Source organism: Canis lupus, chromosome 21 (assembly GCF_003254725.2).
Source record: "Canis lupus dingo isolate Sandy chromosome 21, ASM325472v2, whole genome shotgun sequence".
In the NCBI taxonomy this organism is placed as follows: domain Eukaryota; kingdom Metazoa; phylum Chordata; class Mammalia; order Carnivora; family Canidae; genus Canis; species Canis lupus.
The window spans coordinates 51,016,355-51,082,658 of NC_064263.1; the positions used below are offsets into that span (position 1 = coordinate 51,016,355).

The 66,304-nt window shown below is 39.2% G+C and overlaps 4 protein-coding genes across 5 annotated transcripts; 1 reads left to right on the forward strand and 3 right to left on the reverse strand.

Annotated features, from left to right (window-relative positions):
- Nucleotides 1-3,130: 3,130 nt before the first annotated feature.
- LOC112667985 (membrane-spanning 4-domains subfamily A member 4A-like) lies at nt 3,131-9,225 on the forward strand. The gene is made up of 7 exons (XM_025460023.3): nt 3,131-3,331; nt 5,987-6,122; nt 6,513-6,647; nt 6,852-6,908; nt 7,546-7,662; nt 8,516-8,617; nt 9,005-9,225. The coding sequence occupies exons 1-7, from the start codon at nt 3,261-3,263 to the stop codon at nt 9,086-9,088; spliced, it is 702 nt and encodes a 233-aa protein (XP_025315808.3). The 5' UTR covers nt 3,131-3,260; the 3' UTR covers nt 9,089-9,225.
- A 2,535-nt stretch (nt 9,226-11,760) lies between these two features.
- LOC112667808 (membrane-spanning 4-domains subfamily A member 3-like) lies at nt 11,761-26,476 on the reverse strand. The gene is made up of 7 exons (XM_025459857.3): nt 26,356-26,476; nt 23,243-23,580; nt 21,916-22,047; nt 21,142-21,198; nt 20,191-20,334; nt 18,996-19,097; nt 11,761-13,628 (listed from the first exon to the last, which is right to left on the reverse strand). Exons 2-7 carry the CDS (start codon nt 23,396-23,398, stop codon nt 13,488-13,490), a joined length of 732 nt encoding a protein of 243 aa, XP_025315642.1. The 5' UTR covers nt 23,399-23,580; nt 26,356-26,476; the 3' UTR covers nt 11,761-13,487.
- A 677-nt stretch (nt 26,477-27,153) lies between these two features.
- Nucleotides 27,154-34,050, reverse strand: LOC112667809 (membrane-spanning 4-domains subfamily A member 4A-like). 2 transcript variants are annotated; one of them, XM_025459859.2, is made up of 8 exons: nt 33,819-34,050; nt 32,684-32,751; nt 31,742-31,910; nt 31,261-31,395; nt 31,029-31,085; nt 30,605-30,733; nt 29,729-29,830; nt 27,154-29,400 (listed from the first exon to the last, which is right to left on the reverse strand). In XM_025459859.2, the coding sequence occupies exons 3-8, from the start codon at nt 31,859-31,861 to the stop codon at nt 29,311-29,313; spliced, it is 633 nt and encodes a 210-aa protein (XP_025315644.1). In that variant the 5' UTR covers nt 31,862-31,910; nt 32,684-32,751; nt 33,819-34,050; the 3' UTR covers nt 27,154-29,310. The 2 variants fall into 2 exon arrangements, with proteins under 2 accessions (XP_025315644.1, XP_025315646.1); XM_025459861.3 differs by lacking the exon at nt 32,684-32,751 and adding an exon at nt 32,779-32,902.
- A 5,974-nt stretch (nt 34,051-40,024) lies between these two features.
- LOC118351798 (high affinity immunoglobulin epsilon receptor subunit beta-like) lies at nt 40,025-48,369 on the reverse strand. Its single transcript, XM_035703900.2, has 5 exons — nt 48,243-48,369; nt 47,340-47,396; nt 46,531-46,674; nt 43,072-43,173; nt 40,025-40,610 (listed from the first exon to the last, which is right to left on the reverse strand). Exons 1-5 carry the CDS (start codon nt 48,360-48,362, stop codon nt 40,491-40,493), a joined length of 543 nt encoding a protein of 180 aa, XP_035559793.2. The 5' UTR covers nt 48,363-48,369; the 3' UTR covers nt 40,025-40,490.
- Nucleotides 48,370-66,304: the final 17,935 nt, after the last annotated feature.

The window sequence follows — 66,304 nt, forward strand, 5'->3', positions numbered from 1 at the left end:
ATGTAATATGGTTTATCTATGCATACCTATCTCTATGTGTATTCTCCTCAAATTCAAAACAAAAACTGAAAAAAATACCATTGACATTGATTTAAGGACATTAAGGAAATTAAAGATTAGAAAAGCTTTATTGTTACCTTGGTTACAGACCTGGTCACTGATGTAGCACGAGCTTAACACTGATATTTATATATTTGTGACTCTAATGATCTTCTATCCTTCTCCCTAATTCCCAATGTTACTCACCAAGTCCAGGCAGCTGTCTGGCTGGTAGTGGGGCATGGCTGGGTGAGCGGGTGGAAAAAGTGGGCAGTAAGCATTGAGATTGAGACTATTTGAGTTTATGGAAGGAAAATAGAATATTTTCACATCATGAGGGACTGGAGAGAATTAGTTTATCTGCTGCCTGATTTCCTAAGCACCTCCTTGCAGTAGACAATTAAAATTATTTGGAATTTACACAGCAGAATTGCCTATCCTCCTTTATTTATTTACTCAGTCATTTATGTTATACCAGTATGGATATTTATTGTATATGTTAGATTCTAATCCAGTACAACTTTATTTATCTCATTGATTAAAATGTTCCAGCTTTGGGCAGCCCGGGTGGCTCAGCAGTTTGGCGCCTGACTTCAGCTCAGGGCGTGATTCTGGGGTCCCGGGATCGAGTCCCACATCGGACTCCCCGCATGGAGCCTGCTTCTCCCTCTGCCTGTGTCTCTGCCTCTCTCTCTGTGTCTCTCTCATAAATAAATAAAATATATTTTTTAAAAAGTTCCAGCTTTGGACATTATAAGCTCTTTCAGTTGTCTCCTCTGTCCCCTTGACATCTCCTGTCACTGTTTCTTTTTGATTACTTTCTTACTTTTTGGCATGGAAATATACTCCAAACTTATCTTGTCTATTTCTTACCCAAGACCTAGAATATACCACTTGCTCAAGGTATTGTTTCTTTATTGGAGCATGGTATTTGAAGCAAAAATCTGCAAATTAGGTGTGCTTGTTACTGGGGTGTTGTTCTTTTAAAGTACTCTCAATGGAAAGAGCAGGGAAATGGGTGTGCACGCTGACCCCTGTAAACATATGTATCTATAAATATTCCTGGGTATATCCACCTGTGTCTATCTTAGCTGAAATATGAGCCCATACTGATTTCTCCATCTCTAATAGGTTGCCACGTCGATCATTCTAGACTTCTCCCCTGGCCCATCCATAACGTCCCATTCCAACAATGAGAAACCCGGCTTCCACAATCCACCGTCCACTTAGTTGTTCAATTCCAGTATCTGTGTATAGTAGTTTTACACTTGACTGACAACATTAATGCATGCTGTAGGCTGACTGTTTGTCTCCTCAAAATTAATAAGTTGAAAAGCTAAATCTCCAATGTGATGATATTTGGAGGTAGGGCCTGTAGGAGTTGACTAGGTCATGAGGGCAGAGTCCTCATAAATAAGATGAGTGCCTTTTACCAGAGACCCCGGAAGGCCACCTTGCCTCTTTTTGCCCTATAAGGACTGTGAGGTCTGTGAACCAGGCCGTGGGCCCCCATCAGACACTAAATCTGCCTACACCTTGATCTTAGATTTCCAAGACCCCAAAATTGTGAGAAATAAAATTTTACTGTGTATAAGCAATTCAGTATAGTATTCTGTTAGAAAGAGCAGCCCAAAAAGACTAAAGTAACACAGAATTATTTAAAGAAGATTTTAAACTCAAGACAACAAATTCAAACAAACCAACAGAAAAATAGAAGACACAACAGTCAATTCCAATAAAAGCAAAAAATATATGAAAAGAAACTCGCCACCATTTTAAGCCCATAGAATGGATACAAATTGATCTCTTGTATACTGTTTGTTTTTAATATCTTATAAAACCAAGAATTGGACAAGATGTGAAGCAATAGTAATAGCGGTCATCACATATTCCAGGAAGTAAGATAATTAGAAAGATGACTTTAGAGAATAATTTAAGAATATCCTGTGGTAGGAGGTGTGCACAATTTAAGACATAGACCTTGCAAATTATTTGCCAGTATATAAAGAGACATGCACCAGAATGTTCTGAGTTGGGTTTCTGATAAAATAAAAATATTGCAAGAACTGTAAATTTTATCAACATGTGAGGAAAAAAATGTTTGTATTTACACAGTTGAAAATGGTAAAATAATTAATATGAATAAAAGCCACACATTATGATAGAGAGTGAAAAATGCTCTTCGAAGACGAAGGAAAACGTGATAAAATGCATATTTTAAAAACACAATCATAATATATTAGTGAACTTGATTAAGGACAACTTTGCTTTAGTCTGCCCATATCCTAACAGAATGCACTCCCTTTCACAGACTTTCAAAACTGGAGAAAGATATAAGGAGCAGAGCACTGAAAATCAATCCCGAAAAAATCTGATTTGTATTTAATGTTATATTTTGTAGAAAATAAGTGGAATAAATTAAAAAAAAAAACTTTTTGGATCTGATTTCTATCTCTTGATTCTTCTGAAGCAATTGGTTCTCTGATTTAAAAAATTAATTAATAAGCCATAAAATAAATGGAATATCCCCCTTGATTTTACAAATTGATGGGACCCAGAGCTGAGGGGTAAATATTTGAAATATTTGTGTTGGAAAAGACACTAGAACATCACATGTGACATCTCAAGTAAAATCATAATCATAATAAGAGTAGTGGTTGCAGAGTTCTCTAGTGTGACCAAGAGTAGAGAGCTATCACAAGGGTTGGTTAGTGACTTTAAATAGGCTCCACCCGGGGCATGGAGCCCAGTGCGGGGCCTGAGCTCAAGACCTGAGCCCAAGAGCAGGATGCTTAGCCTACTTAGCCACCCAGGCACCCCAGCAACTTTTTTTAGTATATCCAGTCATAGCGGTTAGTGATTTTCGTCCTGATGTTTGTTAACAAGTGTTAATTTGTGGTAATTTAAATTTATTCTTAGCTGCAGTTTGGGCTTTGGGATAAAAGTCAATCACTTGTCCTCATGTGACTGAGGTTTTGATATGAAACACCTTAAATACGGTACTTAAGAAAACCGCCCAGGAGGGCAATCAAGATCTGAAAGCAAGTTTCTGTTGGTTTATCCTTGGCTTCGCTATCTCATGCAAGCACTGGTTTAATTCACGAAATTTCCTTGCAGCTGCCCTGTGGTAGGCGGGGTACGATGACCCACAGGAAGCAACAGTGACTGCAGAGCTGAAGGTGGTCATCCCACTACTCTTCAGATCAGACTCTTCAGGGGAAATGGTTTTAAGGAACGATGGTCAGGAGGAGCTCTCACCTCCCATTTGGTGCACTTCTAGAGAGATGCAAAGGTAGGCAGAGCTCATTTTCTATTCTCAGCTTCTAGGAAGAGTTCTGGGTTCAGCTATTGGTGGGTGACATGCGGGAAGGTGGGTCAAAGGTGTCTGGTAAAGGCTGAGGTGAGAATGAGCTTTGGGATGAGTTAGCCTGCTCCTGACCAGGCTTTCGAAGGGCAGGTTCTCACCTACGTGGGCGTGAATGTCCAGGCTGCGGAATTGTGCCCCATTCAACGTTTACTTCAAAGGGAAATATTAGCTAACTTCCAGAATAAATGGAATCTGAGCCAGAGAAATTGAAGGAAGGGAAAAGGAAGAAGTGGCAGGCTAAGGGTATCAGTAGAACCCCCCCTTCCTGGTAAATGACTCTGCTGAGTCTATTCACATGCGGAAGGCAGCTCAACACACCCCGGCTTCACCCGTGACCTGATCTCACAGGGAAACTGTGAGAACTTGATGATGTAAGGAAACTTCACTAGCCCATCCGTATTCCCTGTGTAATGATAGAGATACTGCTCTTTTAGGGAGCCTGGGTAGTCAGCCGGTTAAGTGTCCAGCTATTGATCTCAGCTCAGATCTTGATCATCTCAGGGTAGTGAGTTCAAGCCCTGTGTTGGGCTCTATGCTGGGCATGGAGTGTACTTAAAAGAAAAGGGAAAGAAATATTATTCTTTCTTGAGACACAGAAGATCATATGCTAACATGTTTTGACATTGCCCCGTAGCTATAAGTTTTAAACACATGCAAAAATTATCTGGGACCCAATGTAACCTGAGGTGGCAAGTTTAGGTTTTGTCTTCAGGATGTTTTACTGAGACCTGGATCCTGATCACTGAACAGATAGTCGCCAAGGCTCTGTCCGTGTTCTTTTTCCCAGACAGAGGTAGTGAAGCTACTGTTCGAGTCTATTTGTAATGATCCCTGTTTGTGTGGGAGAATATGCAGGAATGAGCACTTTTTTTTTCCTTTAAGGCAAAAAAATGACACAGAAACTAGGAGATACAGACAAACGAGACTCATTAGAGGTCACATCAGAATGAAGGCAGAGTCTGTCCAGCAGCGTGAGCAAGGGTGCGTCAGTGATTTATTGCCACAGTAACGGTGCATAACAAGTAGCCCCCGAAACTTACTGGCTTAAAGCAACAAACACGCATATTGCTGACAAGTCTGCACGTGGGTGTGGATGGTTCTTCTGAAATCCCCTGGGGTCACTCACACGCGTGAGGGTCCATAATTGCTGCCTGATTTGGGATGACTCCCCCCGAGATGAAGGCTACGACTTCTCTCATTTCCAGTGTCTCTTATCCTCAAGCAAGGGGGCCCAGCTAGTTTTTCTTAGCCACGCATGAGCTCAAGAGCCTGTGCTTTTAAGATATTTGCTGATATCTCCTTGGCCAAAGTGAATCACAAGGCCAACATCAACATTGAGAGAGGAAGAAAATATATTCCACCTTTTAACGGGGGCAGCGGCAAAGTCATGTGGCCCTGGTGTGAACGCAGGGAAAGGGAAAGGATAAAGGCTGTCGGTGCAACAAACCTGTCTGCAGGGCTGCTATGCAACAATGAACAAGAGCCTGAAGGCCATTTGGAGTTGGCCCGGCCATCAGAGCTTCTAATAAATCGTCACTATGCTTGTAGCAAAGGGCAACATTAGCGAAGGCCAGTTTGCCAGAGAAGGTGAAGTCTCATTTGGTTCAAACATGGAAACGCCGACTGACATTTTCCGTACATGGAAAGTGAAGATTCTCATTTTACGTAGTTTCTATTCCCGTGCACTTACACATTCATGATATAAATTAAAAATGTATTCTCTTTTACTGTATTGTAGGCTTCCCATTGACAGGAATCATGTATGTTTGGTTCATTGCTATATTCCTAGCAACAAAACCTATAATAGGGTCTGGCACATAGTAGATATTTAATCAATATTTGTTGACTGATGGAATGAGAGGATAGTACTCTTGTGAACAGCAGCCACGATACATGGCTCTTACAGGATTCTACATGATTCATTTTCCATCAGTCATTTTCTTCTAGAAGATATAAATGTAAGCATTCTGTGTGTATATTTATTATATCAAGTTTTAATAATAAAACAATTTTTAAAAATGATGCTAACTATCTACTAAGTACTTAGGAGGCACCAGGTACCCAGTTCCCAGTTTTATGCATACAGATCTGTGAAATCATAGACGTATGACAAACAATAGGAGGCAGGTACCACAATCACCCCCTTTTTATGATTTTATAATTTATTTATTTATTAAAATAATTTATTTATTTATTTATTTGAGAGATAAAGAGCTAGAGAGCTGGGGGGAGAGGCTGAGGGACAGGGAATGAATCTCAGGCACATTCTGCACTAAGCATGGAGCCCACCTTGGGGCTCCATCTCATGACCCTGAGACCATGTTCTGAGCTGAAACCAGGAGTTGGATGCTCGATTGACTGAGCCACCCAGGTACCCCTCCCCCACCATTTTATAATTTTAAAAACCAGAGCATGGAGATGGTTTATACAGTGCGTGACTGGAATTATAACTCTGGTAGAGTAACTTACCAGCACAGCAGACTGCCTCATGATACCATTCTCCCCAAAGGCCGCTTTTCATGTCTAGAAGAAAGGGGTTGGAGAATGAGTCTGTTTTCTGTAAAATGTTTACATTTACAGTGCTAGAGACTGTGTTAATACACCAGAAGGAACACCTGGAGGGTTTGGCCCGAATCCTCTACAGAAAAACATCATCCAAGAAGACCAAACAGACAACCTGAAGACCTTCCTGAAGGGGGAGCCCCAAATCCTGGGGGTGAGTGAGCTTGGCCTCCAAGCATAGTATTTGCGGAGATAGCGGATTCCAGAGAGGAGAACAGTTTTCCTTTGTGACGCCTGAGCCATGATTAACTGTGTCCTAAGCTGACTCCATAAACCTCTCAGTGGCAGGAAAGAGATTTCTTTTAAAAAAAAAAAAATCAGAAGTACTGTAATCTGAAAGGAAAATGCATTTCTGCAATGAAAGGGGGAAAAAAAGTTATCCTAAGATCTTTCTAAACAGCCTTGCACTTGAGGAAAGGCCATGGACTCCTAGGGGTTTCATCCTGGGAGCCCTTTCAAAACCAGTTGTGTGTCAAGACCACAAAATCTTCTTCCTAGAGACCTGCAAGCCTCATGCTCTGAGCGTCTTCTTCTTCACTCCCAGGTGGCCCAGATTCTGATTGGTCTGATGAAAGTGTGCCTGTTTGCTACAAATCAGTGTTTCTATTATTCTGACTTCAGTTATTGGTGTCTTCCCTTGAGCATGGTCTCAGGATATCCGATATGGGGATCCTTCTTTGTGAGTACACCTTACCTTCCTCAGTGATAGCAGTCTGCAAATATTCCTTCCAGCCTTCTCTTTCCAAAACCCAATGACTTGACCTGGGATTTTACTTCTTAGAGCAAAATATGTGACTAACTGCATTGGGGTTCGGATGATCTCTGGTACGGGTGGCAGTGCAGGGGCAGGCCCACCAGGCTGAGTGGCTCCCTCCATTTTTAGTTCCTTATATCCGGAGCGGTGTCTATTGCTGCTGGAAGAAACAGGACACTGAACCTGGTAAGTACTTCCGGGGCCCAAAGCACAAGCAGAATCAGGCAGCAAAAATAAATAAATAAATTAAAATTAATTAAATTAAATAAAAAAAGAATCAGGCAGCAGGTGCGCTCTAGCTCAAGACAAAAGAAATTAAAAAAAAAAAGACAAAAGAAATAATCCCCAATTCTCTGAATCATCTGGGCTCTACGGGGTCATGGCAAATTCTTCCATGAGGAAACTGAGGTTTGACGTACTTTTTCCACCCCTATTGTCTGACATTCCGTCCCTGGGATTAATTTGTGAACATAGAATCCAATGCTTCAGCCCATGCTCCTCCTTCTTTCTTAGACTTCGGGGAATTATTTGAGAATGTGTCTTCAACCCCTTAAAAATAAGTGAATGTGGGGATCCCTGGGTGGCTCAGCGGTTTAGCACCTGCCTTTGGCCCAGGGCGCGATCCTGGAGTCCTGGGATCGAGTCCCACGTTGGGCTCCCGGCATGGAGCCTGCTTCTCCCTCTGCCTGTGTCTCTGCCTCTCTCTCTCTTTCTGTCTATCATAAATGAATAAATCAATCTTAAAAAAAAATAAGTGAATGTTTTTGTGTTTTCCAAAGAGAAGAAGAGCGTGAAACAGGTGACACCGATCATTGTCTTCCAGATCAAGGGCAGCCTGGGAATGAACACGCTCAGTGCTGTGGTTGGAGGAATAGGGACAATCATATCAACAGTAGAACTGACTGTGGAACTTAAGTCAGAAAGAAGGTGTCTTATTTTTGTAAGTGTTTGCGAGCTGCTTTGATTTTCTGAAACTCTGTTTATATTATCTAAATGTATATTTGCCCGAGGTGATTGTCTCTTAGTTGATCCTGGCGTATCATGACAAGCCGGAAGATCCAGGACTCTGATCTCATGGGGAGAATTTTCAGCCCCTTTCTGCTGGGACCTACCAGGATAGTTACCTTTTTTCTCTCATTCTTCACTGAACAGAGTTACATTAGAAAAAATTTTTTTTTACATTTTTTAAAATTTAAATTCAATTTGTTATACATATAGTATACCATCCAGTGCTCCTAAGGATCTTTTTATAAAGTCTCCAGGTTCAAGTTGAGATGGCAGCAGGCTGCTGTGCTGGCTCAGTGAGCTCAGTGTCATTTGCAGGGGGTGGTGGTGGGGAGGAGAGGCAGGGCCCCAAGCCAAGATGCTCAGAAACTCCGGGGTGTGCTATGTAAAAGGAAAGGACACTGATGTCCCTTTCCTAGGCCTGGAGGTTCCCTGATCTTTAGATGAGAAAAAAGCATAAACTCATACAGGGGAGTGGTTATAAGGAAAAAAACTTGAAGCAGACAACATAGAGAATTTCTAAACCAAAAAAAACTAAGGAAATACATCTGATTTAATCTGAATTTCCCTGCACTTATAGAGATCCAGAGTAGAACTCCTCTCAGTCATTTTAGGATCTTCTTGTCAATTTTTCTTTTTTGGTTTGTTATGAGAAAGAATGTACCTATTTCTAAAGTGGAGGAAGAGTCAGATTGGAATCAGATAATCCAGGGCCTGCAGAAGCTCCATCTATTAATTATATTCCTTCCCTTTTTCCCTCTTTCCTTGTGGCATCTGTTTCTTTTTAGAGGGCATTTGAGACTGTGATACTGGTCCTTTCCCTCCTGGAAGTCAGCATCGCCATCTCTCTTTCTGTGTTTGGGTGCAAGGTGACCTGCTTTGTCTCGCAGGTGAGTGCTCAGGACCTGAGGGAGGGTTCACATTTGGCGAGTGATGCTGAGTCTGTGTTTCTGTTTCTTTCACTGGCTCTTCTCTCTGAACCGATGGGAAAGATAAAGGAGCAGAGTGAAGGAAGGATGGCTGTGATGTGACTTCTTCCTGAAACTAGAGAACACAGCAGCACGCAGAGATAGAGCTATGGCAGGTGTTTCCAGGAGTCTCATAGATCTTGCTGGATATTGATCTTTATCTAGTGAGGGTCCAAGGCCCTGAAAGAACAGATACTTAACTCTTAGGTCCCAGGATACAGAAAAGAAGGTGTTCCCAGGATAGATGTGAATCCCTCTAGCTGAAAGAGTACGTGCATAACTCTGTGTGTGATTCTCAATCTCCAACAGGTGGTGGTTATCCAGTCAACCAATGACAAGTTGCCCTCAGTAACGGCCCCTTATGAACATGTTTATGAGGAGCTGGAGTTTTAACAGAATTGTTCCTGCTTTTAGAAAAGTCATTCATTGTGCGTCACTGAGTCAATAATAGCTTGCCTGCCAGGAAGTGCTCACATCTGTGCACAAGAACAGTTATTACAAAACCAAATAAAATACATTTTTTCCCTCTATTGGTGCTGATTGTGATTTTGAATCCCATCCTCCCACATCGTCCCATAACCAATCATATGCCTGGGATGCACAGTATCATTTCTCTTGATAACTCTTAAAGAAACTATGCCGCACACACAGGAAAGTGAGCAGATCACTATAACAGCTGGCCAATTTCTTTTTTTTTTAAGATTTTTATTTTTTTTTTTTAAGATTTTTATTTTTAAGTAATTTCTACACCTAACAGGGGCTCAAACTTATGACCCAGAGATCAAGAGCCACATGCACTACCAACTGAGCCAGCCAGGCACCTCCAATTTTTAGATAAATAGGAAGAGAACATCCTCATGTAACCAGCACTTGTGTCAATGAGTTAACATTATCAAAGTTCCTGAAGACTGAGTGCTCCTTTTCACTCACTAAGATCCCCAGGGTAACTGCAGTCTTGACTTTTACAACCAACGTGAGTTTTATCCATCTTTGAATTATATAAAAGGGAATCTGTGATCTGTATAACTGAGTATGCGTACTGAATATGGCTCCTTTCTTCTAGCGTGCTCGTGAACTTCACTCATGCGATTGCCAGTGGCAGTAGTTTATTCATGCTGCTGAAGATATTCTATTTTAAGACTTATGGGACAAGCTATTACCTATTTAGTATTGATGAATATTTGAGATACTTCCATTCGGGATGAACAGTGCTGTGCACGAAAACTGTACCTCTATACCTTGGTACAAGTATGTGTACAGTTCCACTGGAATTGCTAGGTCATATCCAAATTGCACATCACACACACATGCCTTCTAGCAGTCCTCTGAATTCCAGTCACTGTACATTTTCACCTTGGCATTTGTGGTTTTCATTTTAACCATCTTGATGTAGTTGTTCACATTGTAATACTTTTAATATTATCTATTAAAAAATAAATGGTATTTTTATTTTTATTTATTTTTTTAAAGATTTTATTTATTTACTCACGAGAGACACAGAGAAAGAGAGAGGCAGAGACACAGGCAGAAGGAGAAGCAGGATCCATGCAGGGAGCCCAACGTGGGACTCGATCCTGGGTCTCCAGGATCACACCCTGGGCCGAAGGCGGTGCTAAACCACTGAGCCACCCGGGCTGCCCAATAAATGGTATTTTTAAAATGATTTATAAAAAAAAAAATTGCAAAAGATAGTAATGAGTGTTCCCATACAACCCAAATCAGTTGACATCTTACATTAGTGTAATGAACCAATATTCATACATTATCATTAACTAAAGCATTATTACTATTATTCAGATTTCTTTAGTTTGCAGTGAGCGCCCTTTTCCTGTTCCAAGATCCCAACCAAGACACCACATTGCATTGGCTGCCATGTTTCCTTAGGCTCCTCTTGGCTGTGACGATTCTCAAGACTCGGGTTTTGAGGACCTTGATAGTTTTGTGGAATCCTGGCCAAGTATTTTGTAAAACAGCCCTCGACTGGAGTTTGTCTGACTTTTCTTTCTCATGATTAGACTAGTGTTTTGAGTTTGGGGAGGAGGGTTGCAGAAGTAAAATATATTCTTATCATAACCAATCAAGGGCATATATTATCAACATGATTTACGCTGTTTATGTTGACTTTAATCACCTCCCTGAGTAAAGTTTTTCGGTTTTTTCCACTGTTACCTTTTTCCTGACTTTTATGCTGTACTCTTGGGAAAAACGTCACTATACAGCCATTGCGTGCAGCCCAGACTCAAGGAGTCAGGAGTTATAATCTACTGCGTTGAGGGTGCAGTAGCTACATAAATTACTAGATATTCTGTGCTGGGATTTTATCTATTTTCTCCCACTTACTTATGCACTCAATTATTCATTTGTATGAATTCATGAATATTTACATATACTTTGGGTTATAATCAAATGCTACCTTATTTTATTGCTCAAATTATTTCTATTTTGGTCACAGTGGCTCCTGTGTCTCTTTGAACCCCATCGTTGTGTCTCACTGTGTGTGAGCCCTTCCCTGTTTTATGGCACCACCATATTCTCAGGCTCATCTTACGGAGCTAGTGCTCCAGTTTTGGAATCAGCCATTTCATCAGGCAGCCCTGTTTCCTTTTATTGGAGAATGGGATTAGAAATCAAGATCTGGGCTCTAGGTATGGTTGTTGCTATTGGTATGTCATTTCTTTCCGGTTCTCTAACTTAACAGAGCAAAGAAATGTGCATATGTCTATTAACTCACATGTCTTGGTTGAGCTACTATAACAAGATATTATAGACTGAGTAGCTTAAACAGCATTTATTTCTCATAGTTCTGGAGGCTGGATGTCTGAGATCAGGGTAGCAGCATGGTCAGGTCTTTTCTTGGCTTCTAGATAGCCATTTTCTGATTGTATGCTCAAATAGTAGAGAACAAAGAGAGAAAGCAAACTTTCTCATATCATTTCTTATGAGGTATTCATTCCAGATCCATCCTTGTTGCCTCATTCCCTCCCGAAGGCTCCTTCTCCAAAAACCATCACATTGAGGATTAGAGTTTCAGCCTGTGAATTTGGGATGGCGGGGGGTGGGGGGGTGGTACAGATGCTCAGTCCATAGCACCATGTTTGTACACATCTATAAAAATTTTTATCCATAGCCATCTGTTATATATGTTACATCTGGTTTGAAAAGAAAATCATGAGAAGTGCTAAAAAAAGACACAAGAAGCTCCACAATTTTTACACATTTTAAAAACTATTCTGTGACCCATGGACTATTCAGAAGTATGCTGTTTAATAATTTCCAAATATATTGAATTTTCCACTTACCACAATTCTCTTATTATCTGAGAACATATTTTGTATGATTTCTTTTCCTTTAAATTTGTCGAGTTGTGTTTCAACACAGGAAGTAACCAATACTGGTAAATATTCCATGAATATTTGAGAAAAATGTACTGTTGTTGGATGAAGAAGTCTATAAATGTCAATTAGATCAACCTGATTGAACTGCTGCTCAGGCCATCTATACCATCTATACCTTTACTACTTCTCTGCCTGGTTGATACACCAGTTGCTGTCAAAAATATGTTGAGGTCTCCAAATATAATGGTGTATTTGTCTATTTATCCTCTTAATTTTCTCCATCTTTTTCTTCAAATGCTTTGGACCAGCCACAAGTGGCCATTGAACACTTGAAATATGGTTACTGAGACTAAGAAAATAGACTTTAAATTTTAAAAGATTTAAATAATTTAAATTTAACTTGCTATACATGTATAGTGGCTACTGTAGTATGTAGAACAGGAATGGAATTGTTTGATCTCATGGGAAATAGTATTAATTTTATTAGACTTTGAAAAGTTTTGGTTGTATTATTCAAGAGGAATGGGGTAATGCTTTGATTAATTGTCAGTGGGTCAATTAAACAACACAAGTTTTTATATATGACTATTTACATAAAATATCATCAGAAAACCTTAATGTACTTAGAATGATGCAGTATAAATAATTAACCTAACATGATATTAATAAAATATTATAATCTATAGTACCTCATATAGTTAAAAGTTTGGGATTTTTTTTTAAACCTATATTAACTGTTTTCCTTGATAGATATCCCAATCTGAACTGAGTAAGCACAAGCTAGACCATTTGAGAGATAAGCAAACTGATCTTTAGTCAGGGAAGATGCACATCCAAAGTCACAGAGTGTAAAAATGATGGACCAAAGACTTCATGCAAACAATTTTCACAATTACTTCAGGAAACTCTATGTTTACTTCAGTGGTTTTCATCAAAAATTAAGCTTCTTAACTTGATGTCAGCCTACATTTCCTGTCTCCCACACAGTGCTGGGAAGATGACTGTTTAAAGGATTGTGGCAAAAAGTGACACTTGCTTTTTCTAGAACAACTAATTGCTAAAGGTCCAACTTCTAACATTTTCTTTCCCTATCTTGAGAAAATTAAAAAAAAAAAACTTTTTGAGATATTGTTCTATTTGGTAGAACTCATATCAGTGTGCATCTAAAGTGAAGTAAAGAACATGTAAAGTAGATAGCAAATGAACTTCTGATGTGTTAAGCCACCAATATTTCAAGGTTAAGTTTTGTAACAGAGCATAAACCTAGTCTGTGATGACATCCAACCCTAACAAAAAAAGTGGCAACAACCAAAATCTCAATGTTATAAATGCTAGTTGCTCTCTTTGTGACCCTGAACTCTATGCTTATGTATCTTCACAGGTGTGTATTCATGCCTCAGTGGCCACAGTATGAGCTTCTTGCTATCACTGTGGATCCAAAATACAGAGGTGCAGACTCATATTTGTTTGTTAGTATCTGTGGGATAACGTGAAGGTGTATCTTCTTTGCGTTCAAGTTCTTGATATATTATAGTTTGAGGCAACAAGTCTTGATAAAGACCTTCAGAAGGTGATTTCCAGCAAAGCAATACATAAATCTGTAAATAAGCCAAAGAATAATCTTTAAAGTATGTAACATAAGCCATTAAGAATAATATAATCCAAGTCCTCAATGATTTGTCTCCAAATATATGCTCTCTTACTCCAAAGATAAATTGGGTGGACTTTGGGCCCAGAGGAGCCCACTGGCTGCTCTCCAAAAAGGAAGAAGATAAGGTCAATTTCAATCATGACTAAAAGTACCCAATGATTCAACAAATGGTGTTGGGAAAAAAACAGCAAAATGTAAAGGAATGAACCTGGACCACTTTCTTACGCCATACACAAAAATAAATTTTAAATGGATTAAAGAGCTAAATGTGAGTGAGACATGAAACCATAAAACTCCTAGAGTAGAACACCGGCAGCAACATCTTGGACGTTGGTCATTGTAACTTCTTTCTAGATATATCTCCTGAGGCAAGGGAAACAAAAACAAAAATAGACTATTGGAACTTCACTGAAATGCAAAGCTTCTGCACAATGAAGGAAATAATAACGCTAAAGGGCAACCTACAGAATGGTAGAAGACATTTGCAAGTGACATCTGATAAAGGGTTAGTATACAAAATATGTAAAAAACTGATAAAGCCCAAGACTTCAAAACCAGATAATCCAATTAAAAAATGGGCAGAAAAAACACTCTGGAAAACAGTATGGAGGTTCCTCAAAAAGTTAAAAATAGAACTACCTTACAATTCAGCAGTTGCACTAATAGGTGTTTATGAAAGGATACAAAAATACTAATTCAAAGGGATGCATGCACCCCAATGTTTATAACAGCATTATTTACAATGGCCAAATAGTAGCCATTTGTGGCCAAATGGAAGCATCCCAAGTGTCCATCAACTTATAACAGATTGTGAAGATGTGGTGTATATATACGTAGTATATATGGAATATATATATGCAGTGGAATATTACTCAGCCATAGAAAATAATGAAATCTTGCCATTCACAACAATGTGGATGGACCTAGAGAGTATTATGCTAAGTGAAATGCCATATGATTTCACTCATATGTAGCATTGAAGGAACAAACCAAATAAGCAAAGGAAAAAAGGAGCGAGAGAGAGAAACCAAGAAACAGACTTTTAACGATAGAGAACAGATGGATGGTTACCAGAGGGAAGGTGAGGGAGGGATGGGTGAAATAGGTGATGGGGGTTAAGGAGGGCACTCTTCATGATGAGCACTGGGTGTTGTATGGAAGTGATGAATCACTATATTGTACACCTGAGACTAGTAGTTTTTTTTTTCCCAAATCAATCTCCTTTTTAAAAAAATGTTAATTTAATTTGCCAACATATAGTATAACACCCAATGCTCATCCCATCACGTGCCCTCCTCAGTGCCTGTCACCTAGACATACCATCACCCACCCACTTCCCCTTCTGCAACACTTTGTTTCTCAGAGTTAGGAGTTTTTCATGGTCTGTCACCCTCTCTAATTTTTCCCACTCAGTTCCCCTCCTTTCCCTTATCATCCCTTTCACTATTTCTTATATCCCCCATATGAGTGAGACCATATGATGATTGTCCTTCTCCGATTGACTTACTTTGCTCAGCATCATACCCTCCTGTTCCATCCATGTTGGTGTAAATGGTGGATGTTCATCCCTTCTGATGGCTGAGTAATATTCCATTGTATACATAGACCACATAATCTTTAACCATTCATCTGTTGAAGGACGTCGAGGTCCTTCCACAGTTTGGCTGTTGTGGACATTGTTGCTAATAGTTTTTTAGTTTTATTTACATTTTATTTACAAACCCTTGTGTCAAGGGCTGACTTTCAATAATAGATTGCAGCAAAGAGCAAAGGAACTGCTCTGCTACAAAACAAAAACAAAAACAAAGACAAAAAAACATGCAGAAGCAGGTCATCTATGAATGGTTTAGCACCAAGCTCACCATGAAGGTGAATGAGTAAAGAAAGAAAACTTCCCAATAATGACTTTTTTCCAGATATTTAGCCAGGTATCAGGCTACCTGGCTTATCAGTGTTTAGTCTTGAGGAAGATAAAGGAAAATATAAGCCTACCCATCAAAATAATTCTTGAACAACAGAAATAGGGAGAGATGATAGGGCTTTTTGCCTTCTTTTATCATTTGGGTATAAAGAATGCCAGTCCACCTAATGCTGGGAATTTTGTTTATTTGGTGCATTGCTGATGGGCTGGAAAATAATGAGCTGATAATAGAACTAAGTTTTTGAGTGTCTGAACACAGTAGGTGTGATTATGTATATAAAATGTGAGGTCTTTTTGTATTTTGTATTTGTGATTTGATATTTGTCTCTATAATGAATGATTACTTGATGAGAGAAAAAATATGAGTTTTTTTTAAATAAAGGAAGACTATTGTATTTTCATAATTTTTAAATAATACTTAATCTATGGAACTGTTACTAACATTTCCTTTCTTTGCCTAACAATCTAACTTGTTTTTAAACTAGAAAATGGAGATAAAATTGTGACTGTTTTCTAGGCTTTCTTGCAGCTAAGTATGGACAGATATTTAATTACTATCCAGAAAAATGTGAGAATAAATAGCATGTCTCAGTTTGGAGTTACACACTTACAAAGAAGGGTATGTATTCTCATCCCCCTTTTTCCTTTCTGCTGGTTGAGATGTGGATGTGACAGTAGGAGCTGGAACCTCCTTCATGGATCTAGAGGTGAAAGCCACATTTTGAGAATAAAAGTTCTACCTTTCCATCCCTGTTCTTGGTAAAAGTACATTGCCATAGAGAGCAAAGACCTGGCTTACCATAGCCAGGGAATATTTAAAATATAAAGCAATTCTACTGCCACCTATATCATCAGAGAATAGGATGCAAATACTAAGAAATACCTAAGAAAAGTATCCTCTCCAATGTCTACTGTAGTGATGGACGTGAAAATTAGTGTACAAAGAGCTGGAGAGGAAAAATGAATAAGTTAATACCTCCCAGAGACGTGAACTACACTATAACTTAAGTATTTTATGTCTTTGGGGCAGGGGGAAAGGAATCTTCATAATTCTTAATTCTTGCATAAAAATTATTGCAATTGCTATAGAGCAGTGATTTCACATTTCTCTTTTTTTCTCTCCAGGTTGATGATCATTATCTTTGGTCCATTCCACACTCACATAAAGGATGTGAGTAGAGTGGAGGCAAGTGATTTGTCTTTCAGCCAGCACTGCAATGGGCTACGCCTGGACTTGTTGAAGAGAGCTACAAATATACAAAGACTCCAGCACAATAAATGGTTTGGATTATTGTCCTTTCTGAGTTGATGAGTGTATTCTAGGCATGAGGAGGAAGGTAGATATTTATACGTGGTGTCTATAGAGAAGAATGACATTGAGAACATTACCCATCTTTCTTTAATAATAGAAATTCTATCTACTTTAGCTCAATTTGAGCCTGATGGACTTCTGCAGCATACGTTATAGTTCAATGAGATCACGTGACACGTGTTGGTCCAGTGTAATGCGAGAGGGGAGATACATTTCACCTCAAATCCTTCATGGATCTTTTACAAGAATAAACACGTCTTCCCCTTCTCTGTATCTTTTCTCACTGGGTGTTGCACAAGTATGAAGGGAGGAGCTGTGGCGTGCAGAATAATATGGTGTCATTACTATAGTTATGTTATATCATATGATAAAGAAGACATTATTTGGATGGCCTTAATCTAATTACAGGAGTCTTTTAAGCAGATTATTCTCTGGATAGTAGAAGAAGGAGTCAGAGAGATTCAAAGCATGAGAAACATTTGACAAAGAGCAAGTTATCTGTTGCTGAAATGGAGGGAACACCTTGATAATGTCTGAGAGTGGCTTCTAGGAACTGAATGTGAGTGACTCCTGGCCAATCATCTCAGTCCCATAGTGACGGGCAACAGAATCCTGCCAACAACAATGAGCTAGCAGACCATTCGAGACTTTCCAGAGGTCTGATGTCTCCAGTACATGGACTTCAGCCTTGTGAGATTCTGAGTGGAGCTTCCAGCCAGGTCCACCCAGGCTTCTGATCTACGGAGCTGCGAGGTGGTAAGTCGGTGGTAGGTATTGTTTTAAGTTGGTATGCTTGTGGCAATTCGTCAAGCAACAACAAACATTTATTATGTATTTTGGTACCGGAAATGGGGTAACAATCCAGTACTATTACTATATCTAAGGTATGTGAATGAATATCTAGGATATGGGAATAGCTGTGGAAGTGGGCCGTGGGACAAAACAAGTTTGAGGAAAATTTGAGGAGCAAGATTTTCAAGAACAAAATTTTGAGAAATAAAAAGTACAGAGAAAGCCTAAAATGCTTCAAATTCTTTGTTTACTGGAACTAAAGACATTGAGAATGCTGTCAGTGTGGCTCAGAAAGGAGTGAGGAACACATTACTAGAAACTGAAGGGAAGGTCTTGCTGTGGAGAGGCAGAAATCTAACAGAATGTTGTCTCACGGTCATGTGGGAAGCACAACTAGTAAATGGTGAACTTTGATAACAAACTGAGGAGATTTCCAAAGCATTGAAGGTAAAGCTCACCCAGCTTCTTGCTTACAATAAAAGGTGAAAGGGAAGAATTTCCACCTCTGGGTGACGCCTTTTGCCATGCCCTTGGGTCCCTCCCATCCATGGTCTTCCTTTCCAACTGCCTGTCCTGAGGAATTCAGACTTGCGTTATTTCCCTTAGGATCAGGGAATTCAATGCTCGTGATAAATGTTATATACTTGAAATGAGGGGAGGGGAGTTTTGTTGCCATAAATCTTTCCATTTTCTGTTTGAATTAACCCTAACTGACGCACAGCTGCAGCAGTAATTTCAACACAGAAAAAGAACCAAGTAATGAGGTTGGGAAAGTATGCTACTACTTCTGTATTACCTATATTTGTTACGTGTGATAATAAAATACAAAATTCCAACTCTATTTGTGTTTCTTAGTCTGCTGTATTTTCAACTGTGTGGACCTGCAATAATATATTTAATCTGTTTCAGGTTTTTAAATTAATTATACCTTGATTTTATTATTTTTTGGATGATATGTACTTTGTATATTCATCATACTAAAGAGTATACTTCTCTAGTAAGTTAATGGATGGATGGATGGATGGAGGCACGGATGCATGCATGCATGCCCGGATGGATGTTTGAATTCATGGATATATACCCATGGGTGAGAGTTTCTGTATGGATTAGAGAATTATACACTATGTATTCCAACTGTGCTCAGCACACAACTAGTAGCTCCCAGGTTATCCACAGAATCAGTTATAGCTTATGTTTTTGTTTGTTTTACCCAAGGTAGAAAGAGTTACTGACAAACCACTTCATGAAATAGTTGAAATTATCCTCACTCTTCCAAGAATTGCACTTACCCAGTGAATATTCTCGTCATCCACATTATAACTGAGCATGGAGAGAGGAAGTGAAATTAAAATTTGCAGACAAGTTAGGATCATTAGGACAATCACAAGTCCCTGTCAAAGAAAATAAAATGTCATGCATTACCTTCCACCCTGATGATAGTTTGGAAGGTTTTATTTCAGAGCCTCACATCAGGCCCTCAAAAGGGGACACATTACATTATACAAAATGGTGGCATGAGGTTGGATCTGAACCCAGATGTATATGTGCTGCTGTAGGAAACAAGAGTTAGCATAGTCAATATTCTTGAATATACTAATATAAGATAGGAAGTAAAACTTGATGAGATTTCAGAATTCACAATGATTATTCCACTTACTATTATTATTGGTGGTGGTAGTGGTGGGTTATTAGTTATACTATTATTGAAGTTATTATTAGTTTGCCATAGATATTGGTAATGTTGCCAATGCTTACAAAGTTGGCTCTTCTCAATATACAAAGCAGAAACGGCAGGGGTTCAGATCTATCTCCCCAGTGAGATACTAAATTCTTTTAGTTTTCCAGTGAACTCAATTCTAGTTAAAACCAGAAAGTTTCCCAAATTTGGAATACACTTTAAGGTAAAAATCAAATGACGGTTGCGAAATTTTTTGTCCTTGCTCTAATAGGTGAGATGTGTCTTCCAACATTCCAGTGGTCTTGGCCTCTTTTACAGGTTTCCCACCTGTTTCTTTCTCCTCTGCCTCAGGCCATTCATCTCCATTACTTTCACAAGGCTTTATTGCAAAAAAGCGTCCACTCTCAGGTGGTGGCAAGTCAGAATAAATATTCATTCTCCATGTAGCTTTGTGAAATACTTATTTTTAATTCCTAGCAGTGATGAATATTATGATAGAATATAATTAAAGAATAATAAAGAATAACGTAAAGACTACCCCAATCTTTGACTCAAATTTTAACATCATTCTACTTCTTCACCGCTATTTCTTGAAAAACAAAATTTAGATCCCAGAACTTGGGGATCTTTGCCATTGTAAAGAAATAGTTTTTGTTTTGTTTTGTTTTTTCCCTAAATGTGACACCTGTAGAGGGGCATTTGGAAGCAAGAATTTTGTTCCTCAAATATACCAATGATCATGTCTCATCTGCATCATGCTCAGATAAGCATTCAGTCTGCCCACAATTCAGGAGGATAATACTTACAGTTGCAATTGATTTGATGCCCAAACAGAGAGGTTCCTTCTCGCAATCATGGTGGATATTTTTTGTTAAATTGTACGACAAAATACAGATCCCAGCAATCGAGATGAAGGTGCTGAGAGTGTTGGCGCCTAGATTCCCTCTCAGCTGAAAAAAAAGTAAATAATGAGCTTATAAGTTAAGGGCCAGGGGCTTCTAGACCCTATAAGCTGAGGGGAGAATTCTGACTTAACTTAGCCATGGGATCTACAGGCTTTCATCATTCCTATATGGTCAATTCAGCTCAATGGCAAATCACATTTGGGAGAAGAAAATTTGCAGAAGATGGATTTTTTTTTATAAAAAGATTTTATTTATTAAAAAAAGATTTTATTTATTTATTCATGAGAGACACACACAGAGAGAGAGAGGTAGAGATGTAGGCAGAGGGAGAAGGAGGCTTCCTGCGGGGGCCCCGATCCAAGATCTCCAGGATGGCGCCCTGGGCCAAAGGCAGGCGCTAAACTGCTGAGCCCCCCAGGGATCCCTGATCTTTCTTAAGCACATACCATGGATAGGATATGAAGCATTATAGACATCTTAGCCTCTGTAGTTTTTGACTCTGTATAGCTCTTCCCTCCACCAAAAATAAAAGTTTGCCTTGCTCAACCCTAAGACATGGTTTTCTCTTTATTCACATCGCCCAACCTCATACCATAGAGAGGTTTTAGTAGCTACGTAAATCTTTATTCATTCTTCTTATGGTGACAAGATATGAGGATCACAATTTCTAAAATCCAGGGAGATCCAGCCATAGGATGATCACTTGAGTCATTGGGCCAACGTGACAGTTACAGGATGAAATGTACTACAAAATAATGAATCCCCTGGGGGACTGGGCTTCACACGGGAAGTCAGAGTGTTGTAAGTTCTCATTTTCTTTCTGAACGACAAATGGAAAACTTGTTAGCTTACCAGTGATTTTGTTTGCTTCTTGGCAGACGCAACAGTCAGAGATCCAGAGATGATAAACTGTTTATAAAATAAGAAAGATGTCTGCAGAGTAGCAGCTACGTTCAACTCGCCCTTCCTCCTCGTGCCAGATGCATCTCCCCCCTCCCTCTCCCTCCCCTACTTCCTGGGCCTCCCTTCAGAACTTGGAGGAAAGCAGATCCTTAAAGTGTGTGCAACCACACAATTAAGGTACCATGGTCATCCTTTTATTCTTATGAATAGTAAAATTCCTTTAGCTAAATAAAAGAAGTGGATGTAAAAATCACAGGGGAAAACAATTTATTCAATGTGGAGAAAATGAAATAAAGAGAGTAGATATAACTCAAAGGTAACTCAAAGAGAAAAGGTGAGCTCAAATTACATGGCATTTTTCTCAGTGTATTTGGCCAAGAAGCGTGATGACTTAAAAGGAGGAGCATCTCCCTATCCCCAGCATCTTCTCTGATCCACGTATTAATAATACATTTCAGAGACTCTTCTTCTATGTGTCAAACCCAGGATATTCTCCTCAGGCAAAATCACAAGATTATACCGAATAGGTTCATGCTATACAGTAATGAACAGAACTTAAGGGCTTTATTATAGTAGAATATATATTCAAGTTCAGGTTGGAAATCAGATCTTAACCTAGCATCATTGCAAGCACTCGAGAATTGGCAGGATGCCATACAAGTTCTGTGTTGAGTTGATGAATGAGTGATTAAATGATTATAATTAGAGATGTGGGATACTCACAGACAATGCCCCCCATATAGGGAAGCCTGTGTAAATCGAGAAGAAAATGATTCTGTACGTTTCAGAATCAAGAAGAAGAAATCCAATTATCCCATAAAAGATGCATTTCACACCAATCATAATCTGAGCCACCTGGATAAGAGACAAAACAAGCCAAATTACCAACCACCCAAATTATCAAAAATCCATGTTTTAAAGACAATGGTGAACCTTTTTCAAGAGAGAGAATCACTTGGTCCAAATATCGTGGTCACTCATAGGGTTGACCCCCTTGACTATTATTAAAAGATCTGCTAAGAAGAATCAGTTCCCGGAGAATCTGCCTTTTTTTTTTTTTTTCCAGTGGCCAGCCCATGTGGGTAAACCTTGCTTCAATAAGATATAATCAGTATGAGGCTCATCCAAGAGCTTAGGACTTCTACGGTCTCCTCTTAATGTACCTCCCCATCCCCCATGCCCATATAAACACAGTCCCTTGCTTTTTTTCTTTCTTTCTTTGCTAATGTTTATTATTTTTAAATATAAATTCAATCAATTAACATATAGGGTATTATTAGTTTCAGAGGTAGAGCTCAGTGATTCATCAGTCTTATATAACACCCAGGGCTCCTCCCATCAGGTGCCCTCCTTCATGCCCATCACCCATTTACCCCATCCCCTCCTACCTCCCCTCCAGTGACCCTCAACTTGTTTCCTAGAGTTAAGAGTCTCTTATAGTTTGTTTCCTTCTCTGATTTTGTTTTGTTTTATTTTTCCCTCCCTCTCCCTATGATCCTCTGTTTTGTTTCTTAAATTCCACATGAGGGACACCATATGATAATTGTCTTTCTCTGATGGACTTATTTCACTCAGCTTCACATCCTCCAGTTCCATCCACATCGTTGCATATGGTAAAATTTCATTTTTAGTGGCTTAGTGTTATTCTGCTGCCTCGCTATGCCACATCTTCTGTGTCCATTCATCTGTGGGTGGACGTCCTCTGGACTCTTTCCACAGCTTGGCTGTTGTGGACTCTGCTGCCATAAACATTAGGATGCAGATTCCCCTTGGGATCACTATGTTTGTATCCTTTGGGGTAAATACCTCATAGTGCAATTGCTGTGTCGTAAGGTAGCTCTATTTTCAACTTTTTGAGGAAACTCTAGTCCTTTGCTTTTAATCAAAGTGTTGTACTTCCACTTCACAGAATGGTTGACACAGAATGGCTGACACAGGTCATAACCTGGTGCCTCTATGCCAACCACTTCATTAGCCAGAATAATCCTTCATCCTGAATATATCCTCCTGCTTTTCCTGATTCAAAATTCTTTATTAGTGGTTTACTTACCCCCAGTGCTTTTAGGTTTCCCTTCAGGAATTTCTGCAGCTTGTCTAAGGGATGTCTCAGGGTACCAGATGTTTCTGTCTTTCCCAGTGGGGTACTCTGGTTTTGGTTTGAAGAAATGTCCACAGTCATCCCATCAGAATTCAAAGCTTTGCTCATTCTGTAATAGATCTGTCATCTGATAATAACATCAGATATGTACTGTCATATGCCAAATACTGTTCATTTTATCGCAATGGAAGTAGATACTGGATTTCCTTTATCTGAGGCCTTTATCACGTATGAAGAGAAGCCACTGGCCATGTGATGTTCATTTGTCCGTGCTGGTAACTCTGATATCACTGATGCGATAAACAACAGTGTAAATTAAGGAGAGAGATGACAGAGGTTGAGAAATATCAAAGCCTACATAACTGTAAGATATCCTCCCAAGTTAAGGAAATTTGTAAATCTCAAGTCTGTGGTTTTTGTTTTGTTTTGTTTTTTAGGTTGCATGTGGTCACAGACTTGTACAAAAGTACCCACCATGGGAATTGTGATATATCTATTTAGCCTTATTCTTGGTGGAGTGAAAATAACCTGAGATTTAGAGGCAAACAGATCTGAATTAAAGACATTTCTCTTTAATTTAATTAAATGTATAGGTAATTTATCATCCAATCCAAGATAGTTTTGAGAATGAAAGAGAATAGGAGTAGTATCCATAATTATGCTAAGGAAACAGAGACCTGGGGATACACTAGATAAAAGCCACCATACCTTTAATTATTGTGTGACAAGGGATCCTTGGGTGGCTCAGAGGTTTAAGCGCCTGCCTTCAGCCCAGGGCATGGTCCTGGAGACCCGGGTTTGAGTCCCACATCGGGCTCCCTGCATAGAGCCTGCTTCTCCCTCTGCCTGTGTCTCTGCCTCTCTCTCTGTGTCTCTCGTGAATAAATAAATAAAATCTTTTTTAAAAAATTACTGTGACAAAGAATTTAGTTGAAGCTCCAGGTTTGTCAACATAAAATATAATTATGTTTATGCCTCATAGGTGTGACACCAGAAATGATGCAACCGATTTTCTCAGTATCATCAGAGATGTGATAAATGTAGCATAAATTCTCAGTTATCTTCTCAAGAAGTTAGGCTATGCTTTGGTACTTGTCAAAAACAGTGATGGATTTCCATAGAAGAGCAAATCCCAGAATGGCCACCTTTGAAAACTAACTCATTTTGAACCTTTGCTCCCCAAATATTAGCTTTTTATTTCTATATAATCTTCTACCATATCAACTTTATGACTATGTGCTAACATTAAGTTAAGTTTGAGAGATAGGGGCAGACTCTTCCTTATTGCATTGGTATCTATGAATTCTATCACTCTCCCTAGTATGTTTTAATTTAGTTCTGCTTACACTTTGTATAATTTCTTATGTTTTCTCCTCCCATTATGCTAATTATATGGAATTAGACCCTTAATTGCTTTTGTACAAAATTCCTGGATCAAAGTGGAAACATAGTTTCTGACTTTTGTGGTCCATACCAAATTTATTTTAAAAAGGGGGTGGGGGAGATAGCAGTGTATACTGGTCCCAATAATGTGTGTGTGTAAATTTCTTTGCAGCCCCAATGAAAAGATTAAGATATCATGACATGGACTCTTATGGGACATTTAAGATTAATCCTAAGTATTCAATTTTTCTATTTCCACTAGTTGCTTTCAATTAAGGAGTCGAAACAAGGAATTTATCTTATATGAGAAAGCTGGAAGTGCTAACAAGAACTTTTTTTTTCTATTTCTTAAGTGGATGAGTCTTGTCAATATTTCATTAAAAAAATATCTATTCAATCAGTTATTATATCTTTTTAACATGTGACTCCTACATCCAAAGATGGTAAAAAACAAACAAACAAACCAAAAAAAAAAAAAAAAAACTTGCCCAAGTTCACAGACATATTTATAGATGTGGGACCAAAGAGCCATAGGTCTGATAAGTAAAAATCTTCTCTTTAGATCAAGCCTGGCTCAGACTAACACATCCCCTATTCAGCCTCCTGAAGCTCCCATGTAACAGGTTTGAGTTTTTGAGGGAGCCATAGCTTTCAGTATAACTTTGTTGGGGGGGGAATAAATTGTTGACTCCAAAAAGTATCTCCCATTATTCCTCATTGCAAATGTCATTATTTACTCATTCATTCACTTAATAAATATATTTATTTTCTAGGTTTAAAATATTGACTATAATATTTACTGGACACATTTTGATTCACTAAACTCACTTTAATGATTTTTGTTACAGATATATGTTATTAAATACTGTAATATTCTATCAATCTTACACTTGTAATTCAGCCTTTGATTGCTCCTTGAAGCCACCATCCAACTGTTCAATATTTTGGTAAGATTTTCGCATTTACAGTTATCATCTTTCTAACAAATGCTGCTCTTCCATCTCTGTTGTCTATTTAGAGAATGACATTGCAATATTTCTTGGCTACTCCACAGTACAAAAATTCGCCTTGTTTACCACATTGTCCTCACCTTAAATATTGACGTCAAAGCCCTATTAACCTTTTAAGTTAATATAGCTTCAAACCCACCAAATCCTCTTCGTTATACCTCTACCAGCTTAGTTATAAAACTCTCATGATTCTCACTAAGAATGCCACTGTGAACCTAGCTGGCTTACCATATCCAGTCTTGAAGTGCTGAATTGCACTTGCAGATTGTAACCAAAAAATTTCTGTCACAATTCTAACCAAATTATTCCCCTGTATCTTAAATTGCGTCCGCTAGAAAATAGGGCTGGAGATAAACTTCCTTGTTAATGCTAAGCCTTACTCTCTACCCACTGATGAGTAAGGTGTGCTTGCATAATCAGAAAGTCAGAGAGCAGGAATGAAGACAAGATCAAATGTATCTAAGTCACTGGAACTTTCTCATTACCTTAAAAAAATTCCTGAAATATTAGGCAGTGAGTATCTACCAATGGAAACAAAGGAAGAATGGTCTCTGCCTTGAGCCCACATTCAGTCCAGCCTCAGTCTGTCAGGTTTCACACCTGTGCCTCTCAGAACATAGACAAAAGTACTTTCTGGTGCTCAGGATAATGGAGGAAAAAAAGGTTACCTACCTAGACATGTTCCACCACAAGATGTGGGAGCCTGTAGTCTTCTTAAGCTTACGTCTCTTCTGTATCTATCAAGGACTGTGACAACATATGGGGGAGGAAAATCTATGCTCTGATCTCTGTGTTTCTTCATTTGCTGTATTTCCACACCCAGAATTCCAGATAAGCAGTTCTCATGTGTTTAGACAAAGTTGATACATATCATATTTTGTTGCACAAAATTAGTAGCCTTATTACCATAATCCGCAATACCAATTGATAGTTTTATTTCTGCACATTGTCTTTCCATTTCTTTCTATTAATCTAAAAAAGAATGTATTTTTTTAGCTTACTAAATAAAATTCTTTCCTTTGGAGCAATTTCTAGGAAATTCATATTTTCAACCAACTTCTCTTGGTCTTTGCTTTAGCACCTTATAAACTATACCTTCACTAAAGTAAAATAAACATTAAAAAAACCAGAAAAATAAATATATTTCCAATAATATTTAAATTTCAGGACTCTATCTCAATGATCAAGCTCAAATATACCAAGCAAAGTATTAATATATAACTATATTAAGATGACATTACAATAAAAATCAATAAAATGGATTAAACTTTGTCCAGATTGACCAAGGGAAAAAGAGAAGACAAAAACTATCAATGTGAGGAATAAAAGAAGAGATACCAGTGCAGAATTCAGAGACAGTTAAAGGATAATAAATAAATACTGTGACCAATTTTATGAAATAAATTTAACATCTTGAAGGAAATAGAATCTTTATTTGAAAGACACAAGTTATAAACACTGACTCAAGAATAGATGATCTCAATAGTTTAATATCTATTTAAAAAATTGAATGTATAGACAAAACCATTACAACAGCAACAGCAAAACCAACTCCAACTGATTAGCCATATCACTGACTAATTCCACCAAATATTTAAGGAAAAACTAATAATTTAACATAATCCGTTGTACTTTATGAGGTCAGCATTACTGCAATATCAAAACAAGACAAAGATATCATAAGAACTACGAAGCAATAACTTTCAATATAGAAGCAAAAATCTTCAACAAAGTGTTATCAAATCAAATCCAAAAATGTATCAAAGGATAATACACCACAACCAATGGGATTTATTTCAAGAAGGCAAAACTGATTTTTTTAAATCAATGTATACAATTCATCATGTTGACAAAATAAATACAAAACACATGGTCTTCTCAATATACAGAAAATGCATTTGACAAAACTTATTCATTCATGATAAAGAAAAATACTCTCAGAAAACTAGTAGTAGGTGGGAATTCCCATTATTTGAAAAAAGCCATATACAAAAACCCACAGTTATAGCATACCCAATAGTAACCTACTGAATGTACTCCTCTGTCTCCCAATACTAGTGTATCTGCCCTCCCCACTCCTGTTCAACATCTACTGGAAGTCATAGCCAGTGTAATATGGTAAGAAAAGAAAGAAAAGACTTAGAATTTGGAAAGTAAGAAATATAAATGTCCCTATTGAAGATATAATTGTCTATGTAGAAAGTCCCAAAGGATCTTTTAAAAAATCCAGAACTAGAAAATGTAAAGTAGACTTTGCTTTCTGAAAAAGAGCATTAAAATAAGAAAGTTTAATTTTTTAGGCCACAATTAGATGTTTTTTCTACAGTCTTTTGTTGTTCCCATAGACCAGAGTCTAATGTCTAAGACAGCGTTAAGTGCCAATAAATGTACTGTAGTTGACAACATGCTATCAAACTGTGACAACAGTTAAGTCAGAATCACACAGCGGATTGCCATTTTCCGATCCTATTGCAGGTGGTAGGGGCAGGATTGCATTAAGCCATCTGTTAGTATCTCCTTAAATTTTGGTTAGACATATACTAAGAGAGGCCACATGCATCTTTTGATGACAGATTACAAATTGAGAGTGTTCCAGGCCTGTCAAAAAAAGTCAACATGTGATAATGACTGTTCCCTTGTCAAGTAGTGTGTAGGTTATTTCAGGCTGCATCAGGATCCACAAAGCAAAGAGAATAAGGACCTGCAAGGGATTAGTCACTGAAGAAGCAGTACCTGTGTGCAGAATGTGTATGTATTTTCCTACTTTTAAAAAAGATTTTATTCTTCTATTTGAGACAATGAGAGAGTGAGAGAGAGCACCAGTGGGAGGATGGGGGGAGTGGCAGAGGAAAAGGAGAAACAGACTCCTGGCTGAGCAGGGAGCTGGACATGGGGCTTCATCCCAGGACTCTGGAATCATGTCCTGAGCTGAAGGCAGACGCTAAACTGACTGAGCCACCCAGCCTGGGTATTTTCCTATTTTAATACACCAGTCACACTTTACTCATTGAATGGCTTTATAAAATCCTGAGGTTAAAAGATGGTAACTGACTTCATGATGTCAAATCTTCATGATACAGATAACACTACAACATAAAATGAAAAGAAACAATGGCTGCTTCAAGGTGAAAGGATAGGAGCAGGGCTTATTTTAATTCATTTATTTCTGGAAATCTGTACTCTTTAAGAGGGCGAGTGTCAGAAACAGCATGATCTACCCGGCTGGCCTATCGCACAATTCCCAGTATAGCGTTAGCATTATAGTCTGAAGTGAATGGCTTTTCAGAAATTGCATAGGTCAGCAGTTGGAACATATCCTCCAAGGCCAGACCAGAGTCCCAAATACCTACAACTTTTTTGATATGTTCCCTTTATTTCACACTACAAGAGGTGTGAGATGATGCCAGTGCTGATGCGGATGAATCATATGCTTCATTCATCATGTCCAAATGTAATCATGATTGGGGATAGAGTAGGAGACCATAGCAGCGTCAACATCAGCAAATCTGTAGCCTTTTTCTCCCCCTGAGAACACTGAAGACTATTTACTTCTTGATTACTAATTTACTCCCAATAATGAAATTTAAGTAATTCCAGAGATAGCTCAAAAGTTAATATATCAAACAACTAAGTGGGTTGGAAAGCCACATCATCATAATTATGATAAAGAGCAGATATGGGAAGTTCACACTCATTGGAGGATAAGTCGACAACCACCTGTGGAGGAAGAACACACAGGAGATGATATTTCATGACGTGATATGACATTTCACTTGCCCATGGCCCTAGTCCCCTTGGGGCCACTCTTCTCTTTCTGACATACACATCTCTATCCATCCAAGCAATCTTCTGCTAGTGCCACGTCTGATCCTGCTCATGTGGCTGCCAGGGGCAAAATGGAATGTGAGGGGCTCCTAAAGTGAAAGAGGGTCTTAGATGTTTCGTATGCTTTGAACTGTTTCAGGACAACTTAAAGAGGTAAATGGAAAAGTGGCAGAGAATATCTCAGAACACATCATAAGTCCTCTAGATCACGGACACTCACCGAGGTCGTACCACAGCAGACCGCGCTGCATCCAAACGCAGAAAGCAACACTGAGAGGATGAGTCCGAGGATGATGAGGATAAGCTTCATACTCATAATCCCCTGCAAGTTAAAATCATGCAGGGAGAGGAAAGTTTGAAGAACTGAGCAAGGGAGCTTCTGTCACGGACCCTGAATATTGTCCTTCCTAACTCATTGACAAATTGTCAGCGGTAGTAAGATACTACACTCTGGCTTCACCTTCAGATAAAATCTGGGCAGAGGTACACATAATTACTCCAATTTACAGACTCCCAAATTTGCAATTTCATTCATTTGTAATTTTCACACAAGTGAAGTAAGATCCTGTTATCCATTTTTTTTCTCGACATAACCAACTGATAAAAAGCTGCTCATTTGCAAACCTTACTTTATTGAGGTGTTTAAAAATCAGAATGTTTTAGAATTCCTTTCTAGCTCATAGTAATTTTCACCATGTGATCAGTAGATCCATGTCAGTTTTGTTAAATATACTTTCTAGAAAGGATCCTAGACTTTGTCTATCACTGTGCTGAATGGACTAAACATCTAGACTTGTCTTTACCTCAGTGAAGACAATCACAATCATTGAGCGAATTCATTGGCACCCATTCTGATCTTACCTAAAATAAGAGTCTTATTTAGCTTCACCTGATGTACATAAGTCCTGACATCATCAATAATTTATATTTTGTAGATATTCACTTGGAGTCAAGGCCCTGACCTTTCTGCAAGTGATTTGTCAGTTTTAAGTGGGGCCCTATTGCCCACCTGTGATGAGAAAGATTTCTATAAGAAATTTTATACATGTGGATAAATATCAGGAGTTTTTTTTTCACCAGATCTATCAATACTTACAATCATGAAATAACGAATTGATGTGCTTGGTAGGAAGTAAAGGGATATGGCTATTCTGAATGCAACGATTATTAGGGACACTCCTGTCAATATGGCGGCCACAGTGTTTGTTCCAATGTTGCCATAGATCTGAAAAAGAATCAGAAACTGAGTCCCTGTTCTTACACTCTTCAACCTGGCAAGTTGATTGTACACATGTGAACATTTTACTTAAAGTGTAGGTAAAATTGGAATTTGTAAAAATTATGCACAGGGTTGCTATCTACTATATGACCTATAGGGAACAGGGAAAAAATCATCCTGAGATCACAACTCAAGACAAAAAAAAAAACTCCGAGAATCAAAGACAGCCTGATTATTTCGAAAATGAAGGTCAATCTATGCTATGCCTCCTTTGATTTTCTGAAACTGTAGATAAACATACCATCTGTTTTGTTGTCTTCATCCCAGACACAATAGACACAGTTCCGGATGTGATTAACTGTACAAAGATAAAGTTCAAGGAGTTAGTCTTTGAATACCTCATTCCGTAGTCTTTTTTCCTAACACCAAATATTTCTCAATACTTTTCCTCCAATTTTGTGCTTACATATAACTATTAAGGATTTTACATATATTCTAAGTGATACAGAGATAAGTTGTTCCAATTTACTTACAAAAGTTGGTCCCAAAAGGAAAATGAAGGTATATACAGTATCCTCTAGGAATAGATGTAGTTTATGGAATGAAAGGAAGACTTTTACCATAATCCACAGGCAAATATTCATTAGGCCAATCATGATTTGGCTCACCTAGAAAATGAGAAAGTGCCTCTGAGTTAGGAGGAATCAGCTTTCCTCTTAGAATTACGTGCCCCACATGTGGAGGTGTAAATGGCTCAGGAGCCCTTTAACTTGGGGGAATTCCAAGATCAGCACTTAAATTTCCATTCAGTGTTCCCAAATATAAAATAGTTTGGTGATTTGGCTAAATGGTACATGTGTTTTCTCATTTTAAAGTCCTATTTTCTTCTTGATATGGTAATTATTGTGACCACTCCAAACTTTTGTCTCAGGTAATCATGTAGCTTTGACCCAGAGCAAGTTCAGAGGAATATGAGCCACCTCAAAATCCTTAGATGACCTTCATTGTACTTACCCCAATAATAACTGGCTGCCCCTTTAGGAAATTCTGTAGGTTTCTCTGTGCCTCCTGAGGCAGAGACCCTGGCCCAGTTTGGCCCTGGTGGATGGCTGGATCCCTCTGTTGAAGGTCCATGGTTGTGTCCCTTGATGTCGTCACTCTTCACAACCTGTTGCTCCCCTCACTGTGGCGTTGAGTCATGACACTTGTGAAGCATATGTTGGTCAGAAAGATCAGGTAAAAGGATTAGTCTCTGATTCCATGCAATAGTTAGTGTTCATAAATATTTTAAAGTAAAAGTAAGTGCTGTGCTAAGTGTAAGAAATTGGGCCATGCAATTGTTTCAGTTCTTAAGGGTAGGAAATCTGACATTTATTAAGTATTTAACAGTGTACCTCGGGCAGTTCAGAATGACATAGTCACTATTATGTTGAGTTCCAGAAAGGCTATCTAAGTAACATAAAGTTACATTATAGGAAACTGAGGATGGTAGCCCGAGAGCATGTGCCTTATAGATCCTATTGTCTTGAAACGATGTTGACTGTCTTGACCATGAAGCTGAAAATAAATATTGCCCACTGGTCCTGGTATTCCTGTCCCATGGAAAGACAGTATTTATTACTTTATTTCTTTACACCTCTGTTCCTAGGTAGCATCTGGCATGGTTATTTTTGTTTTATCTCTGGGTTCAGGCTCCTTCTGAAGTTTAAGAACTAACAGCACTTGACCCAACAAGCCACCGTGTAACATGTGTGCTCCTAGACTCAGAGCTGCTTCCTTTTGATGCCTCCAACTGACTCGCCACACAGACGACACACGACTCACAGAAAGCCTGGAAGGGACCATATGTCCGCACTGGCGAAGCTGAGTCGGTGGCTGGGAACCACATCTGCCCGAGCCCAAACCCTTGTTTTCTACTCATGATCTGCTTACAGAAACGTCAAGCAAAATACTCACATATTAGAAATACTTCCCTTCTCTGACCACAAGAAATCTTCTCTCTTTATTTGAACACATGGACCATCCTGAGTATAAACAAGAAATAGTATCACCTTTTCTGTCTTCATTATGATGGCAACGGATACTCTGTCTTGCATACATTCCTCTTTGAAGTGAAATCATAGGAAATTTGGTATAGTCCATGGAGCTACAATTCCACTTTTCCTCTAGAATTCACTGTAAAAAAAATTCTAGCTATATGGTGTACAGGTACGTTCGAATTTATCAGGAAAATATAATAAAACAATAGCAATAAAACAAATATTTCTTCTACTACCTTTATTAAGTTCCATAAAATCTGGTGATCCTGTAATAGAAATGAATGCCTTTTATTCTTAGGAGATTGAAAAAAAGAAAAAGAAAAAGAAGAAAGAAAGAAAGAAAAGAAAAGAAAGAAAGAAAGAAAGAAAGAAAGAAAGAAAGAAAGAAAGAAAGAAAAAGAAAGAAGAAAGAGAGAGAGAAAGAAAGAAAGAAAGAAAGAAAGAAAGAAAGAAAGAAGAAAAGAAAGAAAGAAGAAAGAAAGAAAGAAAGAAAGAAAGAAAGAAAGAAGAAAGAAAGAAAGAAAGAAAGAAGAAAGAAAGAAAAAGAAAGAAGAAAGAAAGAAAGAAAGAAAAGAAAGAAAGAAAGAAAGAAAGAAAGAAAGAAGAAGAAAGAAAGAAAGAAAAAGAAAGAAAGAAAGAAAGAAAGAAAGAAAGAAAAGAAGAAAGAAGAAAGAAAGAAAGAAAGAAAGAAAGAAAGAAAGAAAGAAAGAAAGAAAACACAGTTGACCCTTGAGCAACACAGTTTCAAACCTTACATGGCCGAGATAATCTCAAAGCACAATCTGGAATGTTTCTTTACAACTGTAAGATTTAATTTGCTAACAGAGAGTCAAGCATTTTTTTTAATGGAAAAAAATCCCTTTAGACATTTATGTCCTTCTCAGACAACTAGTTTTACAAAAAGTAGTTTTTATAAGATTATTCTACTCCTGTTCCATGGTTTTGTCCCCTGGAACAATTCTCATGAGTCTTAGGGACCGGCATGGAATGGACATGCCTCTCATAGGCCAGAGGAATAGCCACCTAAGTAAGAATAAAAGAAAAATACATACCCCTGTCCCAAAACACCATTGAGTCTTAACTTGATATCCAAACAGGACGTGGGAACTTCAGTACCCAGAGTCGGTCTCAGAGTCTTCCCAAGGAAGTTCCCCCCACAGAGCAAGCAGTATATGATCTGTGTCTCCATCAGGCACTCGAGGTCCTGGGTCCTTGGTGTACACAGGTTTTGCTCAAGACAGATTGCCCTGTTCTATGAAGAGACAACGGCACACCACCCTAAAGGCATCTTTCTGCACTCTACTTCTTGCAGATGGGTCTCTATGATGGAGTAAATTGATGATGTTGACAGAGATAACGACTTATCTCTGCTGTTCAGATAGCCACAATTTGAGTGCCAAAGCTTGGCACACTCTTCTTTTTGCCAGGGCAAATCTTAATTTTGTTTACCCACCACTCCTCAAAGACCTTGTCCATGAGCCACGTGCTTTCTGTTTGGGGAAATATTTTGATTTAAAATAAAACCTTAACTTGCACATAGAAGTCCTCACCTTTGTTAGAAAATATGGGATTTTTTTCCATAAATATGGGATTTTTACTCTGTTGGCTCCCAAATTATACTCTGTATGTTTTGCTAACAACGCCAGTTCCTCCGCCATGATGTTAGCAAGCTTCCTTACTCCCATTTCTACTACTTGACAAACAATTTTAGAAAAACAGCATATAATATTTATAGAGCCCAAGTCAGGAAATCCAAAGATGGGAGTAATGTGCTGTTTGTCCATATCTCTGGAATTATAGTCTTCAAATGTAAAAGGGAGCCTTTGCATATTCTTTCATCTTGGCTCAATCATCCATTAACTGTCCTTCTCTCTGCTCTGTGACCCCTCTGGGTTCTTTTATGGTCTTGCCCATAGTTTCCATCATGAATGATGGAGAATCTCCGTGTTCCACACCACCCCCCTGCCTTCCCTCAAGGTGTAATCATTTGAGGTAAAGCTTCTAATAGGAAAAAAGAAGCTCTTTTCCTATCCTTGTATCTGAATAAAAGAAGGACTAACTGTCCCTGTTCTTGCTTCATATCCATCAAAAGGAATGCTCTGCCTTTTCTTCACAAACGTGAGTGTCATCAGAGGCCGCGTGAAGCGTCTCTGTATTGTTCCAATGTTAGCATATGTGCTGCCAAAGCGAGCCCTGCTCCTCCTTTTCTTAACTTTAAGAATTTTCAGTATATTCTTTTATTCGCTGAAAAGTTCTATCGTGAAAGGAGTTTGACCAAGAGGACAGCGGCCATGAAGTCAGAATCCACTAAGGAGTGAGTAACAACTCACCTGCGAGCCAACTAGCCCTGAAAATGGATGGGCTGGAAGGGGGTGATGTGGGAGGGTGTGGGGTCCTAGGTGGGAGGTACTGCAGTTCCCCCCAACCCCCACCCTGTGGTCTCCATGCTGTGACTAGTAGGAGGGCCAATGCAATGAACCTTGAATCCCAGAAGACACCAGTGGAAACACAGCAGGTGCAGATTTTGGTGGTAGTAGACAAAAAAAAAGAAGAGTTTGATCTTTTTCAACAGCTTTTTCTCCCCTATTGTAACAACCATATAGTTTCTCCCCTTTATTCAGAGGTGTAAACAACTTGCACACCCCGCATAAACCAGTTTTCCTGTGACATACCTGTTTTATATGTTACTAGGTTTAATTTATTAGTCTTAATTTATTTATTAAGGATATATGGGTCTAAGTTCATGTAAATAGATGCATATTTTATTTTCTTATGATATTTTAATCCATTTTGCAGAGTGAGAGAGCTGGTTACTACTTGCCTCAAAAATACGCTCTGAAGCTTTTCTTCCTCTTCAATGTTCAGAAAGTTGTTTGTATAATATTGGTATTACTTCTTCATTGAATGTTCGGGAGAATTCACCAGCAAAGCCATCTCCACCCAACCTTCCGTGCATGACAAGTCTTTTAATTATGAATTCAATTTCTTTTCATGATACAAGTCTATCTGTATTGATCGGGGTCCTCCAGAGAAGCAGAACCAGAAAGATGCACTGATATGAACAATGACATTTATTATAAAGATTTGGCATGTGTGATTGTGGAGGCTGAGAAGTCCGAAGTTCCACAATCAGCAGATTGGAAACCACAGAGCCAATGTTAGTTTGGGTCCAAGTCCGAAGACCTAAATAAGTAACAGGAGAGCCTACTATAGGGTCAGGTGCTAAGGACAGGGTTCATTTTTAATTATTTATATTTCATGGTTACATGTGAAATGTATAACATGGTTTTGTGCAGAAGGTGTCAGAAAAATCACACTCTGGCACAGATGGCCTATTGCATGACTCCAAATGGCATTCACAGTATGATCTGAAGTGAATGACTTTCTAGAAATTGTACAGATCGGTGGTCCTGAGACATTCTCTTTAGGAGCGGACGGCACCTGAAACCTTCAACAGACTTCCTGATGTGTCTTTCTTCATGCTAAGAAAGCTGTGGCATGATGATAGTCCAGATGCCATGAGCATTGGATGCTTAATTCATTATGTTCAAAGGTGATACGTTGATGGAAAGAGTAGATGACCCTGGCAAAGTCGGCATTAACAAACCTATGACTGTCATATCGCTGAGGACACTTCAGCTCCTCTCGCTGTGGAAACTGATATAAATTCAAGAGCACAAACTAGAATAAATCTAGGATTTTCTCATTGAAGAGATATATCAAGCAATGCAGGTGGGTTGGGAAGCCACACCATCATCATCATGACGTGGAGGTATTATGGAGAGTTCACACTCACTGGAAGATAAGTCAAGTACCGCCTGTGGAGAAATCAGGACACACAACAGATGAGCATGTGGGGTTTCTTTTTCTCAAGGCCGTAGATTTCCTAATGTCCTTATGGATCCTTCCTGGGGATACTTTTGTCTTGTTTTGATCCAAACATGTACACCTTAGGCACCTCCTCAATTTGTGCCCAGTCCAATCTTATGCCTGTGGATCCTAGGGGCAAAACTGAGCACTAATGGGCTCCTCGCACAGATGTGTAGCATTAAACAGGGGCTCAGAGCTTTTATATGTTGTGTACTGCTTAATAACAATAGAGAATGGTGGAGAAGCCCTAGAACATATTCCAAGTCCTCCAGACCACATTCACTGAGCTCACATCATAGCAAACAGCACTTGCACCTAAATCCAGAGACACTGAGTTGACAAGTCCAAGCACAAAGAGGATGAGCCTCAAAATCATAATCCCCTGCCAATTAAAATCATGGATAGAGGCGTGCCTGGCTGGTTCAGTCGGAAGAGCGTGTGACTCTTGATCTCAAGGTCTTGAGTTTGAGCCCTATGTTAGGTATAGAGATTCCTTAAATAAATAAAACTTTAAAAAAATTAAGTAACTCTTTTAAAAAATAAAATAAAATCCTGTCTAAAGAAAAGATTGAGGGATGGAGCACAGTGAGTTTCTGCCATTGACCCTGCTTACTCTCCTTCATAAATGATGGACATATTCTCGATGGTGATGAAATATTCCACTCTGGCTTACCCTACAAACCAAATGCATTTTGTGTTAATTCTGTGTTTTGTTAGGAAAAAGTGTATTTTTCTTATATTTTCATAACACTATAAGTAGCTCATTACTTTCTGTCTTCACTACTTAATTTATTGTTTTTTTTAAATCTTTTAATCCTAGTTTGTCATCATCAAGTCATATCTGAATTAAAAGCAAATTATTTCTCTCCGGACAAACCGTGACTCATTCTTCATGATGATCAAGTGCATATTTTACAATTTTTCTTCAACTGACTCGTGATTTACAAAACACACTCTTCAGAAGTGAGAGCCTTTTTGTGAAATATCCTATTTCTCAGCAAGAACAATGAGTACTTGGAGAACATGATTCCACGTCAAGTACACCTCCTTCATGGATCACAGTCCTTACATTGATATACATTTTCAAAAGAATTATTTGTTGCATAGAATTGGATGAAGTGGCTAATTGGATAAAGGGGAATTAGCTAGCCAACATTGAAGGCCACTGAAAAAGTACTCAGGGTTGCACATTTTGGACAGAATATGGGTTTTAGTAGATTCTCTCCTGCCCTTTGAGAATGACTCCATGATTGCAATCATTTCAAAGCCCAGCTTAGAAGTATTCTGAGAGTCTATAAAATAGTCACATTGTTTGCAACCAGAGTCAGGTAATTTTTTTAAAGATTTTATTTATTCATGAGAGACACACAGAGAGAGGCAGAGACACAGGCAGAGGGAGAAGCAGGCTCCATGCAGGGAGCCCGATGTGGGACTTGATCCCCGGACCCCGGGGTCATGCCCTGAGCCAAAGGCAGCCACTCAACCACTGAGTCACCCAGGTGTTATATATATATATATATATATATGGAAAAGGAAATCCCCTTAGACCTCAATGGCCTTCTCCAATAACTAGTCCCATAACAAGAGCTTTTTGTAAAACTAATATTCTTCTATATTTTCTTTGCATGGGACAACTCAAGGAAAACTTGTATGAGCCTTAGTCACTGGCCCAGACTGAGCAAACCCTCTAAGAATCTAAGAGGATAGCTGCATATGTAAGAAAATAGGAGAAATACCTAGCTCTGTCCCCAAACACCGTTCAGTCTTACCTAGATGTTGGTGAAGACTAGGGAGCATCCATTCATGAGAGTCCATTTCTGAAGCTTTCCTGGCAGATTCCCCAAACACAGCAGACATGCATACGAGCTGCATCCCTACCAGGCACTTGAGACCATGGGCATGGGGTTCACCGTGTTGAGGTTTTACTAAGCAAGACACAGATCCCTGCTGTTTGGGGAGCTGAGGACGTACTGCCCTTAAGCATCTTTCTGCAACTTCATTTCTAGCAGATGGTGTTCTGTGATGGAGTCGGTTGCAGGATGGTGACACAGCTCCTAATCTCCATGGTTGGGATACTTTTGGATAGTCACAGTTTCAGGTAACAAAGCCTTGATCACTGCTTTCCATTCTGAGCACAAACCTGAGCTCCCCGTTACCAATCACGTGCCAAAGGCCTTGCTGACGAAGCATGTGTTTTCTGTTTAGGGAGATAAATTTTAACTTACATATGAAAGCTTAATTATTCCATAGACTACCTCTTTTTGGGAAGAATACTGAGGATTATCCTCATAAATTTGAGATTTCCACAATCCACTGCTAAGATTTATTCTAGAAATTTATTCTAGAAGCAATATGTAAAAGGAGATTTAGTCTAGCCCTTGAGGTGTAAAGTTAGGTTGCTTTTTTGAGGTCTTGTTCTTTCACATAGACATTCACGGCTATGAACTTCCGACTTAGCACTGCTTTTGCTGCATCCCATGTTTTGGTGTTTTCTTTCCATTTGTCACAAGATATTTTTAAATTTCTCTTTTAATTTGGCATACTGGTTGTTTAGTAGCAGCATGTTGTTTAATTTTATCTTTTTGAATTTCCCAGTTTTCTTCTTGTAATAGATTGCTAGTTTAAATGTGCAATTTTTTGCAGGTCAGTTACACACACGTTAGTGGAGTGCTGTTAAGCATTTGTGCTCTTATTTTTATTTCTATAAAGGTAAAAAGTACATGACTTCAGAAAGGAAAGTGTTAGATGTTCCCTTTAATTTGGATATATAATTGGGAGGGGTCATATTGTCATTCTCCTCAAGTGTGCCATGGGCCACCCAACCCTCACTGTGGTAAGAGTTTGGGGATGACTTGCAATAAAGAGTTACGTGTTGAATCACTAAATTCTACACCTGGAACTAATATTACACTGTATGTAAACTATTTGAAATTTAAGTAAACAATTAAAATAAGAACTTAAAAAAAATAATTATAAGATGGAAAGGTTCTGAGGGTCTGATAAACAGCACAGTGACCGTAGTTAATAATACTGTATTGCATACTTGAAATTTGCTAACAGAGTAGATCGTAAGCTTTCACACACACACACAGCAGCTGTGTGAGGTGATGGATGTGTCCATTAACTCAGTTCTGGAGGTCATTTTACAAGGTTTGTATATATCAAGTCACCATATTGTATAATTTAAAAATATTACATTTTGTCAATTATATCTCAATAAAGCCAGGGAGGAGAAAGACTACTAGAGTAAAGAGAATTTTAAAAATTATATCCAGGAGGATTTTGTGAAGGAGGCTTGTGACTGTTATGTGGTGTCTTTATCACAAGGAAAGTCAGGAAAAATAATCATCCTAAGTGTTTGGTCAAAATAAGTTACTAGTCTTTTACATTTGAGAAGCTGCCTCTGATATTGGTAATGGCTGTAATGTTTATTCAGATTTGCCTACATGAAAAGAGAATAAGAAATCTTTTATTGGTTAGAAGCTCTATCGGTTAAACATGACAGCAAAGAAGGCCCATGGTATGGACCTGTCTTTCACCTGCTTTCACCTGTACTCAAGCCTCCATGGAACCACGGCTAAATCCTTCAGTCTGTTTTGGCTTAATGTGATTTTAATTGGCAGGTGCACCTGTTGACCTATTAGGTCACATGGGATATGCAACTCATGTGATCCAATTATGATGAGCACAAGAAGCATTTCGGGGATTAGATCTTCTTACGGCATCATTGTCTATGCCGGTTGATATTACAGGAGTCAATAAAAGAGGATCCAGACAAGCTTTCGGCCTTCTGTTGTTTTATTTTTCCAGTTTCCACCTTCATGACCGCACATTCTCACTCCTGTACTCCTGTCTCAGGTGTTGTAGTATAACAGTGTGTCCTTCCTCTCAAGATTCTGGTAGAGTGAAGGGAGAGGCAGCAAGCCTTCATCAGGACTCTCTGAAGCTGATTTCCGGGAAAATAATGCTGAAAGCTGCAAATAAGCCAAAACATCATTCAGAATCATTTCCCCTAAATCCTCAGAGTTCTTTTCCAGTCTGATTCCTGATGGTGTATCCTGGCCTCCAAAGTCTACCCCACATTACTCTCAGTGCCTGTTACTTAGCACACTCCCCCCAGAGACGGCCCAGTGGGGGTCAACTCCAGGCACCACTGATGCCACCAAGTTACCCTGAGATCCACCCCTGTGTCGGGGTGCATGTGGACATTGTCCAGCCCATTTGCCCATGTCCACAGAATTTCCGGAATATAAAGGAAAAAGAAAGTTTACCCCTTAAAAGATATTCAGGATGACACACCCTAGGGAAGGATACAATGTCGCCACCCTCCTTGTCTGTCCTTAACCTGGAAGTCAGCCTGGCTATTTCTGGGAACCTTGGATATTTATGAGGGCCTAGAAATCATCTGTGCCTGTTAGAAGCTTAATATATACTTGCACGTGTGTGATTTTATGTTCGTCCACACATAAATGTGTAAAGAAGATTTCACAAGAGAATATATGTAAGATCTACATGTATGCAGGAGGACCATTGTGTTATAAATATATAAAATATATTTAGAACCCTTTTTTAAGACACTTATAGGAGGGGTAAGGCCACATTTTCTCTCTCACTCCTGTAAAAAAAAATCCATTTGCATTTACCTGAGCAAGCAGCTGTCGATTTGTGACTTTTTCTTTCTTTCTTTTTTTTTCTATGTTTAATTTTATTTGAATTCAATTATTAACATTGAATGTGACTTGATCTTTCAAGGCTATTTTCATCTCTGAGTGGCCAGATTCTGAAGCCAAGGGAGTGCAAGAAAGAACACTGTGAGCCACTCCTGAATGGCACACGCAAAGTAAATGTGCGTTTCCTCTCCTGCTGGGCCTGAAACAGCGTGCTTGGCACAGACCACAGACGGGAAGCTCAGGCTGAAGACAACAGGGCTGTTAAACCACCCCAGATTTTTTTAAGACACTCTTTTCATCGACTCAGCAGCCAGCACTGCAGAAACCTGAACGGTGGACACCTGCCCCCCGGATGCCGCTGCCCCATCAGAGGGTGGGGCGCAGCAATCCAGCCCCAGGCAGGAAGAACCCAGACAGGTGACAGTAAGGGGCTATTTAGTAAATGAGCAGAGGGGAAAGCCATGCCCTTGTGTGGACAGCTCACCGTCAGATCATTCCTAAGGATGTGTAACAGGGAGGTTACTGGGGCTTGTTTTTCAAACTGGGGATTGTTATTATTTTTAATCCTCCTCATCGACTATTACCTCTTGGCTCTGAGGATATGTGCGTGCAAGCTGGATTTCTACTTAGTAGCTTCTTAAACTAGTAAGTAGTTCCAGGGTTGTAGGGGAAGATGGCAAATCACTCAAGAATCTTGGACTTTGAGCCAAGAACAACAAATGCAGCAGACTTGTGTTTTCTCAAGGATTTTCTCCTGGAGGAGTGGGGAGGGACCTTCAGCTGGGAGAGGAAGGTTGGACCCAATGTGACAGGGTTGCCTACTCATTTTTGATACCATCTGCGTCCTTGGGTAGCAGAACCCTTGGGCTGGGTGACAGGCACTGGGGGTTATTCTGTATGTTAGTAAATTGAACACCAATAAAAAATAAATTAAAAAAAAAAGAAATTAAGTTAAAAAAAAAAAAAAGAACCCTTGGGCTTAACCTACACAGATGATGCCCAGCTAATGACTGAACTGTGCAATGTCCCTTGCAACCGTGTGTGGCCTCATGACAAAGATCTGGGGTGTGATGCAGGCAGAAAGGAAGGAGCCAGAGCAGCAACTTGTACCCAAGAGAGAGACCACACGGTGCAGGAGGCGAGGGTGACACCACCGGGTGCGGGCCGCCTACTCCTGAGCTGGGACAAGAAAGGAAGAGAAAATCACACCCTGCAGGCACTTTGAAGGTGGTCTGAGTTCCTGGCCCGGTGCCCGGTGCCCGAGGGCACGACTCATCCCTGCAGCTTGGAGTCATTCCAAGGAAGGACTGGTGTTTGCATCTTTGCGGAGCCACACAGTGCATCGCCTGCGTTTGTTAAATATGCACGTCAGTGGATCCATAAACTAGCAACAAAACGAAATTACTCGGTGTCGCCGTCGGGTAAAGCTTCTGATTACCCGAGGCAGCGATCATTGTGCTCGAAAGTACGGTCAGCGTATAAAAAGCTGTTCTCAACTGGGTGACGGGCACTGAGGGGGGCACTTGACGGGATGAGCACTGGGTATTATTCTATATGTTGGCAAATTGAACACCAATAAAAAACAAATATATATATATATATATATATATATATATATATATATATATATATAAAGCTGTTCTCGGAAATTCTATACCACCTGTTTTGTCTTTGTTCCTCTCCAAGATCATGCAAATAATCACAGCCCAGGTCGCCAAATAAAATAACCCATTACATCCCCGTTCTCTCAAGAACTGCCACTTACCCAATCAATTTTCTCGCCGTCCACATGATAGGCGAGCACACACAGAGCAAGTGTGATTGAAAATTGCAGACAGTTGAGTAGCATCAGCACGACCACCAGGCCCTGTTAAGAGAGTAGAGCGCACTGGGTTGGATGTTGCTCCCCTGCCCTCTGGAGACCCCTCAGCCGGAGCCCACTCGGGCCTTTGGAGTCCATCTAGGCGGTCCCCAAGGCAGTGACTTGCCGGGTGGGGTCTGAGCCTAAAGATGTAACGTGTTGCTTTTGACGAACTGAATTTCAGAAATAAAAAAGAAAGAAAGCCAGTGTTCCTATGAATTTTAGCGTAACAATGTCTGCGTTAAAAAAAAAATAGCCTTGGTTACTTTCCTGTGTTAGGATCATTTTATAAGTTGTTGGTATCATGATATTGTGCATTCTCCGCAGGAAAGATGCAGTGTCTATAGGAGCAAGTGTTCTCAATGGATAGGGGATTCAAGGAGAGATGGAGGGGGATCCAAATCCCCTTTCCTGAACCTGGCCTCCTAACTGAAACCAGGAGTGTCCTACAGGTTGAAGATCCCCTTATAATCATTCATCTGAAAGGTGCAGGGCCCAGCAAGACTGCTCCCCCCACCCCACCATGACCTCCGGCCGCCTCATGCCTGTGGCCTTCCCAGGCTACCTTTTTTGGATTATTTACATAGTCTTGTGATCTCAAATATTTTTTGCTTATTAGATATAACTCTGCTTATTAACATGGTTGCTTTAGGATTTATATTATATATATTTAAACAATCATAATCCATATTCAATTGATATTATAACGCTTTTATTTGTGATATAAGGATTATATAATAATATAGTCTCTACCCTCTTGGACTGGATGCTTTTGTAATTTTACACACGATTTATACATATTTTTAAGTTCCCCAAATACACTGCTATTATTTTTGTTTAAAGAGTCAATTATCCTTGGGCAGCCTGGGGGGCTCAGTGGTTTAGCTCCTGCCTTCAGCCCAGGGCGTGACCTTGAGGTCGCAGGATCGAGTCCCACATCCTACTCCCTGCGTGGAGCCTGCTTCTCCCTCTGCCTGCATCTCTGCCTCTCTCTCTCTCTCTCTCTGTGTGTGTGTGTGTGTGTCTCATGAATAAATAAAATTTTTTTTAAAAAGTCAATTATCTTTTAAAGATATCTAAATAACACAAAATTCTTATATATTTTCCCATGTCACCACCTATGGTGTTCATACTTAGTGTAGTTGCTCATTTTCCTTCTTCCTGAAGAACTTCACACTTTTTTGTATTGTTAGGCTCTGCATAGAAATTATTTTAGCCTTTGTGTGTCTAAAACCATGTTTATTGTGTCTTCATGTGGAAAGATATTTTCACTAGACATGGAATTCTAGGGTGACAAATTTTTTTCTCTCGGTACTTTAAAATTTTTTCTTCACTCTGTTCTCCTTTGTGTTGTTTCTGATGCAAAATCTGTTGGCAATTCTCTTTATGATGTGTTTTTCTTCACGTTCTGGCTGCTTTTCATATTTTAATATTTCATATTTCAGTCATTGGTTTTGAGAAATTTCACTATTATGAACCTTGAGATAGTTACTGTTTGATTTCTTACACTCGAAGTTCATTCAACTTCGGATTCTATGAATATACAGATTTTTAAAAATTTTGGAAAAATTTACCCAACACTTCAAATATTTTTTTCCTGTCCCATACTCTTTTTCTGTGGGGACCCCAATTACATGTCTCTTCAATAACTTGAAGTTATTCCATCAGTCACTGATGCTCTTTTAATATTTTCACCTTTATTTTGTGCCTCTATTTTTCACTCTGCAGAGTTTTTAATATTATTTCAAGGTCATTATTAATACTTTTATTTATTAGTATTTATTTTCTTGAATGTTTATTCAGTCATTAATCCTGTCATCCAGTTTTTCTTCTCATATATGATAATTTTCTTATTCTTTTTTCTTTCTTTTTTTTTTCTTAAGTAGGCCCCATGCCCAATATGGGCCTCAATGTGTGGCTTGAAATCACAGCCCTGAGATCAAGACCTGAGCTGAAATCAAGAGTCAGATGCTTGACCAGCTCTGCTACCCAGGCACCCCAAACAAGGCTGTTTTCTCCTCTAGAAGTTTGATGTGGGACTTTTAAAAAAATATTTTCCATGTCTGTACTTAACTTTTGAAAGTATGAGATGCAGAATAAAGTAATTCTTAGCATCATGGTCTGCTAATTCTAACATCCATGTCTTTCCTGAATCTGTTTCAATTGATTTATCTCATTATAGAACATTTTATTTTGTTTTTTGTAGGTCTGGTAACTTTTTATTAGATGTGGGACATTGTATTTTTATCCTGTTGGATACAGGATGTTTTTACAGACTTGCAGGTAGAAACAGACACTGTTCATGGCCGTATGTGAATATCGGGTACTGTTCCCTCTAATCATTTGGGGCGATGCTTTCTCCGCCTTTAGGTATTCTTTCATGAGCATGCACTGATAAGTACTGCAATTAATATCAAAGGGGACCTATTGAATATATCTGGAATTATCTCTGTTTGCAGATCTCTTTTCTCAGGTGCTCTCTCCTGAAGACTCTAGATGCTGTAGCTTCTCCTGACTCTCAGCTTCCCCCATCTCCTCAATTTGGACAGTTTTCTTGGTTCTGCCTGGATTGTCCAACCCTGTGCTCTGGCCAGGAAATGCTCACAAGTCAGTACGTGAGAGTAGTTTTTAGGCTTGCTTCATTTGTAAGGTTTACTTCATCCTCAGGGATCGAGTTCTTTATTACCATCAATGTCCAGTGTCTTAAGAATCATTGTTTCATATATTTCTTGAGTTTTGTTGTTGGTGGTGTTTCAAGTGAAAGGAGGCACCCAGGCCCTGTTACTCCAACTTATCCACTAGTAGTAATCCTCCAATCTTCTTGTTTTTGTTAAAAAAAATTTTTTTCCCAAGTATAGTACATATTTCTTTTCTTCTTCCTTTGACATTCATTCTCCCTTTCTTCTACATGGCCATATAGTAGAAGGTCTGCTCACAGGTACTGGTAATACAGATAAAATATAATCCTGTACAGCAGTTATTATTATTATTATTATTTACTGTTTTTAATTGTATAAGTAATGCATACTTATTGTAGAAAATTTGTGAAAGAATTAATATAAAGCAGACAATGGAAATCACAGCAGTCATGGACCAAGAAATAAATAATGTTGATCCATTTGTTTGCCATTTTTCATGAAGCTATCCAATTGGGATACAGGAATATTGGGCTCTCTGCCCAATTGAATTGAATGGAATATGTTGCCTCTTGTTAAAAAGACATCAAATTTAGCTAGAATTTATGAATAAAACTCAAGTGCAGGAACTTTTTTTTTTTTAGATTTGTGCCTAGACTATCTGATCTCCTGATCCTGGGCCTCAGAAGTTATCAGGCTTTTCAGCATTCAGAAGGAAAATACTTACAGTTGCAACTGATGTGATGCCAGAACATAAATCTTCTTTCTCAAACTTCAGGAAGGTGATTTTCATTAAGTTGTTTGAGAGAACCAGAATTCCAGTGCCTGAAACAATTGTGCTGAGAGTGTTAGCTCTCAGATTTCCTCTCAGCTGAAATAGAAAGAAAGTTCATTCACTGAAAATATTCAGGACACTTTATTTCAATATTCTTTTTTATAAAGATTTATTTATTTCGTTTAGAGACAGAGAATGGGCAACCGAGTGGGGGGAGGGGCAGGGGGAGCTAGAGAATCTCAAGCAGATTCTGTGCTGAGTGAGGAGCCCATTATGGGGCCTGACGCAGGCTCAAGGCAGGGCTCCATCCCACAGCCCTGAGATCAGGGCCTGAGCAGAAATCAAGAGTTAGAGCCACCCAGCCACTCTTACTTCCATATTCTTGCAGGTCCCCATAAACCTTTATTATTTCCTTTGCTTGCTCTGGATGGGCCCAAATAGATATCTACCCTGTTCAAGGCTAAAGGCATTCATTTCTCTATATCAACACCATTCATGATTGTAAAATCTATCTCCAGGTTTACTCATGGAGGTCTGTGTTCTGAAACTCCAGGGGAATATATGTAATCTAAACCCGAGAGAGCTTCTGATTATATCCAGACCTGGAGTGATCAGATGAATTAGTGGAAAGAAAAGACGTTTGAACTTGTTCTCAAATGTACTGAAAGCTGTGGAACTTCTGGTTCATTGGGCTTTGTATAGGAAATCAGAGTGTTAGTGGCCACATACTATTCATAAATGTGAAATCACTGATACTTTACCAGAGCTTTTGTTTGCTTCTTTGCAGACACAACTGTCACAGATCCAGAAATAATAAACTGCTCATGAGAGAGAAATGGGCATATTAGCACTGCTTCCTGGACATTTACGGTCCACCTCTAAAGGACTAACTTTACCCTTAGTGTATATTTTTTCCTATGGAAATCCCTTCAAAACTTCAAGTAGATTATTGACTAAATTGTCATGGTTGTATTCACATTATTATCAAAATAATTGACATTATTTAAAGGTTTAAAAATCCTTACATTAAAAAAATAATAAAATAAAATAATAAAATAAAATTAAATTAAATTAAAATAAAATAAAATAAAATGAAATAATAAAATAAAAATCCTTACATAAAGTAGAGGGGTGAAATCAAAGGATTCCTGTGAATGTTTTAATGGAAGGTGGAGAAAAATGAAAAAAAAAGAGCTAGATACAAATTAATTATTTTGAGGTTCAGAGAAGGGACTATATGCACTCATACAACATGATATTCATCTCAGTAATTTTGGCCAGGAAAACAGAGAAGTTGAAAGGAATAGTTCACTACCTTACCTTTATCTTGCACATTTGAAGATAACTCTGTGGATGAACCAGGGATTATCTAGTAACCCAACCCAATATAGTCTCCTAAGCAAGTGAACAGGATTTTACTGTATGGCTTTATGCTCCACACCTAGTACACACCTAGAATTTAACGAATAATCCCCAGCACGTAGACCTTAAGGTTCATATTATGATGGAAGGTTTAAAATGGCTGAGATTGAACACTGAACCTTCGATTAGCATGTCTGAAAACTCTGCAGCATTTGCAGGAGGCTAATGCACAACTGAATGGATGACTGAGTGAAGAGTGAATTGACTATTAATTATTTTAGACATAAGTCAGATGTACTCACAGATAAAGCTGCCCATATGGGGAAGCCTATCTGAAATGAGAAGAAACCAATTTTGTGTATTGTGTAATGGAGAGCCGTAATTCCAAGTGTCCCATAGATGATGAATTTCACACCAATCATAATCTGAACCACCTGGATAAAAGACAGAACAGAATAAAGTATAGACATTCCAAGAGAGAAGATTTCTTTGTTCAAACATAAAGATCTTTCATGGAGTGAACCCTCAGATGTCACTAAGTCTACCCCTGAAACTAATAATACACTATATGTCAACTAAATTGAACTTAAAAAAAAAAAAAAAAAGCTCTTCAGTAGAGCCCAGTGCAATGATATCTCCTCCCTCTAATGGCAACAGTTAAAATAGCATCACTGTGAAGGCTTGTCCTCTTGGCTGACGTCACCCCGACAGGCACACACTGGTGTCCATCAAGCCTCCTCCAAGGGATTCCCAGCGCTCCACTCTACCACCTTCCAGTCAACCCAGCCGCCATCACCAACCAAGATTAAACAAAGCTTCCAGTCTCTCCTCTCCAAAACTCCACCTGGCTAAGATGCACGTACCCCCAGTTGCCTGAGATGTTCCTTCAGGAATCTCTGCAGCTTGCCTGGTGTGTGACCTGAGGCATTGGATCTCCCAGCCTTCCCTAACTGGATACCTTGGTTTTGATTGAAGGAAATATCCACAGTTATTCTACGGGAACCCACAATTTCTCCCATTCTGTAAAGAAACCATCTGTTACCAGCGTCAGATTCACTATCCAGTATTGACTACTCATTACTCACGATACTCTGCTTGTCTGTGAGGAATATTAGCATGAAGTAGACACTAATGTTCCCGTTTCTGCAGACTTTATATCTCACAAGTCAAAAGGGTCTCAAGCCAAGCCATGTTTGTCTATAATTGCAGATCCCAGCAGTACGCCCACACTAGGCCCCTAGCAGCAAAAGTAGGAAAAATAAAGGAGAAAGAAAGTGATGGAGCTTTAGAAATATCATTTATCAGGTGTCTGGGAAATTTTCTAGGTTATAGAAATCTGTCACTCTTGTATCTGGGTTTGAAAGTTCTATGTGGACTAGGTGGCAAGATGGTCCAGAAAGAACTACTTCATATTGTAGCATGTATAGTGCTTTCTCTCTTTTTTTTTATGACCAAAGAATATTCTATTATAAAGATATATTACATTTCGTTTATCCACATCAGTTGACAGGCATGTTGGTTATTTCCACTTTTGGACTATTATGAATCTTTCTATTGTAAACATTAATGTGTAAATTTTTGTATGTGCATATGTTTTTAATTCTCCTGGGTGTAGACATGCGGTGGAATTGCTGGGTCCTATGATAATTCTGTGTTTAACCATTTGAGAAATGGCCAACCTGTTCTACAGAGGGGATCAGCTATTTTCCATTCAGCAGGGTGTGACGGTTACAATTTCTCCACATCCTCACCAACATCTATTACTGACTGACCTTTTGGTTTAATCGTTCTAGTGGATATAAAGTGGTATCTCATTGTGGTATTGACTTGGAGATCCCTGTGACTCATGATCTTGAATATCTTCTCATATGTTTATGGCCAAGCGTGCATATTCTTTGGAGAAATGCCTAGTCCAAGCCTTTGCACATTTAAAAATTATGTCATTTGTCTTTTTAGTATTGACTTACAAGAGTTCCTTACATATCCTATATACAACTCCCTTATCTGTTATATGATTTGCAAAAAATTTTTTCCTATGCTATGGGTGACTTTTCACTTTCTTAATGGTCTTCTTCAAAGCCCAGCTTTTATTGTGATGAAGTCCACTTGATTATTTTTCTTCTGTTTCCCACATATTTGGTCTCATCTCTAAGAACCCATTGTTAAACTCAGGGTCATGAAGATTTATTCTATATTTTTGAAAGAGTTTTGTAATTTTGGCTCTTAAATTTAGATTAATCCACTTGGGATTCATTTTTATTTATGGTATGAACTAAGGTCCAACTTCATTATTTTGCACATGGCTATCCAGTTGTTCCCAATACCATTTGTTGAAAAAAATGTTCTTCCTACTTTGAATGGTTTTGGCACTCTTTTCACAGATCATTTGACTGTAAACAGACACGTGAACTTATTTCTGACTCTCAGTTTTATTCTCTTGGTACTGATGTCTATCCTTATGCCAATACCGTGCTTTCCTGATTATTATTGCTTTGAAACTGAAAATGTGAGTCCTACACTTTGTTCTTTTGCAAAAACATTTTTGCTATACGGGGCCTCTTGCAATTCTATTTGAATTTTAGAATCAGTGTATCAACTTTTAGAAAAGTAGCCAGGTGGGGTTGTAAGAGAGAGAGAGAGTCTTGAATTTCTATAGGTCACTGGTGGCTATTGCCATTATAACAATATTAAACATTATAATTCATAAACATATTTTTTTCATTTAACTATATCTTATTTGAATAATATTTTTGTAGCATTGAATTTTATACCTCTTTTATTAAATGTATTTCTAAATATTTTTATTCTTTTGGATGTTATTGTAAAGTGTCTTATTAATTTCATTTTCAGCTTGCTCATTGCAAGTGTATAGAATTACAGTGATTATTGTATATTGATTTCGTATCCTGTACCTTCCTGATTTAGTTTATTAGTTCTTTTTTTTAGGATTTTATTTATTTATTCATGAGAGACACAGAGAGAAGCAGAGACACAGGCAGAGGGAGAAGCAGGCTCCATGCAGGGACCCCGATGCGGGACTCGATCCCAGGACCCTGGGGTCACACCCTGAGCTGAAGGCAGACACTCAACCGCTGAGCCACCCGGGCATCCCAATTTTGTTACTTCTAATAGATGATTTTTTTAGTGGATTCCTTAAGATATCCTATACACACAATGACGTTATGTGCCAACAGAAACAGTTTTGTTTCTTCCTAATTTGAATATCTCTTATTTTATTTCTTTTTCCCCCTATTTCCTATTTGCTTAACTAGGACTTCCAAGGACAATGTTGACAACAGTAGTGGTGACTACAGACAAAATTATCTTATTCCTACTCTTGGGGAGAAAGCGTCCAGTCTTTCACCATTAAGTATGGTCTTACCTATAGGATTTTTATAGACGCCTTTTAAGAAAGTGTCCTTCTATTCCTAGTTATTGAGTGCTTTTATAATGAAAAGTATTGGATTTTGTCAAGTGCTTTTTTTGCATCAATTCAGATGATCATTTTCTATCAATGGTGCATTTTTTTTTCTGTGCAATGATGGTGCAGTACATTAATTGATTTTTCAGGCTTTAAAGCTACCTTACATCCCTGGCATATACCCCACGTAGTTATGGTGTATCATTCTTTTACATGTCGCAGGATTTTGTTTGCTTATGTTCTGTTAGGATTTGATCTCTATGCCTCGGCAACACTAGTCTGCAGCTTTCCTCTATTGTGATGTACTTCCTGGTCTGGGTATCAAGGTAAGACTGTCCACACAGAAGGAGTTTGCAAGTGTTTGCTCCTCTTCTACTTTTTGGAAGAGTTAATGAGAACTTGATAGTAATTCGTTGAATGTTTGGCAGAACTTACCTATGAGGCCACCCGGGCCTGGGATTTTCTGAGGGAATAATTCTTATTAATAAGCCAACCCCTTTACCTGTTAAAGATCTCCTCAGATCGCTTTCTCTTGAGTCTTTTCAGTACTTTGTATCTTTTGGATTTTGAAATACATTCCATTTCAGCTAAGAAATGTATTTGTCTGCAGTTGCTTACAGTATACAGTTACAGTGATCATTTCTATAAGATCAGTAGCAATGTCCCCTCTTTCTAATTTTTGAGACTTTTATCTTTTTTTCTTGTTCAGTATAGCTAAAGATTTGTCAATTTTCCTGGTCTATTCAAAGAACCAGCTTGATCTTTTTTCATTGATTTTTTTTCTATTTATTTTCATTCTCTATTTCATTAATTTCTGCTCTGATATTTCTTTCTTCCTCCTTGCTGTAAGTGTATTTTTTTTCCCCTCCAGATTCTTAAGGTGGGATATTAGGTTACTGATTTCTAAGATCTTTCTTATTCTTTTTTTTTCTTTTTTTAGAGAGAGAGTGAATAAGTGAGTGGGGGGAGTGGAGGGGCAGAGGGGAGGAGAGAGAGAGAGAGAGAGAGAGAGAATCTTAAGCAGGCTCCTCGCCCAGGGCAGAGCAAGCCCCTGAGATCATGACCTGAGCTGAAATCAAGAGTCTGATGCTTAATTGACTGAGCCACGCTCTTCTTTTTTAATATAGGTATTTTCAGGTACACAATTGCCTCTAAACGCTGTTTTACCTGGATTCCATAAATTATGTCATTTGCCATAAGCACATTTCCTAACTTCCTTTTGCTTTCTCCTGGACCGCACCCCGTCCCCCAACTTTTAGGAGTGTGGCGCTTAGTTTCCATGTGTGTGTTTCCCAAGTTTATTTCCATTATTAATTATTAAGTTCACTGCAGTGTGGTCAGAAAACATATTTTGTATTATTTCTTTCCTTTTAAACATATTGAAGTTTGCTTTATGGCCTACCTTATAGACTAATCTGTGTGCCCTTGAGAAGCATGCCTATCCCGTTGTTGGATGGAATGCTAACTCCACTCTGACTCCTTAAGACTGCGAGGTCCTGGTGGGCAGTGTGTCAAGCCTCCTATACCTGATCTTACACTAAGCTGTTCCGTCCGTTATTGGACTGAGGCATTGACTTAGTAGCTAGAATTGTTGAATTATTTCTCACTTAATTTCTGTTGGTTTTGCTTCCTATATCTTGATGTTCTGTTGTTAGGTGCATATATGAGTGTGTTTTCCCAAATGCCACTCCTTATCTGTACTAATGTGTCTCTGTGTCTTTCCATGTCTCATTGTTTTTTGTTAGAAAATGGACATTTTACATAATATACGGTAGCATTTCTGGGAACTGTACTGCTCCTAGGCTTGCTATTTTTATTTCTTTGTTTACTTTTATATTCCCTGGCTGGGCTATTTTAGTAAGTCAACTTCTCCCCAGGCAGCATGAAGCCTTTGATGTTGCTCCCCAGGGAACACAGCCTGGGCAGTCACCTGGGATGACGATGGTTTCCTTGGGGCTTGCTTTGAATGTTCCTTTCCTTGCCCTCAACCAGCTATTAATCTCCACTAATTGCAGGCTGGCCGCTTGATTGTTTTCAACAGGGCCTCTCCAGTGCCTTTTGAATTGCTACACAAACAAGTGCAATCAAAATCAAGCTCCTTTAAAAAATAGTTCCAGGTCAGTGTTCAAAATTTGTGCTGGCCCCAGGCAGACTTCTGCTTCCCTTTCCCCTGCAAAGCTAGCCAGCACACAGGTTAGCACGTATCTCCAGGGAATCTACTGATGTGCTTCCGATCACCTTTCACTGCAACCCACACTGTTTTGGAGAGAACTTTTGGGTTTGAACTTCTCTACACTCTGTTTCAAAGGAAGTTGCTTCCTTTAGGGAGTGTTTTGAAGGCCTTTGTTCTTTGGTCTGCTACTCCCCATCCCGAGGTCCAAAAAAAAAAAAAATCTTTAAATTGTAGCTCTGGTGCTGGGGTAGAGGAACAAGGACACGCTTCTTTATGAATGACACCGCCGCTTTAGCAGCCAAGAGGAGTAGGGCATCAGACTCGTGTATACGTTACCTCTCAGGGTATGGAACCCAACTCATGAGCTGGGTCGAGACCCGGTATTCTCAGCAGTGCTGTGCCAAGGAAGAGCCACAGGTAGGGGCTGAGAAGAAAGAAGGAGACCCAAGCTTCACGTACATTCATCTGGAACTTAGCCTCACAACAGGTAGTGGGGGCAGGATGACAAATGTTGATGTCCTTCCCCTCTCAGGAAGACAGATCTTTGAATGGGAGCTGGGGTGAGCAGGTCTAGATTTAAATACCACGGATTTACCCCCATATTTTAGTTTATTTGCCTTCAATAAATTTTATTAATTTTCTCTATAACTATTTATAGACACATTAAATGTTTTTTTAAGAATTTTACCAGTTTGCCTGGGGATAGCTCTGTAAACCTCCTCACACAGTCATGCAGGTAGTAGAAACTCTTAATCACTTTTTAAGTAGAATTTGGCTATTATTGTGATCTTGTGTTTATGAAGCAGGAGAGTGACTTTCTTATCTCATGGAGCTGAAGGATGAATCTTGCAGACAAAGGAAAGTAATCAAAGTGATAGAATTTTGTGAAGCAAGGATGCAGAGAAAGCTCCCAGGAGTGAGCAGGGTCCGAACAGGGCGGCCCGCGGGGGCCTCCACGGACAGTCTCTTATTTAGAACTGACCAGGGAGCTTGTGGCCGTAACATTTTCATGATGTCTTGGTTTGAGTGAGGCCTGGTGATCACATCTTTAATGGCTAACTTCTTCTTAGGGTCTGATCATCTTCTGTGGTCACAGTGTGCCTGCCATAGAAAGACACCCGCCCCCACCCTGATGCCCAGGGCAGTGTGATCTGGTTTGTTCCCTTATCTCTGGCTTCCTTATACCTCAGGATTTCTGGGATTTTCAATGAGCCTGATCACGTACTTCTATGTGACCCTAGTCAGGTAGTTCCCTGTCTGTCCCTCCCTACCCAGCTCTACCTCTCTCTTACTCATATATACTATGGTAATATTGGTTAAATACTAATAACAGACTATTACTCTTGGTATATTTTGTATTAAATCTCATCAATTTAATTAAGTGAATAATTCATTGAATCTCAACAATCGCACTCTGTAATTTTTAATCATACATATTTTTTTTCTTTTTTTATTGAATAAAAGTTCATTTTGAGGTACAGACAAGTAACATATTCCATGTTACAAAACTAATATGAGGTAAGTGTAGCTTTCTGGCTCCGGCATCCACGTCCTTAGGCATTGTTCCAAAAATAAATTGGTGTTGTGCACACTCACCGTTTTGTTGAGTGAAACTTGGAGGATACATTCCCAAGTAAGGAATCAATGAAATAAAGTGGAAGTGCAATATTATGGGTGTGTAAACTTCTGGTCAATTTTTAAAAGGAAGAGAGTAAAGAAAGATTAAGAAAAGACAGGGGGAAGGAAAGGAGAAAGAAAGAAGAAAAAGAAAGAAAGAAGAAAGAAAAAAAAAAGAAAGAAAGAAAGAAAGAAAGAAAGAAAGAAAGAGAAGAGAAAGAAAGAGAAGAGAAAGAAAGAAAGAAAGAAAGAAAGAAAGAAAGAAGAAGAGAAAGAAAGAAAGAAAGAAAGAAAAAAAAAGAAAGAAAGAAAGAAAGAAAGAAAGAAAGAAAGAAAGAAAGAAAGAAAGAAAGAAAGAAAGAAAGAAAGAAAGAAAGAAAGAAAGAAAGAAAGAAAGAAAGAAAGAAAGAAAAGAAGGAAAAAAGGAAGGGAGAGGGAAACAGGGAGGGTTGATGGTGCCAACACTGTCTGGTTCTACATATTTCACTCCAGCCTCAGTGGAAAGTTAAGACGTGAAGACAGTTTGAGCCACTATATTTTAGCTAATCTAAAGTACGCAGGATTCCAAATTCTCTTTTGATAAAAAGAACAGAGTGGAAAAATCCAGCTCCCTGACGGGGCCGGGGGCACACTTCTCCGTGCTTGCTTGCTCCTGGATCTGCTGGGGGATCCTTAGCACTTCCCAAGGGCACTTCTCTCTGCTGACTTCATTCATCATTCTCTTGCCCCCCAGGCACACCGACTTCCTAATAAGTGCCAGGACTGGTGTTGGTCATTCTCTACCCCACAGTCCTTAAAACGGCTCCTTATTGTGGAAGGACTCAGAGCCTAGTTTGGTTCCTTCTTTCCCCCGCCCCGGCTGAGAAAGGATGCTTGAATGATAAAAACATGAATTCTCCTCGGTTTGTGGTCCAGAAATATGTTACCGGAGCAGCCCCATTCCCCATTCTCTCTATCGCTCTTGCAGAGGACACAGTTGTGCAAAGTCTGTTTCCTACTCAGTCCAGCAAAATAAAAACTTCCCCATACTCACTTTGACTACAAATAGCCCTACTGCATGGTCCCTTGGAAAGGAGCCCGAGGAAAACATATTTGCCATAAAGGGCAGTTCCATCAGGAAAGCATGAGGGAGACCCAGGTCACGGAGGGAGGGGAGCAGGGAGATGACACACGAGGTGCAGAGCACATCCAGAGCTCCTGGCACAGGAAGCAGACACGTCGCACTGCAGCCCACCCTCCCACTGGCTTCATCTCCAGAGGCAAGGGTCTGTCTCCACATCCTAGGATTTACCCAAGGACCCCCCGCCCCCAGGCCCCAGGCCCCAGGTCAGGAGGAAGAGTGAAGAGTGGTGTGTACCTGGTTTGCTCCAGCAGCACAGAGGGGGGCCCGGAGTCTCCTGGGGTGCTGCCCTGCTCCCTGTTTGGCACAGACTGAACCGTCATGTGGGGGCAAGATCTCCACTCCGGTCTCCGGGAGGCTCCTCAGGCTGTGCCCCCGCATCAGGGCCTTGTGGTGTGTTCAGGCACGTGCTGCTGAAGGCTGATACCTATCAAACTCCACCGCCCACAGTTAGGGGCATCGGGGCCTACCTCCCGCTGCTGACGGCGTCATTTGCCACTGCCCTTGACTCCTGGTCCCTCCAGCCTGCTCACTGAAGCTCTGCCCATCGTCCCCTCAGCCGTTAGCTAAAAGGGGGTCTCTTCAGTGGTCTCAGCCCTGTGCCTGTGCCTCAGCTGGAGCCGCTCCTCAGACACACCCGAGAGGGAGCAGCGGATGGTGAGCACCGACAACAGTCGTCAGCCCGGCCCCATGTCTCCTTTCTGTGCATCAGAAGGAATTTACAGAAATAATACAGATAAGAAACACGGGCAGACGGAATTTTAGGACCTTTTAGTGAAAGAAGTTTTGTGCTGAGAACTTTAGGAACAATACATCTCCTCAACTCCCTACGAGAAGACACCAAAGTATAGTTGATGCCCAAACATTATAGGTTTGAACCGGATGGGTCTCCTTATACACCGACCTGCTTTTTACAAATACAGTCCAGTACGAATCATGCATTTTCTCTTCCTCATGATTTCCCCTTCTTGAGCTTAACTTAGCACAAGAATACAGCGTATAGTACACGTAACATGACAAATATGTGTCAATCAACTGTTTATGTTACCGATAAGGGTCCAGTCAGCTGTAGGCTGTTAGTCATTAAGTCTTGGGGGAGTCAAAAGTTATACTTTGGTTTTTTACTGCGGAGGGGGTCAGTGCCCCTAACCTCTGTGTTGTCTGAGGGTCAGCTATATTATCTTCATGATTTTATACTTGGGAATGCTGGGATTTAGACAAAAATGATTTCCTTTTTTAGAGCAAAGTTACTAATGACTGGTCTTTGGGCTCAACTCAGTCTGCTTTCTATTGTCTTTTAAAATTTTTATTTTTGCTTTTTTTTTTTTAAGATTTTCTTCACTTATTTTAAAGAGACAGAGAAAGAGAGAGAGCATGCAGAGGGGGAGGGGCAGAAGGAGAGAGAGAGCCCAAGCAGATTCTGCACCGAGTGGAGAACCCAACTCTGGGCTTGATACACGATCACAAGATCATGAGACCAAGACCTGAGCCGAAACCAAGGGTCAGACGCACAACCAAGTCACCCAGACATCTCTGTCTTTTCTTATTTTTTAAACTAAGCATCAGTTCCTTCCTTCCTTCCTTCCTTCCTTCCTTCCTTCCTTCCTTCCTTCCTTCCTTCCTTCCTTCTTTCCTTCCTTCCTTCCTTCCTTCTCTTCTCCTCCTCCTTTTCTCCATCCCCCTTTCATTTTTGCATACATAGGAATTTTCAGTTTAAAATAGACATCATAGTGTTCTGTATTCTATATTCTGTTGTGTTCTCACGGCTGCTGGTTGCTGGTGGTAGATAGCAGTTACAATCACACCGACTCAAATGTTGGACACTGTCTCTTCTATAACATGCAGAAGCTTATATTTATTCTCACCATTTTTTTTCCTGCCCAACTTGAAGGTCTGCTTTCCATCTGTGCACTTCAGTGGTCAAACAATTATTTGGAAAGAGAATATATATATTCAGCTCAAGCTGCAAGCTTGAAAAATTCATTCAGTAAAAGAATCAGCAATACAGCGGTCGTTATCAGAAACAGTTCTGCCTTTCAGCGATAGACACCTCTTCAATATTACCTAAAATCTCCTGACCACATGTCTTCATTTCTGAAGGAATAGTCATCAGATATAGTCCCCCTCAGCACTCCATAAATTCCCATTTTCCTCTTCCCTGCATATTGCATATTTCCCAGTGTGAAATTTGTTACCATTAATCTCCTTGTTTCTCTGTACATAATTTTTTCCTCTAGCAAGTCTAAAGATTTTCTGATTTTTGGCTTTCAAAAAATTAATTACTCTATAGCTTGATGTGGTCACCTTTACATGTTATCTTACTTGGCCTATCTTGCATCGAGTCAGTGGGCTCCTAGTTTTTGCAGTTAGAAAGTTTTCTGCCATAATTTTTTTTCAGTGTTTTCCTGTTCTTCACCCTCATTCTGTCTTCTTAGGTGACTCCATTTATACGTGTGTTAAATTGCCTGGTATTCTTCTACAAATTACCAACGTGCTGATTGATTATTTACTTATTTATTTTTAAGACTTTTTGAGAGAGACAGAGAGTTGGGGGGGGTGAGAGAGAGAGAGAGAGAGAGAGAGAATCTCAAACAGATTCCCTGCTGAGTGCAGAGCCTGATGCAAGGCTCAATCTCACAGCCCTGAGATCATGACCAGAGTCAAAACCAAGAATCGAGAGACTTAACCAACTGATCCACCCAAGTTCCCCAGTGCTGATTATTTATTTTAAGGTTCTTTCTTTCTTTCTTTCTTTCTTTCTTTCTTTCTTTCTTTCTTTCTTTCTTTCTTTCCTTTCTTTCTTTCTTTCTTCTTTCTTTCTTTCTTTCTTTCTTTCTTTCTTTCTTTTTTCTTTCTTTCTCTTCTTTCTTTCTTTCTTTCTTTCTTTCTTTCTTTCTTTCTTTCTTTCTTCCTTCCTTCCTTCCTTCCTTCCTTTCATTCTTTCTCTATTTCCTTTTAAAAAAGATTTTATTTACTTATTCATGAGAGACACACACAGAGAGAGGCAGAGACATAGAAAGAGAGAGAAGCAGGCTCCCTGTGGGGAGCCCAGTGTGGGACTCAATCCCAGGAATATTTGAATTTTTGATTGGATAGTGAATATTGTACATGCTACTTGGAGTGACTATATTTGTTTCTTTTTTTAAGATAATGCCAGTTTTTGTTGCCTTGGGCACTTGTATTACATACAGATCAGCTTGGTATTTTTAGTTTGTTTTTATGCTTGGTTAGTATGGGTGTCAAGTAGCCTCATGCTGGTAAACTTTATCCCTTTTACTAAGACATGATATGTTTGTGGTCTTTGTTGAACGTGCTGAATGATTACAAAGGCCCCTCCTCTGCACTTGAGTGTCTCTCCCCATTAGATGAGCTCTAGGAATCACTAGGCTTACTGGTCTCAACTTGTCCTTTGTCCAGAATTGAGGAGTTTTGCACTGTACTTCACGATTTACCATACAGCAAAGACTCAAGGACTCCTAGGCAGTTTTGTACAGTGCATTTCTTACCTAGTTTCCTCTTCTCCTGAGCTTTTCCCTGTTGTTTCTAAATCACACAGGCTTCCCTGGAACTAAGGTTTCTGTCTTTTCAAATCAATAAAGTAGCTATGCTCGCATTTGGTTTTTGCTTTCTTCACTAGTCCTCCAGGCATTCTCTCAGAAAAGAAATTCCCATGCTTCCTGTTTTATTTCTGGAAATAATTCTTTTATATATTCCACCCATTTTCCTATTGGTTTATATTAGGAGAGCAATCTGGGCATCCATTACTCTATCAAGGCTGGTTTCATATTGGTTTTATTTTCTAATGAGGTTAAATATCTATTTTTCATATGCTTATTGGACAAACTTTTGCTTGTTTCTGAGTCTTATCAATTTTTCCCATTGTTTTGTCTCCTTGATGTACTGATTTGTAGGAGACACTTATGCATGTGGAAATAAGATTTTTGTTGAATATAACTGTGGCAAATATCTTCTGTCATATAGTAGCTTGCCTTCTACATAACTTCATGATAACATTGATGAAGAGATTTGTATCTAATCCAGGCAATTCACGTTGATACTGTGGTACTATCTAATTCCCAGGACTACCCAAATTTTATTAATAATCAAATACTTTTCTTTATTGCAAAATGAGCCAGTAAGGAATCATACACCATTTAGTTCCCTATCTCTTTGGTCCCCTCTGTCTGGAATAGTTTTGAATTTTCTTTGCTATTATTTTGATGGTTTTGAAGACTATACACTAGCTGTTTTATAGAATGTTTCTCAATATGGAGTTGTGTAAAGTCTCATCATGATAGAATGAGGGTATGATTGGGACAGGGATAGGGGAGAAGAAGGATGAGGTTTTTCTATTGTGTCTTTTGGGTGGTGCATGATTTTGATTCATTACTGATGATGTTCTGAAATTTCCTTTATTTATTTATTTATTTATTTATTTATTTATTTATTTATTTTTAAATATTTTATTTATTTATTCATGAGAGACACACACTCAGAGAGAGAGAGAGAGAGAGGCAGAGACACAGGCAGAGGGAGAAGCAGGCTCCATGCAGGGAGCCCGATGTGGGACTCAATCCCGGGTCTCCAGTATCATGCCCTGGCCCAAAGGCAGGCACCAAACTGATGAGTCATCCAGGTGTCCCTGAAATTTCCTTTAATGTTAATTTTAATATTTGATTTGATGATATTTATCAAAGAGCAGGAAATTTAAAACATGGTGTGTAACCTTTTATGCATGGATGCTTTCAAATATTATAACAACTAATCTGTTGCAGGGATTTAGATATGAAAACAGGTGGGTTTGGCAGACTTCCCTAAAAACAGAAAATGTTCGTACTCAAATGGAATATTCCTTCCAAAGCAATATTAATTTCCCTCATCTAGAAATATTATTGGTTTCTATTCACATGTCACAGCAAAAAAAAAAAAAAAAAAAAAAAGCTGAATTAGAGTGCGTTCTTGATCCGAAACAACCATTAAAATATTTATAAAAAACATTTGTGAAGGCATTCCTCTGTCCTCCTGTTCCACCTATTCAGATAATACTAGAGGTATATCTGCAACCAGAACACAGACCGAGACCTTGAGAAAAAAATCAGGTCTACACAGAGAAGAGTCCCCAAGTTTGAAAAACTGTCTGAGACAATTTCTCTTTAGAATCTAATTGAGAGACAACTGGCTTGTTACTGAGATGATTACAACTGCTTCCACAAAGAAGGAGTAGAAATATTTGATTTCAGACAATTGAACAGAGAGGAAGCAGCACAAAAAAGCTCATTCACATTCCCACAAACAGCGCGAGAGTGAGTGGAGCTGGAGGGTATTATGCTGAGTGAACTAAGTCAATCAGAGAAGGGCAAACATTATATGGTCCCATTCATTTGGGAAATATAAAAATAGTGAAAGGGAATAAAGGAGAAAGGAGAGGAAATGTGTGGGAAATATCAGTGAGGGAGACAGAACAGGAGAGACTCCTAGCTCTGGGAAATGAACAAGGGGTAGTGGAAGGGGAGGTGGGCAGGGGTTGGGGTGACTGAGTGACGAGCATCGAAGGGGGCACTTGATGGGATGAGCACTGGGTGTTCTGCTATATGTTGGCAAATTGAACTCCAATTTAAAAAAAATAATTAAAAAAATAAAAATTAAAAAAAGAAAAGCTCATTCATAATATGAAGTGGTATATTCAAGAACACACTGTGATCAGGTTGTTTCCTAACACTGGCAAGGGAGGAGTCGCTGAGAGCCTCTGTGGACACTGCAGAGGTAGTCTGAGTCCTAAGATTCCTATTAATGGCAAAGCAGGTCACGTAGTTTCTTGATGGGAATTCCTGGGTTAATGACTACGCTGCTGTCTGGAAGACAATAAAATCTGCATGGAATTAGAGTATTTCAGAGGTGATAGTAACAAACTTAGAAGTGGAACAAGAGTCTGGCTCATGCCCCAGAGTGTAATATTAACACATGTGTGTTGGTGGGGAGGATGTTAGCAGGCAGGCTTTTTAGATGATCAGCAATATTGGCCCTAGATGGTCAATGAAAATCATCCCCATGTGATGAACTCAATTATAGAAATTTGTAGAAATTTGTACGAAGAATTAATTTGGTTCATATAGGTGCCTTCCCACAAAGAAAATATAACAAAACAACAAAAGCAGCTTCTGGCTCAGAAGATTAGAATATAGGGCTTGATGCCTTAGTTCAATACAGAAATTCATTAAAATGAGAGGGCTATGGGTGCTCGGTCATGCGCCAATAGCCAGAGAGATGATACGTTCCCCTCCAGTGTAACAGAAGGCAAGTGCACTGTGTTGGACCCCTCCTGGTAGTCCGGGAGAGCTAAGAATGGCTGATTACCAGGACTAACGTCTATTTTACTCTTGACTCCCCACCTTATAAAAGGAGCACCTTGATAACATAGAATTAATGAGTGGGGACAATGAATTCTTGATCAGTTTCAATACGCTATATTGACGCGGGTCGGGTGTATATTATAATGTTACTTAAGGAAAAGAATTGGGAAGGCAGTTTAGTGTTATAGTGACCAAGGATACTGCTCATCAACCTCAGAGCAAAGCTCTCTTCTGAAATTTGAATGAACAGCTGGAAACATCTGTTATGCAAAATGTTTTTCTTCTTACTTTTGCAGAGAGATTTTCATGGTTGGGAGAGGATCTTGTTTTCAACTCCAAGAGGAGTAAAATATAACATGGCCTCCCTAGAACATCAGGAAAGATAAGACCGGAGACAAATGACAGGTCATTGCCAGCCATGATTTCCTCTCTCAGGTTCATTGGGCATTCTTTACCTATAGATTCTTCTCCAGAAGAATAATTGGGGACTTTGAGAAGATTGTAAAGGATTATGGTGTTGATGAGGCCAAAATGGAGTTCTAAAGGATCAACAGAGAATTCCTAAGACAATGTAACTTCCATAAGGAATATTCCCTATATTATTTTCACATCATGATTCTTTTGTGGACAAGTTAGTTTCTGATTCTCAGAATGTGAATTTTTCTATTACTGATATTTTCCCTCACATAACCCATTACTGACTCCTTGGACAACTGGTAGACAAAGGGAAGAAAATATGTGTCAGGCTTTGGGGAATCAAGATTTGTAGGTTGTGATAAAGGTCTGAATGTTTCAAAATAAAAGATAAAAGGCTATCTCAGAGAGAGTCCACATCTTAACCCATCTTAACACCTTATCTGGAGGAAGTAGAGACTAGAGGGTGCCTGTGAGTGTGTTGAATAATTATTTCTTTACACAACAGAGAAACTCTGTTTTGAAGAAAAAAATCTAGCACAAATGGGAAAAATATCCAGCTACCTCAATGTATAGTACCCCAAGGAACCCAGTGTAATGCTTCCAGGGAAAGCTCTGTGATGGAACCTAACACTGATGCCTTACAGAGCTATCGTCCTATGGCCCTGGTGAAATGGAGTGATATTTATGGGCCAAGGCATGAATCCCTCTCCTGCTGTCCTACACATAGGGCAAATCTTCTCCATGTACTTGTGTTAGAAAATAAGTTTGGTCCCGGGTCAATTTCCAGGTCTTATCCAAATTCTCTCTTTTGAGCTACGGTTTTGAAATTTTGTACGACACGGGATACATTTTAGGAAGAGATTATTTCTTTAATTGAGGATTAATTAAGAAAGCTAACCCCTTTCTGAAACATTTCCAATTTTATAGAGAGCACTAATGTTACTATCTTGCTGCAGATTTAATATTGCAAGTTTAAAGCTGCAAAGAATTCTTCTAGACTGTGTTTTTAAAAAGATCTCAGTTATTTATTTCCTATTACCATTAAGCCTTTTCCATAAAAATAATAGAAAACTGGCCAAGATACTTGCCTCATAGTTGTTAGGTAACCAATATAAGCATTGCAGGGATCATCCTGAGACAAGTATGAATCTCAGGGGTGCTTACGTTGGTTAGCTAATGTGCAGCTTTCCCTTTCACGGTCTTCCGAAGTACAAAAATGGTTAGTTTGGAATTCTTATGCTGATTTAAGATATTTCATCTAAGATGGAGGCCAAATTCAAGAATTAGTTTCTCAATATTTTCAATACTCTTGTTGTAGAAGAAGATTGTTCTAATAATTGTGTTTGGCAATTGTGGAATTACTGCAAGAGAATGAAAAGAATATGAACTTGACATTTAGAAACCTCTGGTCAAGTTCTACAAAAGGGAACAGTGAAATCATATCTTACACACTTCAATGTTGAATTGTGAGGAGTTCTAAATACTAAAATCAAGGCAATTTGAAGGCTGCAAATAGGGGTGTTTTCAGGAGAGAATGATGATGACCTGGTACAGAAAAGTACATTTTCTTCAATTTTTTTTTTTTGAGAATACAAACATAAAGGAAGAATTAAAAAAAAAAACCACTGAGCACACGTTTGGACGTGTAGCAGCTTTCCAGCAAGGGTAGGAGGAAAGGCAGAGTATAGGATACAACTGGTCTCACCTGCCAGGACAGCAACCTGCCAGATATCCTGAGGGAACAGTAGGTAACAAAGAGGATTAACTTCAAACAGAATGTATAGGCTTACAGTTTTATCAGTATAAGGAAGGAAAAATTCTTCCTCTACACTTTGGGTTCTTCCAGCTAGACTAAGAATGCACATGAGACAGATCAACAGGAGGGAAAAGGTCCAGAGTTTTACCGCGTGTACATGAAGGCCCCATAATAAAATTGAGTCTCAAAGAAAAGACCAAGGCAGGCAGTTTTTAGACTTTTTAGACCAACAGACAATAAATCTGTGAGGAATTGGCAGGACAAAGAAAACTTAACTTTGCGAGCTTCAATTAGTAAGGAATTCTAAACAGAATTTGGGCTGGGGTAGTAAATTAGTAAAAAGTAACAAGTTTTGTTTATACCACCCTCTTGGCTCCAAATTGTCTATCTCTGGTGATAAAGACATCTCGTCCTTCCTGGTATGAGAGGGTGCCTTTCACATGGGAGATTTATTTCCTGCTTTCAGGTGCAACTGAGAGGTGTCTGGTGAGGTACCCCTCTTTAACACACTCTTAAGTAACTTTTGTTTAAAATAATATGTTGGGGCACTTGGGTGGCACAGTTGGTTAAAGCATCCAACTCTTGATTTCAGCTCAGGTCATAATCTCAGGGTCATGAGATTGAGCCCCACGTTGGGCTCTGTGCTGGGCATGGGGCCTACTTGTGGTTCTCTCTCTACTTCTCCCCTCCCCTTACCATTGTGCCTCTCTAAATAAGTAAATAAATAAATACGTAAATAAAACAATATGTCAGAGAGGTGTATTTGGGGCGGCCTACCCTTGGTCCCTATACTAGCTGCGAGGTGGTGCACAGTAGATAAACTCACTGACGAGTGGTATACACTAGGTGAAGATGCTTATCATGGTGGTAAGGACATTGGCAGAACAGTTGTTTTTGCCTTAGCTGGCAAGCAACAGTCTTAAGAACTGACAGTCTTTGTTTATCAATCAGATTAATGGGAACTGTAGGGGTTCAGAACTAGTTCCCTCAAGACGTCCACTCTGGCATGCAGACTCTTTGAAGCTGAAAACAAGTAAGGCTCAAACCACTAAGGAAGTAACTTTGACTTATTCTTAACTGCCTAAAAATATTTAGCTAGAGAGCTGCTCCAGGAAGAGAGCTCCCAGCGCAGACAGCTGCGGTGTAAGTGTGCCATGGGCAGGGCTGGTAGGCACAGAGAAATTTAGCAGCCTGTTTGTTGAAATCCCTCTATGTCTCATTGCTTCAGTGTGGCCCAGCAAACTTTTTTTTTTTTTTTTTTTAACCAAACATTTACTCCTCATCCTCCTGTGAATGCCTTTCCTTACCTTTGGAGCTGAGACTCCATACCCCTCTCCTAAAGTTTAGAATGGTATATGTACTTCATTCTGTCTGACTGTCTTTGGAGTTTCCATGTGTCTGTGGATTTCCTGTACATATGTAATTACATTTGATTTTCTCCTATTAATCTGTGTCACATCAATTTAATTTGTAGACCAGAGAGAAGAATCTTGGAGGGTAGAGAAAAGTT

What these genes read in the sequence shown, in the direction of transcription:
- LOC112667985 (XM_025460023.3), top strand. Translation starts at nt 3,261, where the DNA reads ATGGTTTTAAGGAACGATGGTCAGGAGGAGCTCTCACCTCCCATTTGG. An exon ending in ACTTCTAGAGAGATGCAAAG is followed by an intron (nt 3,332 to 5,986) that starts GTAGGCAGAGCT and finishes TTACATTTACAG; the next exon opens with TGCTAGAGACTGTGTTAATA. An exon ending in GGGAGCCCCAAATCCTGGGG is followed by an intron (nt 6,123 to 6,512) that starts GTGAGTGAGCTT and finishes CTTCACTCCCAG; the next exon opens with GTGGCCCAGATTCTGATTGG.
- LOC112667808 (XM_025459857.3), bottom strand. Translation starts at nt 23,398, where the DNA reads ATGAGCAAAGCTTTGAATTCTGATGGGATGACTGTGGACATTTCTTCA. An exon ending in GAAACCTAAAAGCACTGGGG is followed by an intron (nt 22,048 to 23,242) that starts GTAAGTAAACCA and finishes TCTCTTATCCAG; the next exon opens with GTGGCTCAGATTATGATTGG. An exon ending in GCATCAAATCAATTGCAACT is followed by an intron (nt 19,098 to 20,190) that starts GTAAGTATTATC and finishes TTTCTTTGACAG; the next exon opens with GGACTTGTGATTGTCCTAAT.
- LOC112667809 (XM_025459859.2), bottom strand. Translation starts at nt 31,861, where the DNA reads ATGGACCTTCAACAGAGGGATCCAGCCATCCACCAGGGCCAAACTGGG. An exon ending in TCCTTTTGGGACCAACTTTT is followed by an intron (nt 31,086 to 31,260) that starts GTAAGTAAATTG and finishes ATCTTTGTACAG; the next exon opens with TTAATCACATCCGGAACTGT. An exon ending in TCTGCTGTGGTACGACCTCG is followed by an intron (nt 29,401 to 29,728) that starts GTGAGTGTCCGT and finishes CTTCCTCCACAG; the next exon opens with GTGGTTGTCGACTTATCCTC.
- LOC118351798 (XM_035703900.2), bottom strand. Translation starts at nt 48,362, where the DNA reads ATGATTGGTGTGAAATTCATCATCTATGGGACACTTGGAATTACGGCT. An exon ending in GCATCACATCAGTTGCAACT is followed by an intron (nt 43,174 to 46,530) that starts GTAAGTATTTTC and finishes CTCTCTTAACAG; the next exon opens with GGCCTGGTGGTCGTGCTGAT. An exon ending in ACGGCGAGAAAATTGATTGG is followed by an intron (nt 40,611 to 43,071) that starts GTAAGTGGCAGT and finishes GCTTATTTGCAG; the next exon opens with CTTTCAGCATTATTTTCCCG.